The sequence below is a fragment of the Anarrhichthys ocellatus genome, unplaced genomic scaffold (assembly GCF_004355925.1).
Source record: "Anarrhichthys ocellatus isolate YVR2014 unplaced genomic scaffold, GSC_Weel_1.0 scaffold7, whole genome shotgun sequence".
Taxonomy (NCBI): Eukaryota; Metazoa; Chordata; class Actinopteri; order Perciformes; family Anarhichadidae; genus Anarrhichthys; species Anarrhichthys ocellatus.
The window spans coordinates 5,569,732-5,641,450 of NW_022280037.1; the positions used below are offsets into that span (position 1 = coordinate 5,569,732).

Sequence of the window (71,719 nt, forward strand, 5' to 3'; positions counted from 1 at the left end):
GGCCAACAAAGCTTATACAGTTGGCATACATTTCCCCCCTTTATAACTCCACTTTCCTTTGCACATTTACCAAAAACTAACTGGTGACTTCTTGACAGCGCTCATGTTGCTTGCCTTTCCAAATTACTGGATTACTGGAAGACAAGTTAAACTTTAGTCCATCTAGGGGGGGCAAACTAAAACATCACAACTACAGTACAGAAATGATATTTCCACAGTGGATATAGGGAATATAACATCAAATGTACTGTGTGTGTTTGTTTTTTTCCATTTCCATGCACTGTGTAGCCATATCTCCCATTTGCAGCCTTTTTTTTCACCACAGATTACCTGCCAGTTTTAGACAGAGCTGTCCAAATGGTTTACCACAAATGTAACGAGAGATTACACCAACAACAATGGCACCTTATTGGTTTATGCCAGACAACTCCTGGTCAATTAAATGCATAATTCATCCCAGCATTAATTATTCATTTCCTAAGGGACTGGTCCTGTGCTTTATTGGGAGAACTGCATCATGCATATTCAAATTCCTCTTCTTAGAGGGACTCAAGGGACTGAGGATATCATCTCAGCTGGGATGCCCATCCTAAAACACAATAGCAGCCAGGGCTGTAAGACAACTTCTATTAATCACACAACTAGACCGTAGAGGATTGTCAAACATGCGATATTAACCTGGGGTATATTTCTTGTTTTTGTCATTCAGCAAACAGGGTGCTGTCATATTGATACCTAGTGTCATTTGTTTATTATTATTTTAAAGTCTCTTGTGTTTAGAGAATACATTATGTTTTTAAATAATATACATGTCACAGCAAAACTGTCAGTGTTCATTTAACTCTGTATAATTTGCTTAAGATGGATTTCAAAATTTTTCCAGAGAAATATTAATATAGAAAAATCTCCAATAATTAATAAAAATAAATTAACAAATAACAATCAAGTTCAATTTTTTTGCGTATACAATGCGTAGACATCTTTGCACAAAATATATTTTACAGTAGGAAAAGCACGCGTGTAAATACTGATATTTGCTGCCTCAGTTTCAGGGTCCTGTTGTTGCGCAGGCTGGCTCACGCTGTCATGGCTTACTGGGACACTTGAACTCAGCCAGCGTTAATGTTAGATCCCAGTGTGACAAATTGTTACACTGCAGTATAATTTTTGTCCACTGGGTGGAGTCTTACGCAGCTGGATTTGGTCCAGCTGCTGCAGATAAATGTGGCATGTCAGGGTCAGAAATGATTTCTTTTTGAGTTTACAACAACCAACACATAACTTACAGTATGAATATAGAATGTATATTGTATTCCATCTTATGATTAACAGCACGCAACTGGAAACAAAATCTTTAATTTCATATTTTATGCACAAACTAGAGCCTTCTACATTTGCTAATTTGTCTTGTTTGTTGACGGCCCTGTTTGCAAATATTGCTCATTGGATAGTTTGCGTTACATAAAAAAAATCAATACATTGGCTGGCATGCTGTTTGAAACACTTATGAATCACAAGAGTATGAGATTAACGGTGCACTTAAAATGAGTAAATTCTCATAAAAAGAATGGATGTTGAGTGAGTTAAGAAAATAATAGCTTATAAGGAAAAGTAAAAAGGAAGTAGAAAATATAGTTTGCACAACTTGCATGTCATTTTGTCATTCTATTTACACTTTTCGGTCTAACTCTTGCTTCATCGTCTGCATGGAGACTGAACTCAGGCACTCTCCTTGTCAAATTCACAGACAAAATACATGGTAGGGTGGCATGCCACATCAGTCCACTCCCCAGAGGCCACCATCTCAGCACAGTCCTCATCGTCATAGGCGTTGTTGGGCTCTCCCTTTCTCCATTTGCTGAAAGTGGTCATGGCAGAGAGATCCACGTAGGTGAAAACGCCCTCGCGCTGCAGGTCATTAATGCCGATGTAGACTCTGTTCAGGCCTGCTTCGGTTATGTACCCTGCGATGGCCACGTTGGCGCCCTCATCTTTGGGCATGGCCAGGTGCCCTCCCCTCGTCTGACAGTAGAGCTCAGCGTCGGAGTAGCGCTTCTCCTCCTTCACCAACAGATAGACCTTACTGTCTGTCTCTTTTATGCCAGCAACAGCTGCAGGGGAGGGCAGTGCTGAAAAATGAGCACTTGTATTTCTATAAATTTCACATTGACATGCCCAGCATTTGCAGTTCTATGAGGATAACAAGTGAAGCGACAGCGAAGATACAAGAACTGATGTTTTTAACGCACACAAAAATAATCTTAAAATCATACCATTTTTGATGAATTTCAGTTCAGAGGAGAGCTGTGCTACAAGAATGTCCATTTCTCCAATCATCTTTCTCATTGATGTGCACTCATATGGAACACCTGATAAGGAGAAAATGTGGGGGATTACCACACAGGCGTCTTAATTAGCTCTCAAATCTCACCAAATGTGTCCCTCTAATCTATTAATAATCTGTTTGACAAACTGAATAACATGGAATAATATATCACCTGGTTCTCCATTAGGGCCCTTTGGACCCAGATCCCCCATGTCTCCCTTTAGCCCTGAGATATAAAATTTATATTTATTTGAAAGAAAGCTTAAAATATTATGTGAAGTACATTTCTGTATTTTCTGATTACCTTTCATTCCACTTGGGCCCATTTTTCCATAATGTCCCATTATGCCTTTCTGACCTGTAAGTCCGGTTTCACCTTAAAAGACAGAGATTGAACAGAAATATTTTGTTACAATGCAATCTGTTTAAAAAAAGCCACATGTCTCAAGTTTCTGCACCTTAAAAGACCAAAAATCGTCAATTAAAATATTAACTGAAATTCTTAAACTTCTGCTATGGGTACATTAACGAAAATGCAGTCTGTGTAATCTCTTTAAAAAGTTCCCAAACACCCTCTGCTCCTCATTAAGGTCTTCAGTAAACACTTGTCCACAGCAGTGAACTCCCAAATCATTTCTCCTCCAACCTCTCACCCAAATGTAAACACTTGGCCATCTCTGGATGGCCTGGCAGTGATGTAACAGTACATTATCAGCCCAAGCAATGTGATCTTTACCCCAGAACTTTTTTTTTGTTTCAGCTTAGTGGTAGCGCTGAAAAAAAACGAGGAGATGTATATAGTTTGGATGCTTGGTTAATGTTTTGCCCTGCATTTAAAAATAAAAGATATTCTTATACCAATCTCTCCAGGAGGGCCAACTCTTCCTGGTCTCCCTGGTGCTCCTTTTTCACCTTTTTCTCCTGGTTCTCCTTTTGCAGAAAACACAATAATAAAGAGAAGAAATTATGAAGACGGATTACATTTTTCTATGCATGGTAAGAAAGTATGTAGAATGACTTGCCTTTGAGGCCAGGGACAAGGATCTGAACAGTGCAGGACTCCTCTGTCGAGTGCTGTCCATATGACAAACTCAGCACAGACATTATTGTTATGTGCAATAACAGCTTCTCTCCTATCATCCTTTGCATGGGCTGGTTGGTGGGCTGTACTGAAGGAACAAGAGAGATTGAGAAAAGACAAAACCTTTTGCAAATCATTTGGTTAGCGGGCAACTGAATTCCTGAGAGAACACGCCCTGCTGAACATATCCCATTTCAATACTTTTAATAAATCACAAATAGATACTGAAAAAGAGCCCTGAAAAAAGCATGATTTCTTTATCCTGAGAAACATTTGGAAGTTGCAAAAGAAGCCATAGTTTAAGAAATAAATGAATTGTTGTAATCCAATCCATACATATCTTCTAGATTAATTAATGCTTGAAATCATCTCAACATACAGAATCACAGCTGCTTAAACCAAAACATTTCTTTGGTTACAAACTTGGCAATGTCTATATAAATCAACAAACACCTAGAACATTAGCAGGGGTTTAACAGTATGCTGTGTTTCAAAATGTGGCTTGCTTACCTGCAGAGGTGTTTTCAGACAAAAGTAGAGAAGTGCAGCCAGCTTGCAAAGACTTGCAGAAGCTTTGAACGCTGGTGGTCCTACAGAAACATTTCATGTTCCTCCGCAAGCACCACAGAAAATGTGTGATAGGAAATTTGTAAACAGTTCACAGATAAAGTCCAAAGCAGCTGGGGCGCCACAGATAATTGGCTGAGAAAGTATAGTCGAGTGATTGACAGCGGAGGGGCTGGATAAATACACTCTCTCAACTTCAAGCTCTATCAGATATTTAGAAAAGCATTTAATTGTGAAGTGCCTGCGATGTCTCCCATGTCATGTCATTAATTTCAAATTACCAATTAACAAATTCTTTTTAAAATAATATGCCGTAATCCCGTGTCCATGAGTCAATCCAAGTTAAGCATTTGGGATTTTACATGAATGCAATGCTTTGCTTGTATAACATTTCTGCCACTATTGTTTCCCCAGGGTGCTTAGAAGGTCCCCTCTCTTCTCCTTACTCGTCTTCTCTACCTTCCTGTAAACAAGTTGGTTCGGGATGTGGCTTCAGATACAGATCTGCTTGTCCTCTTTGTGACCACCTGAGGGAGCCATTGTCCATGCAAATGGACCTCCACTGGCCTGGATCTTAAATGTACAATTACTTATCTTTTTTGCAGTCAGTAAGAATTACAGTAATATATGTATATATATACACATATGTATTTGTTTCTAGATTTTAAATCCAAATGTGTTCCTGTAAAAATGAATAAATAAACAAAATGTTGGATGGTGAATAGTTGATGTTTGGAGATTATGTACCATAGTGTCCCAAAATAAATATTACAATTTGATTTGGTCAAGTAGTGTTTGTCTGTGTCGTGTATATTATTTAGGACGTCATGCAAATATTAACTTGGACTTTTAACTTAGCGTACATGTTAGTGTTTACATGCTGTCATCTAGTGTCAGTAATCAGATATTGTCCAATGCAGGAGTATCAAGTATCCTAATTAGATTTAAAAACCCAGTGGCGGCTTTCAATGGTGGATTGGATGTCTCCTTCAAAAATCCCCCCAAAAGCTTTAGATTACCAGCCTCTCAAATATTCATGACTCTGAAGGCAACGTTTGCTGTCTTTCACTGGCTGCTATGAGCCAGTGAATTGAAAGTTGGGTGTGTGCTCAATTCATCCTCAATATCCAGTTTTATGATTACATTTTTTTTTAAATTCTATTCTATGACAATGAGTGGTAATATTCCTCACATTGACATACTGAAAAATGCATGTAGGTTATTATGTTACAACAAAGTCACGTGCATAGTGGTTAAAGGGGTTTAAATGTTACAGCATTGTGTTTTATTTTTCTAAAATGTGTTGGTGATAATAAATGGTAATTTAGTTTCCCAATGCTCATTTCCTCCTCTGCTGCACGAAGGGATTCAGTGCTCCTGTTTGGCTTTCAGACTAGAACACAGTCAGTAATAACGACCCGACACAGGATCTTACGAGCAGCACGTCAACGCACCTTCAGCCGTGTACAGTCGGGATGACGTCACCTGGGCTCACCGGAGCACCGAGCGCAGCCTGCCCCGTGAAGGAAGACTGAGAAAGCTGGAGCACTATTACAACTACACATCCGTATGAGGGACTTAACACTCGGTCCTGTCGCCCTCATCGTCAATTTGACACCTTGAACGTAAGTGTTTGTCTAACTTTTATATTATTTTCGCGAAAAGTTCACTTTGTAATATCTTTACAAGTATGGGAATGGAGTTAGTAGCCTACCGTTAATGTCGTTTCCCGATTGTATTTTTGTTTAATTATTAACAAACCTATATAGTGTTTGTTTGCCCACAAACTCCTACAGTTGGCATAATTATCTATTTATAAGGGACAGTTAGTCTCTGTTTGAATCCATTTCATTGTCTTGAACTGTTTTCATTTGACTGTCTAATCTCCACTCTGTTTCATTCTGCTTTACATCTCTGTTCATGCTCTTGACCTGTCGTTGATAGCCAATGCATTTTCCATTTCCCTTTTCTTGCCTGGTAGGGAACAGGAAACAAGAGGCAGGAAAGAAGGGGAATGTTTGTGTGTCCTGCTTCTGTTTGAGCCAGTGTCCATTCATTTATGTGTACATTTCTGTGTCCTTCCCCCTGCACTGCATGGGTCTCTGTGTTTCATTGGACATGAGACACATTTCTGATTTGCATTTGTCTCGCAACTGATCGCCGACTCTTATTTGTCAGCGTTGAAGCGTCTCACCTCACTGTCTGGATTAGGGTCAAATACTAAGAGGATTTAGGGCTGCAGAGTCAAAGTTACTCATGAGGGACTTTAGTCTCTGTTTTGTTGAGAGCAGTCAGTAAAGTAGACATCTCCCTAAGTGATATACAAGACTGTTTTGAGGTTTGCTTTGAATGTAGCATGAGAATCCTAAAGCTCTCGGTACAGTGAGCACTGCTGCATATTACGAAGACAGAAGTGTTGCTGTGTATTGAACTGAGTCTGCAGTAGATCCCCATATACTGCTCTTGGTGTATGACAAATATAAGTATGAATTATATCTTCATTGTGCAGTATATGGTATATTTGTGTACTCATGAGGCCTTTGGTGGTCATGTGGTTTTGAACTGAGCGTATTTCCTGTGTGGACATACTGTAATTGGACTTGGGTTAGTAGGGAACTGTGGGAAAGCTTTGTTATCAGTCATGTAGCAAAGACAGTCTGGAAGATCCCACGTAGCCTTGATCTCACACTTGAAGGCTGAAGATAACAGATTGGGCAGAGTAATCTTTATCCTCCCTCCTTCTGCTGCATTTTTTTAAACTCTTGCTTATGTTTGAATGGTGTTTGATTATCAAAATAACCATCACGGCAATTTTGAATATGGCATCCATGCAGTCTAAGTTCCTGAAAGTTATACAGACGGGGCCTATTCACCTGTCGCAGCTCTTGCAAACGTTGTAGAATGAGATTTGTGAATTGACTTAAATGCTTTCTACAAACAAGGTTCAAGAAGCTTCTTCTAGTATCTTTTTGAATACAATTTTGGTATTATGGATCCAATAGATTGCTTTTATAAGTTTGCTTCTCAGAGAATTGTTTGAGTTTTTTGTTCTGTTTCTGGCCTTTATGGTGGGTCGGCCCTATTGATGAAATCTTCTTACTTGGCAAATGCATCTATTGTAAACAACATATATTACATTCACTTTTAGTGGAAGCATTGATTGAAGGATCATATTAGATGCAAGCCAGGTTTTCATTTGTTTATGCTTATATATACTTACATAAATAATTATTGAATATTTAATACAGTCTTATATTTGCTTCTTGTGCATTAGCACCACACAGGCGTTCTCCAAATCATCTTGTTTTGGTAAAATGGTACCCGTATCATTTTAATAGTTTTTACGTTTATCTGAGCCTTGTGTTACAAAGTCCTCAAAGTCAGTATTGAGAAAAGCCAGATGTACAGTAGGTGTATTGACCAGACATGACGTACTTGATTATAAAGCTGTAAAAGTCTGATTGTGGTTATTACCATCACTAACATGCAAGGATCCCTCTCTTGTTCAGTGATAAAGAAATGGTCGACTGTTCTTGCAAAGAAGTTATGATGCAACACAAAGGAATCAGATATTTGGAAATGCAAAATGTTGAATAGTGCAAGATCATTGTGGTCCAGTCTCATCTATGTCCAAAAGAAAGACAGAAAAGCCAGGAGTAGGTCACTACAGGTTACCAGCTCCAATCTCTTGCTTGGTTGGAGCCACCATTATGCGAATTGATGTACCTGTTGAACCTTGAGTCCTTGCTGAAGGCTACATCAGCACTTTCCAGCACCTATCCTTTCTGACATTTGACCTCAATCCCTGAAGCTAATGGGATACTCTGGCATAACATCAGCACTTTTGCATTGAAGAACTCTGTTTGTAGGATTAACTGTCAAGAATCGGTAACGACACACGAAAATACAGCTTTCACATTTGACTGAAGATGCTCTGATATTGTCGGCACCAGATTCGGACAGGAATTATTATCCTCGACATCTGCCAGGGTCCAACGGCTGCTGTCTATTACAGAATAAAGTTGTACAATTTTAATTCACGGTTGAATGTATAAAGCCGATTGTTTTGGCAACAATAAAACTGCTTGAAAGAGTCAGCCAGCAATATGTTCTTGTTTTAGCTGGACTTCCAAATTATACCCACTAACAGATGGCTAAAAATACCTACACACAACTTTAGGCTTCAAACTTGACTAATCAGATTTAAGTTGCATAATAGTCAGAATGTAGAAAGTGCTATACGTCATCCAACAGTTTGATAGCATGGTGTAAGATTACGTGCGTTAGCTTGGGCACTGCACAGTCCAAATATACACCTACAGAACTGAGATGCTTCTAACTGGCTTGTTGGGCCGGGCAGTTTTCTCTATGTGAGGTCACGTGAGGTAGTGTTGTCCTCACTGGAGATTGCAGGACTCCCTCTGGTCATGTCCCAGCAGAAAATCCTCTCATACAAGATCAGTAGGAGTAAAACATGTTCATGGAAAGCGAAGCAGAGCGCAGCAGAGGGTCAGGGCCCAAACACATCAATGCAAATGACTGAGGAAGGCCACTGTAATATCAGTTTGACAATGAACTCATTGTAATCTGTGTTTTTGTCTGATGTCACTTATACTACTTCGATATCAGTCTCCATGTCAAGTAAAATATTACGTTTACAGACATAACAAGATATGTTTGTGGTATTAAAAGGATTTTCATTACGTACTTAGTTAAGACTTTTGATTGTCAGCTGTGAAGAGAAGGTGAGATACATATAGTGTAGAAGTCTAGGGGAGCAGGAAATGGGACCAGTTTAGAGTTTGTTTGAAATACCTGAGTAAAAATGCAAAACGTACTCTTCTTTGCATATCTGTTTTAAGCCTTCCTGTAGTAACGTTTCCTCTCTTTGCCTTTCCGTCTCTTTCCCTCTCCCAGTTGTGTGGTCGTGCTGGACTGGAGGTAAGCCATGGAGGATGGGAAGCCAGTGTGGGCGCCCCACCCCGCCGACGGGTTCCAGCTGGGGATGATCGTTGACATAGGAGCCGACGCGCTCACCATAGAACCGTTGAACCAGAAGGGCAAGGTGGGTCACACACAGGCACACACGCCGTCGTTCCCTTTATTGGCAAAGTAAGTCTTACTGGGGAAAGTGTTGAGGGGCTGGTGCTTGTTTTCCTTTCATGTTGCTCTCTGGCTCAGTGGATATGAGAATTGCTAATTCGTTGAGTGGTTCACATAAACTGGGTGTTGTTTGCCTTAACCCCAGGAGGGGTATATACATCTTTAAGCCAATTTAAAAGGCTTTCATGGAGAATTGCAACGCAATGTGTAAGAAATGAAAACTTGTTTTGTTCCGCAGTGCGATTTTAGGTGGAAAGGCGTCGGCACAACAATGTGTAAAATGTGAGAAACACGAGAGACCACATGTACAGAGGCATGAATAAATGAAGAGAGCAGCAGCAGGTGCGCTGATAGTGTTGCCTAGAGGGAGAGCTGCTCATTAGAAGTAAAGGCCACCTGTTACACCTGAGTCCCCAGCAAGCAGGCCTCTGATGTCAACAACAGACAGTCGCCTCTGCGTTTGTTTTGTGTGAAGTGTTCCCACCTCAGCTAATATACAGACCTTTCTCACCGCGGACATTTTGCCATGTTAAAGTAAGCAATGCCAGGGCCCTGGTACTGGAGCAGCTACATGGAATGCAATCGTTATTAGCATTACGTGTGAAAATGTCTCTATTGCTAAGTTTGATAGCTTGACATTTCTCTTAATCTTTTATTCAGACAAGCCTTTGCTCATTTGGAGTAGCTGTGAACTTTGAATGATCAGTTTATTACAAGGTATAAAGTCTGTCCCATTCAGAGAGGGAATGAAAGGCCCATTGAGTGTCATTTTTTTACTGCAGCGTGGAGCTCATTAGTGTCTCAGCCTGGCTGCCTCTTCTTCTTTGTCAATTTTATTGGTTTTGACATCTCTCAGATGGTTGTTATTGTGGATGGGCATGTCCCGATTGAGCCAAGGCACACAAAGCAGATTTTGTTTATGGTTACTGCCTGTTTGTGATAATAAACCATGCATCACAGCACAGACTGGGGCCCATTCTCACACACACACACACACACACACACAAGCAGCATGATGAACATGTAAAATAAGTTTATTATTTAGGAAATAACCAGAAGGTCTGATTTCTTTGTTGTAGGCGCACGGTCAGCACATTCCCGTGCCTGTTTAAATGTTGAGTCTTGAGTTTGGGTTGTTTTTAATAAAAAGTGACTTGATTAGTTCCTACAAGATCAGCATAGAGTACCACCTTTGTCTCTTCTCAACCACACACACACTCACACACACACACACACACACACTCACTCAGGTGTTAAGATCCGGTTGCTCTACCAACAAATTATTCATTATCCTGCCATGTCTCCCCTTGTTTCTCTCACAGCCGGCTTGTTCCATTGAGTTTATTTCCATTAACTCAGACTGTTAAACAATAGAGTGAGAATATCAGTAACTAATTTAACCTGGGAACATGTCGCACCAAACATTATTACTGTGATCTTTAACCATGATGAATGATTCATGTTCACGCATTCTTGCATAGCGTTTTATTATGTCTAATATGTTCACAGTTTTTTGGATGCTAATAAACCAAGTTTTGTGTCATAAGCTTTTCAAAGAACAATGAATAATCTTGCACATAAAGTTGGCAGGGATAAATAGAGACAGTGCCACTTGTAGCGTGTCTACTTATCCTGGAGGTGGCATCATGTGAATGGTAAGATAAGGAAAACTGCTTGTGTTGCAGACCTTTCTTGCCTCGATGAGCCAAGTCTTCCCAGCAGAGGATGATGTCGACAAGTATGTGGATGACAACTGTAAGTCAACACACAGTACATTTTTATATCTATTTCCCAAGAAAAAAAATATTGTATTCATCTTGTTTCCTCTGCTTTCAGGTTCCCTTATGTACTTGAATGAAGCCACTCTCCTCAACAACGTCAAAGTGCGGTACAATAAAGACCACATCTATGTATGTTTTATTCTACTTCTTCACTAGTCTGCAATCAACACGTTTAAATCCTTTGTACATGTGCTCTTGCAATGGCTTAATAAAGTCACTTCTATCCAGTTGCATCATACGTAGATACAGTAAAAGCTTGGAGGGACAGCAGGAGAGAGGATCCCTGCCCTTGTTTCCCTGGAGGGAAAGTGACAGGTGGTAAAGAGGGAAGGGTCACAAAGTCAGACTGGCAAACCCAATTCTGATCCGAGACCTCACTTAGGAAATGAGGGACAGCTGGTAGATGGGGAAAGCAAGACAGGGCAACAAGTTAGCAGCCGTCACTGTTGTCTCATTATTCAATAATTCATTTTTGCTTTTTATTAAAATGCAGTGACTCTGTCTCTTTCAGACTTATGTGGCCAATATCCTGATCGCTGTGAATCCTTACTATGACATTCCCAAACTTTATGGCCTTGGCGCCATCAAGTCGTACAAGGGCAAGTCACTGGGAACTCTGCCACCTCACGTCTTTGCTATAGGTGAGAGCTCACACCTTCTAATCTCTGTTAAGTAACGGGGGAACAAGCTGAAGTGATATAACTTACGAGATACAGAGTTGCAATTGAAACACATTGCTTTTCATTGATATTTTTTTATTTGTTTCAGCCGACAAAGCCTACAGGGACATGAAGGTTCTCAAGATGAGCCAGTCTATCATAGTTTCCGGTGAATCTGGTGCTGGAAAGACGGAAAACACCAAGTTTGTTCTCAGGTTCGAGCCGACATGAATCATCCTTCATCTTTATCTTCCCTTGACACTAACCTTTGGTCCTCTGCCTTCTGGTTGTGTGTTCACTGGATATAAAGTGGTGTTGAAAATTAAAAAGCGCTCCACTCTTTCCAAGCCAAGATATTTCACCACTGTACCGCATTGAGAGTTACAGCTAATACCTTGCAAATATCCCACCAAAGACCACAAGAGGTGGTGAAACTGCATTAAAATGGATGCAATGCCAATTAAACTAGCAGACATGTGGCTTCTGTGCAAGGGAAAGCTATTTTTAACATGTGTCAACTGTAGGTTAGGTTTTAGTGTGAGCGTCTTTATGTTATTCTGTTTTCATCTCCTTGCGCTTTACTATACATAATCATCATTATTGTTGTCATCCTGATTTCATTCATACCCTTCAGATATCTCACCACGACATATGGAAGTGGTCAAGATATTGACGAGAGAATTGTAGAAGGTAAACAAACCAAAAAACGATCAACTATTAGTAACTATTAATACTGTATGTATCATATGGGGGCGGGTCCTGATTCTCTTTCACTCCATTTCAAATCTCAGCCAATCCCCTTCTCGAGGCCTTTGGAAATGCAAAGACAGTGCGGAATAACAACAGCAGTCGCTTTGGGAAGTTTGTGGAAATCCACTTCAATGAGAAGGTAATAGGTTATCACTGATCACGTTCTAGGTTGGTCTATAATTTGCTGCACGTGCACCATGAATTTTAAAATCCGGTTTTTAAGATCGATTCCTCTCTTGTGTTTCCAGAATGCAGTCGTGGGTGGATTTGTCTCCCATTACCTGCTAGAGAAGTCAAGGATTTGCATGCAAAGCAACGACGAGAGGAACTACCACATCTTCTACAGGCTGTGTGCCGGGGCATCCGAAGACATAAAGAAGAAACTGCACCTGGACTCTCCGGACAGCTTCAGGGTCAGTGGGCTCAGACAGACACCAGGTCTGCAGTGTAGTCTGCATAAGCATATTATACTCGTGCCATTCAAAGGTGAAATGAGGATGTTTTGAGAGAGACAGAAGAGATCACGTTCAAAGATGTTTTTGTATGTAATTAGATGGACTTTACTATTTTTTTATCTTAGTGTACACATTGGTTGGCAGTTCTATGGAAGCCCACTAGATGTCACAGAAGCTTATTTTTTTAGTGAAGTCAAGAGGTCCTCCCAAGTGAAATCAAAACGCCCTCAGCGACCAAATACTTCTCAGTTGAGTTCTCTCCCCTTTGGAATGCAATAATCAAGTCAGCAGGAGCAAAGTCAGAGAGCATGAAGGCGTTTATTTTCTTCTACATGCTCTACAAAACAAAGCTTAACGGAACAACAAGCAGCTAAAGCCGTTCCCTTAGATGTTTATCATGGTGTCGTTATATCAGGTCCCTGAGGTGACACCCACATCAACAGAGGCAATTACTTCATGCGATTCACTACTAGCCAGCTGTGGAGTAATATTGGGAGAGGACAAAGTAATTATTTCAGATGATGAAAATCAATACAAATATCCCCATCGGTTTGCCGCCACAAGTGAAACGCATTTAATTGAATTCATCAGAATACTGATTATGTTTGAATGTTGTTAAACTGATTTTTCTTCTCCGTTGCAGTACCTGAACCGAGGATGCACCAGATACTTTGCCAGTAAGGATTCTGACAAGCAAATCATGCAGAACCGCAAGAGTCCTGAGGTAATGTCACGTCCTGCCCTGTCTGGCTTAGTCCCTCAAACCCAACACAGGATTATTTTGGCCCCTTGTGTTACATTTGCCTGCTGAATGTCAAGGACCAAAGGCAAAGAATGTAATGTAATGCAACACTTTATGATTCTCTACTGTTGCAATGAATAATTTAGATTGTACATTATTCTTTTTCCAATATTGATGAGTAAGCACAGACTCAAAGCAAATCCCAGACGCATCAGCTGCAAATGTGAGATCATAATGCAGAAACTGGTCAATAAGAATATTTCATGCCAAGAAATGAGTTCAGGTCTGTGTATTTGATCAATTATGTATGACATGAAAAAGAACCAGTGCCTGCAAGATGTGTAATTAATATGATGAAAGAATTGGAAGAATATGTGTGACATGTTGCTCTCTCGGGGACTAATTATACATATTTCATTTCACTTCTTGTTTTCTAAGATAGAATAATATCTTCTTTACTGCCAATCAACGTTTTAGGAAAATCAGGTCAGATAGTAACAAAGGAAGTGCTTAATGGATTTGCTCACGGGTTTGCTTCACCTAGTATTAAGAGAAGAACGATGATCTCATTTTTCTTTTTTACCTTAGAGACTAATCATAACCTCCATTCTTAGATTTGTTTTAAATATTTAATCCACTCTTACTTGTGCAGTGAAATATTATAATTACACTGATTTCTTTTAGGCGCAGCTGTGATTTTGGTCTCATTGTCACCCATTGTAAAATCTGTTCTTATGTTCTATTTACCCTTTTTAGATTTGTAAGAGGAATAGAATAGAATTTCAATAAAAGAATGCTGTTTTATTATCAATTTCAGTTATGTATTAAATGTGTCAGGGTTTTCATTTAACATGCTTACTATTTGTTTGCAAAAAATAACAGTGACTAATAACTGTTAGCTGTGTGGTTGTAATTATTAATATGTTGCTAATCGAGTCATTATTCATGTGTCTATCCTTCCACATGTCTGTTATTTAGGAGAATAAGGTGATGTTTCCTTTCCTATCAGGGCTTTGTGCTCCCTGCTCTTTATCCTGTATTTCCCTTAAGCAAACACTGAGACTCTCAGGTTTTACATGCTGCGGTTTGTTGCGCAAACAGGAAATCAGGGTGCATGCTTCCTCTTTGTCTGCATGTGTCTGCCAGGTTTGGGTCGGGTTGGAGCTGGATGGGGGCTTAGATACAATACAAAGGATGTTTGCTTCATCAGCTTTTTTACAGGGATGCACAATTATTGTAGATTTTTCATAGTTCACAGATTGTTCAAAAATTGACATTTTTAAATAGTCAACACATAAATAAAACGTTGAAAGTTGCAATTTATGTATTTTGTTCCGCTCAATACAAAAACAATACAAATACAAAAACGGAACGGTCTCTTATCTTATCATCAGTAGTTTACATTTAGTAATAACTGTGCAGCCCTTGTTTATTATCACTGTAAGATGAAACTTTACTGCTAATCAATCCTGAAGTGGGACAGTGACATTTCACAATGCATGTATGTTCTTCTGCCTTCTTCGTCCCTGAGATATTGCTAGTTATTACTTTGGCTGTTTTCTTTAATTGTATAAATACACTTGGTCTTAGCCTTAGTTCATAGTGTTTGCTGTGTGCTGCTGGTGGAGGCTCTTTCAACACATTGATGTAAAATATTTTGATTCACTAAAAGTTTATGGTAACGCGTCTCTTTTATAGTTTAGGCTGTTGGGTCGCCCCAAGTTCAATTTCAAATCAGGTCTACTCAATACTTGTGGAAAATGTAATGAAATTGCTAAACGATAGACCGTAGATTGAAGACGTGAATCACTTCTTGTTGAGTAAATCATGATTTGAATTGAATTCTCACACTGCCTGTTTCTCTTCCTGCCTCTCCCTTTTTCTGACTCACTCATGTGCTTTGTAGCATCTGAAGGCCGGTGTTCTGAAGGACCCTCTTCTTGACGACATGGGGGACTTCAACAGGATGTGCGTGGCCATGAAGAAGATTGGTCTGGACGACACTGAGAAGCTGGACCTGTTCAGGGTGGTTGCTGGCGTTCTGCATCTGGGCAACATTGATTTTGAAGAAACAGGAAGCTCCTCAGGTTAGACTTGATGCTGTAATTACAAATATTTACACACATTTTAGAATAATCTGTGAGATTCTTAATGCTTTGGTCCTGGATTTACTAGACTCTTATATTTGTCTTTTCAAACACAGCTTTTCTTCGGACAGAAATAAAATTTTTAAAAAAAACGTATTTTATCTTAAGAAAGAAAGAAAAGTTGCTATCAACTCTTTTTTTTTTTCAATAAATGTGAGCACATAGAATTCCACAGATGTGTGACACATCTATTATATCAATGTAAAATATTGAAGAATAGTTGCTGTCCTTGGATGTCACCACTTACTCTCAAATGATGACAAATAGAACCTCTGTTACCCTGGTAACCATGGTCCTTCTCTCATCTTTCTAATTTTCCGGCTCCTATACCTCCTTTATGTGTCTCTACAATCAAAGTCTCTGTGGAACGAATAAATATACTGTGAAACTTTTTTTGAGGACAGTTTTCAGAGGTTTCTCTCTGACGTCTCCTTCTCAAAGACACTACCTTAAACCCACTGAACCTGAACACCAGCTCTGTATGAGGCTGTTGATGTCACCCATTCACATCTAAAACATGTCACCCTTCATCTCCCACCTGTGACTGTAAAGCCGCGTTCACACCAAAGGCGATGCGAATAATTTGCACCGGGTTTGGTGTGAACGCACCTTAAGACGTATATCTGCTTATTCTCGGTTGGTATCAATCATCTCTTTGTGGCTTTGTAGCTGTGTCCCCATTGTGGGGGGGGGGGGGGGGGTAGGAGTTATGGCTGGTTCAAAGGGAACTTTCAGAACCACTAGGATGCTTTCGTTAAGGCTTGTGTGTATTACTGTGTGTTTCAGGTGGTTGTGTCCTGAAAAATCAGTCAGGCCAGACTCTGGAGTACTGTGCCGATCTGCTGGGTCTCGACCAGGATGATTTGCGTGTCAGCCTCACAACCAGGATCATGCTCACAACAGCAGGGGGCGCCAAAGGAACAGTTATCAAGTAAGAACAACAGCACTCTTCAAAGTGCTTCAAAGATCTGTGACTCTTTGCAACTTCTTCTGTGTTTGTTGAGAAAACAATGATCCTCTTGGTACTTTCAGAAGTCACTGTCATAGTTAATGACAACTGAACTCTCTGTGTGTAGACACTATATCGATGATAGGTCTGTAAATAGCTAATAATCCGAGACAGAGATTAACCAACTGGAATTGAATTGACATGAACAGTGGCGTGGCAGTTGTTACTGTACTAATTGGTACTGTCCTGCAAAGTGATAAGATGATCTTTATTGTGCAAGGCATTGACCTTTAATCCTGACACTGTTTTAATTAAGTCTTTTATTTTATGGTTTTATTATACAGAGTGTATGAAAGGTCTTATTATTCCTTGCAGGCAATTATTCTGTATCGCCGACTTGATCGCTCACAGCAAACTGCAGTGGGGTAAAAAAAACCAATGTAGAGGGATTTTGGGAATAATTCACTTAAGTAAACTACTATATGACTGTGTGGTGATTTCATGCAGGTTAAGTGGAGAATGCGGTGCAGTATTACCGGCACTGCTCCTGTGTACTTCGGTGATAATGGGGTGTTTGAGTGATGGCACCAGGTTCGATGGATTAATATTTCAGGAGGGCCAGATGCTGGCCTGGCCTGAAAGTGTTTTCTCCACATAAATAATTCAGCCTGTATCTGAGGAGGCAGGCAAGCATGGCTGCAGTACAGTTAAAGGCCCGGTGTTTGGGGAGCAGGTGGAGAGAAGGGGTCCTGGCTTTGTCATTAATCCCCAGACAGATCCACCCTACCCCCCCGGGAGGTTGAGGGATACGGAGGGTTTGGTGGATGTGATGGTATCGGGGATGAGTTGAGTCTCTAACTAGTGTCTGTATATGAAACGTTGCAATGGATAAAAATGCCTGAGATAAAGGACATTGTGTGCTATTGAAGTTTTACTGAATAATGTCACAGTGAAATGGAGATGAATAGGCTACTTTAGCCTTAGCATAAACAGCTATTCCTGTTTGTAATGGATGAGAGTTTTTTTTCTTTTTTCTTATGAGGATTGGGCGGGTGGAATATCAAAAGAAAAAAAAGTAACAAAAGCCAGACATTCTCATTTTGAATTCACCTTCCTACCAGCTGGGACATGTGAGTTGAACTCTGGGTCACCGTGGAAATGCACTTTGACCACACAGCCCACCCCTCTAAATATTTAAAAGAAAATGTTTCAAAGCGCCCTTAGAGAGTGTAGTAGAGTTCAAGGTTCATGTTTTAGTTTGAATACCCTCATTTTAAAACGATCGCTTAGCTTGACGTTAAGATCAAAAGGGGAACTACGCGGCATAAAAGTGTCACATCGACACAGCTGAAATATTGCTGCCACATGAAAATTGGATTGATTGGGAGTAAAATAAAAGAGAGAGGTTTAATAATATAATGTCCCAGTTTCGGACTGTCTCTCACTGCCCCACTTTGTGTTTCCCTCCAGGGTGCCTCTAAAGGTGGAACAGGCAAACAATGCCCGCGATGCCCTGGCCAAGGCAGTGTACAGCCGCCTCTTTGATCACGTGGTCAAACGAGTAAACCAATGCTTCCCCTTCGAGACTTCCTCCAACTTCATCGGGGTGTTGGACATCGCTGGGTTTGGTAATAGAATGCACTTAATGATTAATGAGACGTGGCGGTTTAAATTAAACTTAATACAAGATGTAGATTCACCCCAACATAATTGATAACATAGGGTTTCTGCAACTTCATAGATTGACTGCATTTTGCACGTCATTGGTTTGTTTAGAATTCAGTCCACTAAAGAGACATGTCTGTGCATCACGTTTCTTAATATAAGTGGCCTAATGCATACACACGCTTCATTACCAGGGATCTTGCTTGAGAATTAATTTCCCCAGACTGCATAATCAACACAGGCCTTGCAAAAAATGTACTGAAACATATGATTTTTCTGCTTCTTCTGTTTTTTTTTTAAGAGTATTTCGAACACAACAGCTTTGAGCAGTTCTGTATCAATTACTGCAATGAGAAACTGCAGCAGTTCTTCAACGAGCGTATTCTGAAAGAGGTGGGTGAGCAGCGTGTGGATTAACGTGATTTGGTGTGTTTTACGTCTTTATCCTGGGAAACCTGCCGCGTCGTGTCACTCACAAGCCAAACCTGCTGACTGTTTCACAGGGCAGGAGGAAGTGGATGGCGCACTAAGCTTCTCTGTCTTCCTCATCTCGGTTTTCTGACTTGTATTTTCCCACTGTCTCTCCTGCGCTCTCTCATTAGAATGCTAATTTCTCGAGGGACATGATGAGGCGTGTTTCTCTCCTGTCATCTCTTAACGTTATTCTCTTCCAAGGCCTGTTTCTCATTATCTGAATTGTGTATTTTATTTTTGATGTTTTTTGTTTGGTTTTTGAGGTGGATGATGTTTTGAAGCCAAATGTACTCATTTTAAATCAGGACATTTTCAGAGTCAGTTTTTATGTTTAGATTTTTGATGCTTGGCCTTGTCTGTGCAGGAACAAGAGCTGTATCAGAGGGAAGGCCTGGGAGTGAATGAGGTGCATTATGTTGACAACCAGGACTGCATAGGTAAGTGCTACGTCAACTTCCCTCCTACAGTAGCACCCTGTTGATCCTCAAAATCTGCAGCTTTAACATTCCTCAAAATGTTTACTATTCGCCTGAAAAATCGAAAAGATATCTCAGTCGTGCATACCACAGAGTATAAGTAAAAACCATAATGCAGGATTTATAAGCTGGTAAGATGTTTGACCTGAGCTGTATAGGAGTATGTGTATTGATATCTACATGTATCACCTTGGGTGATCTTCGGGAGTGGAAACAGGACCATCGAGTGACACTCAGGGACAGCGTTAAGATGAAGTGTGGCCTTTGAGGGCTTCTGCTGCAAAAAATAAAATGTGTCTGTCGGCTGTCTGTTTAGCCCACACACCACATGTATTCTGAGGTTGGTTTAAGTGTAACATCAGCTCACCCACACTGCATTCATTTGGGGCGATGCGTTGTGCTCTGGGCTACACGACGGAGCAGCGAAAATACACCCGTCAGGAGGACAAAAATACCAACTTCTCATTATCCACGGCGATGGCATATCCCTGTGTCTGAAGGGAACAAGCGCGATGAGCATTTGTGGGTTTTATGGCCTCTTTTTTAGAAGCTGGCGAAATAACACCCCCTTGTTTTTGTTCGAGTGAATCCTCGGATTAATGGGACGAAGTAGTCAGTGTATCGATGTGAAGCTGTTTGATTTGTATTTCAAAGGCTGTGATTATTCAGGTGCGAGGTTAACCGACAGCCGTGGATAACATTTATGACTTGCAAATGGCTATTAATTCACTCATCAATCTTCAGGATTTATGCACAGGTGCTTGTTCATGCAAATTTTGTTCCGAAGGCCTTGGCTGTTGGATTATATTCCAAACAGCATGCCGCATGAATAATTCAGATATATGGCTAAATGAGCATCCTGATGAACATGTTTTGTGCCTTGAATATTCACATGCAGAAACGGTAAACAGTGGAAATTTCCGATAAATGTCATTTTTCACAAACTGAATGTTGATTGCTTTTCTAACTTTTGTATAATAAGGGTGCTATTTTTGTCTTTAAAAACATCTATGAGCATCAATATGGAAATATTGCCAGTTTGAACATGAACAAGTATTAAGGGCATTAAGATATTACTTATACTGGCGCTTCCCTGTACATTGTAAAGCTGGACTTGAATGAACAAGTTCATAATATTGTAGCTGATACACATATAATTGTTTCCAGACCTAGTGGAAGCAAAGCTGGTGGGAATCCTGGACATTTTGGATGAAGAGAACCGTCTCCCTCAGTACAGCGACCAACACTTTGCACTGGCTGTTCACAGCAAGCATAAAGACCACTTCAGACTGACGGTCAGACCTCTTAGCTGTGCTCTCCCTCCCTCCATCTCTCACTGATTTTTCTAATTCCCTCTCTCCTTCTGTCTTTGCTTTAGTGTGCTGTAACTGCCCACTGTTTTTGTCTTTGTGATCAATAGTTTTGTGAGTGACAAAACTATTCTTGTCCCACTCCCTCCCTCCGTCCGCTTCTGTCATTGCCGCTATTGTTTGTCGCTCTGCCTGTATCTCTGCCTGCATGAAATCCTTTTAGAAATGTAGCCCTGACACAAATTCAAGTTTAAGATGAGAGGGTGCCTGGCTGCAGCCAGACGCTACTGCAGGGAGAGTTATTGCTCAAACAAAGACTATTCTATACATTTAATAGGGTGAAAGATGTTAATCTTAATCTTAAGTGCTTGAATGTGCTGTGAGCTTCTGCTATACAGTTTTCACACTTTAAGGATGATTTATTATGGTTCCGCTCACTGATGAAGCTAATGTAGCTTAACATACTGGGTACTACATTTTTTTTTTATCCTGAAGTGCTTTCAGTAATGGATTTTTTGGGGTCCTTTATAATTCTTGAGCCACATAAGATGAACATGGCATTTTAAATGTATCTTGTCTGCATAGGATTAGGGTTATTTCCTTGCAATTAAACATATTTAACAACTACACATGTCCCTGTCCATAGTTTGTAAGATGTAGAGATATGTAATACATCATTTCTGACTTTTTTTTTGCTGGAGTTCGCTGCACTTTATGCATCCAAATGTTTCATTCTCCAAACCAGCCCACCTCATTCAGTAGTGGTGTGGATCAACAAGATTCTGGCTGTAGAGCTGGTGATGGATGAGATTAGAGAGAAATCAATTTATATGAGTTTTTGCTCTGTCACGAAATATGATTTGTTTTCCTCCTTTCCCACTTAGGTACCCAGGAAGTCGAAGCTGACCATTCACAGGAATCTTCGGGATGATGAAGGCTTTATCGTCAGGCACTTTGCTGGAGCAGTCTGCTATGAAACGGTAATTCTTAACAGAGGTCTTATTACACAGGGCTGCTGGGACTGGCTGGTATTCATAAAATCCAGTTTTAGAATATCTTACCCCAAACACCTCTAATTATAGTGTGTTCTTCTGTAATTACCAGTTACATAAGATAGTGTAGGAATTAGCAGTTAAAGCTAACTTAAACCCCCCTAAAAACTTGACTAACCGTAACACATTTGCTGCCGTGGTACAAACGTCACAATAGATCATTTACAGTTATACAAAGTTGCTTTGTTGACATTCTACATGTTGTTTTGCATTTTGTACATCTGTATAAAAAGCTGCATATAAAGGTGTGAATTTGCATGCTTGTCCACAGACTCGGTTTGTGGAGAAGAACAATGATGCCCTGCACATGTCCTTGGAGAGCTTAGTGTCTGAATCGAAAGACAGATTTGTTCGGGAGCTGTTTGAGAACTCAATCACCAGCAAGGACTCCAAACAGAAAGCGGGCAAACTCGGCTTCATCAGCGTCGGCAACAAATTCAAGGTCAGAGTTATTGTTAAAGTTCGATTGTTTGACAGAGTCCGTCAGCATTCATACAATTGAATAAAAGATGCTAATTTTTAGCTTATGATAATACTTTTCAATTACAAATAATGATTCAAATATAATATTAGTTTTCATACTAATGATTAATCCACTGAATTTATGCCGCAATATTTTGTGTTAGTATCGATTCTAAAGTCTTTAATTTTCAATTTATAGATGAAACATCCAGGATGAAGTCCTTTTGCAAAATTATGTAGATGCCATTATGTAGATGTATTTTTTGAAATTCACTTATTTGCTGCTTACTGGTATTGTTCACCAATTTAAAAGTGGAAATTTTTTTTAACTCAAAATACTCCTTTGTCTTTTTAGCATCTTTTCAGACTTTTCTACCTCTAATCTCCAGACCTTTTCTGTAACTTTTCCCCTTTCCACTCTTCTTTCTTCTTCCCATATCTCCTCCCTGTTCAGGTTTCTCCTCCCTTAGATTTCCTCCAGCCTCCCACTGTTTTCTTCTGAGAAAAGCCTTCCTTGGTGGATAAAACTGGATAAAGTCAGCTTGAGGTATAATAGAGAGGAGTTAGAAAACGGAAGGAGTGAAAAACTAAGAGGAAGAAAGAATTAAAAACTCAGGCCTTCTCACAAAAATGTGTGGAGAGAGCCAGAAGTACATTTACTCTCAGCTGTATGCCTTTTGTTTCAGCAGCAACCAAAATATCTACCTGAGCTTTCTTTATCTCTAATGTAGCTTCTTTGCTTTCATTGCTAATGCACCAGACATGGACTCAAGCACAACAATGATGTGTGTTTGAAAAGACCTCTAATGTGTTATATTCAGAGGAAATGTGGGACGAGTTCTCTTCTTTTTCTACAGTGTAGTACACAACATGGTAAAATGAATATCATCTGTCAAAATGAGCAGTCTGTGAGATGCAACGTTAAATCTAAGAATCATGTTGACGTCTTGAATGACGTCCACTTGAACACAGACACTGGTAAAGTTTCCATCGTAGTATTATTAGATAAATCTCATGAATCCCATTTAAAGGGCAGGGACTATTTTGTGTTGATCGGTAATCACATATCTGAACACACACAAATGAAATGTGGAGCCTCACAAGGCTTCATTCTCGGGTCTCTTCTGTTCAACAGCTTCATGCTCCCACAAGCGCAGGTCATGGGAAAACAACAACATATCTTGTCATAATTATGCAGACGACACATAGATTTATGAAACAATATCTCCAGGTGCCTATGGTCCCATTCAAACAGAATAAATGAATGAAACAAATCTATCCTGACTTTAATCTCCTTTTTTACTTTGTTTTATTCCTTTTAAATCCAATCCATATGTCTTTTTATATTATCCTTCATATTGCCCTGTGTATCTTTTATATCTTGTCTTGATGCCTTTTTACGTCATATGGAAAGCACTTTGTATTGTCTTGTTGTTGAAAGGTGCAGTACAAATAAGTGTGCCTTACCGTGCATTTGTCCTTGCATGACTGTTAACTCTGGTTGCATCCTTCACATACCTGTGACAAGGATGTGTATCACTGCTGCATTATTTGAAATGCCTGTCTAGGCAGCTATACCTTCATCACAGATAATAAAATCCAATCGCTAAACATTTCCTTTCTCCTGCTTGCACACACAGACCCAGCTGAACCTGCTGCTGGAAAAGCTTCGCAGTACTGTGAGTAATACGTCAGTTATATGTCAGGTCCATTGTACATTTTACAGAATCCATTTTTTCCTTACCTGCTCAAAATCAATAAGCAATTATTAATCTTCGTGTGCATAGGGCTCAAGTTTCATCCGCTGCGTAAAACCCAATCTGAAGATGGTCAACCACAAGTTTGAAGGAGCTCTGATTCTCTCACAGTTGCAGTGCTCAGGTGGGACCAAAAACAATGGACAACATGTTCTGTAGAAAGTTGCTATACTCACAATTTATAATTTTCTAGGATGAGTAAACACACTAATGATATCTTCACATTTGAGGCATTTGACTTATACTACTCTATATTTCTGCAGTCGGTCTTTGTTTGGCACACAAACATCCTTTGAGTGTGATTACATTAAAGTAACATTGTTCTTTCATGAAGTGCCGCTCTCCTGTAGATATGGAACTATTGTCACTTGCACTCGCAAACACATACACATTAGACGTTGATAAGGTACTTGTCAGGGATGAAACCAGATAGTGTATGCTGTATCCAAACAAACAGATTTCAGCCTGCTTACATGCTCATCATGTCCCTCTGATATATTGTCAGTAGTGCACATTTTAAACCTTTTGTTTTCTTTGGTTGTGTGTTTTTCTTGTATATAGGAATGGTGTCGGTGTTGGACCTGATGCAGGGGGGGTTCCCCTCCAGAGCCCCCTTCCATGAGCTCTACAACATGTATAAACAATACATGCCTGACAAGCTCACACGCCTGAATCCACGACTCTTCTGCAAGGTGGGATTACATAAATTGAATCGTTTTCTCCTTTACTGGAGAAACACAAAGTGTTCTGTTGGTTTAGGATACTTATTATTACTTACTATCTCTTTAAAATAAAGCCTAATTAGTTGTGTGAAAAGAGAGCGTATAGCCACACTGACCCATTTGGGAAATGATTAACTAACATAAACAGTTTAGTGTGCGACATTCATACTACAATATTGCTGAGTCACTGAATGTGCATTTGTTCCTCTGTAGGCTTTGTTCAAAGCTCTGGGACTAAATGACAATGACTTCAAGTTTGGACTGACCAGAGTGTTCTTCCGCCCTGGAAAGGTGCAGAGGAGTCAGCAGAATTGATTATGCATTAATGTTACATGTCATTATGCAGAACTCTACCGATATGCTTTAAACTACAAAGATCACAGCTTAATTTGTGTTGTTTGTGTCTGTGTGCGTGCATCAGTTTGCCGAGTTTGACCAGATCATGAAGTCTGATCCAGATCACCTCGCAGAGCTGCTGAAGAAGGTCAACCAGTGGCTGCTTTGCAGCCGCTGGAAGAAGGTCCAGTGGTGCAGCCTGTCTGTCATCAAACGTGGGTTGAATCCAGTGAACAACAGAGCTTGTGATGCATCTCTGTATAGCTCTGATAGCTATATTAAATCATATTTCCATGCTTTTCCATTCATTCTGAAATATTGAAAGCAGCAACCTCTAGCAACATTGAATAGTACTCTAAAAGCGGTTCCTTGAACCATTACACTCTCTGTCAATTTATTGATTTCCACCATTTAACAAAGTGCAGGCTGGCTTCTGCTTATTTGTGTAAAAGCATCAAATGAAATTACATTAGAGTTATAACAGAACATTGCCTCTGCATGACCACACATTTCTTGCATAAATGACCTGAGGAAAGTTATGTCCCTTGTCCTGGTCATTAATTTCTTTCAACACCTCATCTTATTATCGCAGTATAATTTGTGTGTGTGTGTGTGTGTGTGTGTGTGTGTGTGTGTGTGTGCATAGTGTGCATGATATTCAGTACCACATATTTTTGTGTATGATCAATATTACCCAATATAGCAGTTTATACATAGCTGTAACATTGGCTGTAGCATAATTTACATTTATATATTCTCATGCCTTTCGAATATATATAATATATAATCTTATACGTCTTTATATGATATTTGAATCCACGGAGGCATTGTTTAACTATTTCCATGAGATAGCTTTGGTTTTGTAGATGAGCATCTTCATGCACTAAAGAATAAATAAGTACAGTATGTAGATAATGTAAGAGTTGCAATCTAGAAGCAGATGCATATGTGTTTCTGTTTTGGGCTATTTATTAGTCTTATTAGAGAGGTATAGAAGACAGATGACAGGTCATCACTATAAGTCTTTTTATACATCTTTGTTTGAATCCTCTTCATGTTTTTCCTCCCCATCTTCAACAGTTAGGAACAAGATGCGTTACAGAGCTCTGGCCTGCATTAAGATTCAGAAAACTGTCCGCATGTGGCTGTGCAAGCGAAAGCATAAGCCACGGTGAGTCTCTTCCTGTGGCTTCTTCATCTTTCCGTTTGTCTGTGCCATTTGCTCTCTTCCGTTTTATTTCACCCTGTACTCTCTGGTGCCTTTTTATTGGAACTGATTCACGCTTGGTGGGTTTTGATGGCTTTCACATATTGTGTATTTAGGAGTTCAAATCAATCTAGAAAGTCATCTATGGAGAAATGATGTTTCACTGCACCGCTTTGGGACAAACTGCATGTCTCACCGTATTGGGTCGCATGTATTTTGAAAAATGGCTCTTGTGGAAGCAACCATCCAGATGATGGGTTTTCAGAAAGCTTTTTAAAATCAGATTTTGATTGTGATTGGTAAAATGTGAGTATGGGTGCATGAGGACATGTTTATTCCACTGTACACACATGTAATTCAATGTTAAGGGTGCTATTCCTAAAAGTAATATTTCTATATTTCAACTGTGATCTAAACACACACCTTTCTGACTTAAGATGTTGCTCTGCTAGCTTCTATGACCCACAAGCTAACAGTCAAATGTAATTTTATATTTTGTGATTTTTTGGGTTAGCTTGTCGTCCCAAATCCTATTTGACTGTAATCATTTATATGTATGCCCTTGTGTTCAAGATAAGCGCTCACAAAATGTTTTACAGGAAGAAACAAGAAACATTGTTGACATATATTTGCCTTAAAATACAAGACATAACATAAGTTTGCATTTCTCTTACATAGCATTGATGGCATGGTGAAGGTTGGAAACCTGAAGAAACACATGGAGCGGTTCAACAAGGTGGTGAACGGGCTGAAGGAGGGCAAGCAGGAGATGGCCAAACAGGTCCAGGAGCTGGCGGCCTCCATAGACGCTCTGTTAGCAAAGATAAAGGTGAGTCCTGTGTTCACCTCTGTCATACAACCCGAGGATTAATGCTCTGGTGATTTTATAGCTGCTCATGACAACGGTTTTTCAGATGCTTTGAGCTTGATACAGTGTGAGCAATGAAACATGTTTCTGTATTTCTCTGTGTGTTTATTAGGGGAAGATTTTTCAGAGCATATACCTTGCTTTAAGCATGACTTCCTCAGATTTATATGGCTCTCAACATCCACACATGTTGCTCCCCTGCACAACCAGTCTTCTCCTGTTCTACACTATGCCCTTTCCTAAGTGTGCTGTGCCCTTTTCTCATTCTTTCTCTCAGAATCAATAATTTCAATCACCTCAGGATAAAAAGCTAGGCGAAGAAGAAACCCTATCCCCTCCAATAACTTAGAGAGGCTGCTTTCTAAATGATCAAACTTGGTTAGTGATCTCCCAGCTCTCCCTGTGCAATAAGCACCGATCTTATTGGACCCTGTAGGTACAGCAAATCATCACAAACACATCAACATGCTAGCCAGACATCTGGGCACTGACTTCTCAATAGTGTTGAATTTCTTGAAATTGTGTACTCAGTAGGTATCTGTATGCAATCATCCAATATGATTAGAATGCTCCCAGGCTGAAGCACCTTTCTCTGCCCTCTACCCCAACCAGTCTCTCCCACTCCTCTATCTTCCTCTGTTAGCATATTAGCAGCCCCACTGTTGACAATCATTGCGTTCTGAGTGCTTAGAAATTGCTTCTGGCGTGGCGTCTGTGAATGAATAATGCATGAGAAGCCAATGGCTGTCATTCAGACCTCCATACGTTGGGGACGAGACCTTGTCCTCTTCCGTCCCTGTGCCACTGTTAGACAGTCACTAATGAATCTTCACAATACGGTGACCTCTTCTCCCTCCCGCTGATTTTCTCACAAGTATAGTGGGGAATTGAGCTTTGTGGCTGCAGTGTGCAAGTGACAGCGACAGTGTCAGTCAGTGTCTTCCCTAGCTGCCACATGAGAGTGTTGTGCCATGGTAACGGTGGAGTGTGTGCTGAGTCAGGCTCGAAGTGCTCCCAGTGTCACTTCTGGGATTGAAAGTAAAGAAATGCAGATTAGCATGTAAGCCATCCTTAATGAATCTCATCAGTTTTTATTGTCGATAAACACCTATTAGTAATGGTGTAAATAAAAAAGTATTTCTTCATTTTGTAACCTGCCATTCTGATCTTTCTTTTGACCCCTAGGCCACAGTGATGACCTGGAAAGAGATTGACACAGAGTACCAGGGGCTGGTGAAACGCTCAGAGCAGCTGCTCTCCTCAATGCAAAAGAAGAAGCAGGAGGAGGAAGAGGGCGAGAGGCTGAAACACATCGAGGAGGAGATGGACAAAGAGAGAAAGAGCAGAGAGAAAGAAGAGCAACGACACAAACAGGAGGAGGAGGATAGGAGACTGTAAATGATGGCGGGGGGGGGGGGGTTATTAGTAGAAATATGGTTAAGATTTGAAACTATAAGGTTTCAGTCTTAGTAAAAGATCTCTTTTCTCCAAACATTTTAGGAAATCAGAGATGGAGCTGAAGAGAAGGCAGGATGAGGAGGATCGGAAAAAGAGAGAGGAGGAAGAGAAAGTAATGCAGGTTTGGACCACCCTGAAATGTTAGATGTTTATTTTATGGTCTATTGTTTTATTGTCCTGCTCAAACTTTGTGAAGCCCAGGGCAGAAATTTAAAAAGAGGACCTTTTTGGTGCACATAAGTATGAACTCAATGCTCACTTGTCTCTTCTAAACTTAATATTTACTTCCAATGAGGTAACTGACCCTCATGCCTACAGCGCCATTATAATCACATTTAAGCAAGATGGTTTCCTAGACCTAATCCGAATCCTAGACTAAGCTGTGCTTTCATATGGATCGGTTTCTACAGTATAATGTGCAGTAGAGCCAAATCAATAGTGAATTAATGGCTTAGTAAATCAACATAAATAATATTTTGATAATCGATTAAAAATGCCAAATATTCACTGGTTCCAGCCTCTGGAAGATTTGCTGGTTTTCTCTGAATCTCAGTACTGCATTTCCTACATTTTTGATCTCAACTACACACCTGTGAAGTTTTGTGACTGCATCATCTTGTGACGCTATTGACAAAATCTGCCCACAGACATAAATATAACAGTCTGGCAAAGTACTCAAACTTCTTAGGTAGTTTGTATCACATTTTGCCACGATGACACAGACTCACAAGGTGAAAACAAAACCCCACCTGGTAATGATTACCAGTTGCACCGAAATGGGCAACAAACAAAGCAATTGGAGCGGGGCGTTAAACGAAGCTCCACCATATGAGACTTCACATGGAAAGTTTTTGTACACACCAAGAATGTTTTCAACAGTCCTTGCTTGTAACAGCATACCGTTAACTTAACTTCAAAGCAAATTTTATTTGCTCTCATGGGGTTCATTTTCGACTGGGAATACAAATAACTCCCATGACTGACGAGAATGTTGTCTGCAGTTATTGAGAAATCACACAGAACCACCGTTATGGTTCTAATGGTTCCTCTCAGCGGCAGACTCTGGGTACTTCTCAAGTCTCTTAATTGCATCCCCGTTTCCCTCACTTGGGTCCTTTCCTTGCGTCTTAGTCCCTCCCAGGGATGCATGGAGGAAACCACGCGAGGAGCGAGGAAACGACAATTAAGAGACTTGAGAAGTCTCTGCCTGCTCCGTCTCCCGTGACAGCTGGGTCACGACATTGGTCAGATTCCCAGGGAGTTGCCCACAGGGTCTTGATTGATGATTCAACTTCCTGCCGAGTTTCTCCTAACTAAGCTACCTTTGTCACCTCTTTCCATCTCTGTCTGTTTCACTCACACTCCGCTTTTTTTTTGCTATTTAGCTCCTTTCCTTTTTCATCTCTGGTCTTATCATTACCCCCCCCACACACACACACACACACACACACACACACACACACACACACCTGTTTCTCCTCAGTTTTGCCCTCATGTCCCACGTTTCGTAACCATCAATTCATCCATCTGTTACACGTACATCACACCTTCTGTTTATCTAATGCCCTTTTTATTCACCCAGGGCCAGTTGGACATTTGCATGCAGCCATTTGTTTTTTTTCTAGTGGAGAGACAGTTGACACCAAGCTGTCATAAGCCACATGTCTTGAGAGACTCTCTGCAAAGTTTGTTTATCCACTGCTCTGAGGCTCAAAGCTGCAGCAGTAAATGCTCTTAGGGTGTCTGCTGTGACTTAGATGTCATTTTACTCTTTGTTCTTTGCTATTTTCTGCTGTGTCAAAGGTTAGTCTTCCCTTCAAACTTCATATCATGATGTCTTTCAACCTAACCTTAGTTATTGCACACCATCCAGTCTTCGACTTTCTTTTTTAAAGGGGAACTTCACTCAGTGGAAGACTTCCAATGCATAATCCCTATTATTTAAAGTAGTGTAATAAGTATTTGTGAAGAACCTGTGGAGCTTTTCTCAGGATCCTCTTTAGCAATGTGAGTGAAGTAGTTAATGCATCTCATATGCCTTATTCTGCAAATAAGAATTTGATTTGACTTTTGTGGAAAAGATAGTCAAATTTACTGGGAGAGTGCCAATGGAGATGTTGGAGTTTAACATAAAATCTGTGTAATAAATCATTTTTGAGCAGAATGCAAAGTGTCTACAAAACCTGCTTGCACTAGCTATAAAGCAGCTCAACTTTCATCCTGAGGACATCACAATTTAAAGTTTTTGTTCTCATGCTTCACCCAGACCATGTGTCCCAGTTGCTGATTGGACCATACAGTATGAATAATATATTATTAAATGGAGAGGCATTCATATTTAAAGCTCCTCAGAGAAAAGTATCCATTGTGGACTTCATTAGTAGCTTTCTATAAGGAGGTGAATATATATCAGATACACATACATATTTATTGATTTGAATAAGTATGCCCTCTAGGTGCCTATTGGCTGTATAGTAAAGTGTGTTCAATTATATCTATACGTTTCTATTCTAAATTACAACCTGAAGTTTGAATCTGGGTCAAGCTTGTGAAAAATGTTCCAACTGATTGTTGTTGAATGTTTGTCTGTTGTATGCCCTGTTGTGTCTAGACGGCTTCATGAGCAGCTCTACAACCTGGATAAACATGTCTAATCAGGCTTGGGCTCACAGCGGAGCTCTAATTGTTATGAAAGGGTCTGGCCCACTGGGCAGCATCAGTATTCAGACAGATCTAGGTTTATGTAGATTTTGCATAGTCACATTAAAGTGTTTGTATGTGTGTTTTTACAGGCGGATGTGGAGGTTCAGTTGGCTCTGGAGCGTGAGGAGCAGGCCCAGCGCACCACCATAGTGGAGCAGGAGAGAAGAGACAGAGAGTTAGCCATGAGAATCGCTCAGAGTGAAGCGGAGCTCATCACTGAGGAGGGCCAGATAGACGCAAGCCTGCGCAGGTATTGTAAATGTGAACGCAAATGGACAGCACACCTTTGATGTACACTCCGCTTTTGTGCACAGTAAACAAACAGCGTGACCAATAACCTCCAGGTTAAACAAAATGTACTTTTGACCGCAGCATGCGCGTGTAACTGCATTTTTCCTGTTGCTGTTTTCTCCCAGTGACGAGCCTTTTTCAGATCTTCCTATCTCTTCATCGTCAGCCAGAGCCATGTAAGATATCGACACAGGTTTTCTGTCACTGCCCATGTCCGACTTTACCTAACGCAAACCGTAATCACTCACTCCCTCTGTCTGTCTGATCCTCCGTCGTAGTTATACATCTCAGTTCCTCCAATTAAATGCAGAATTATACCAACAATGTAAAGCCAAATTGAGATCCTTTGATTTTAAGAAATCAACAGTCAAATTTAGATGTTTAGATTGTATGTGTTATTTCATGCAGATGATTATGAGTGATAATTGCTTACTCAAAGATGAAGATGGCACGCCAAATCATAAATGAGAGCTGGATCAGAATGTGCAGCAGTATGTCATCTTTTTGTTTCACTGATCTTAATTGGCCGTGCATGAGTCTGCAGTAAATACAGATTGTCTGTCCTTTGCTGTGTGTTAGGTGTTTATGTCTTCACGGATACATGTCTAGTTTATATGTAGTCTGAGAATTACAGAAGACGTTTTGTTGGAGGTCTTAACCAACTCTGTGGTGGTACTGATTCCCCAGATTTCATCTGACCTGAAAGAATCTTGAGAACCAGTTCCCAACCAAAATGCCTCTTTGATAATAACAAAAGGATCATAAAGGGGTCAAACTAAAGCCTGTGAGCATGCACTCTCGCATGTATAGCACTGAGGTCTGCCCTGACGCAGGTAACCAAGTGGAAAGATGTTCTTTAATATTCATTCCAGCTAGCTTTCAGAAAGCTCGAAATCACCCTCAACCAGAGAAGTTCAGAGAAGCAAAGTCTTAAAATGGCCTAAAGATCAACTGCTGTAATGAGATTTGTATTAAGTCAAAAAACGATCAGAATGCCAACCCTCAAGCAGAAAATTTAAGACAGCAAAGAAGTTTCAAAGGAGCTAAAATACCAGAGCCTCTGGCTGAAGAAGCTAAATTAAGGATCAGAACGGCCTGAGTATGTAATTTCCCAACTCTCTTAAGCCCTACAGAAAGGGCGTCGTCACACCCTGATTGGTCAAGAGGGTAAAGACACCACGCTGCACTCAATTCTCAATTAGGAACCATTCCCCACACTCTGCGCAACAAGTGATCTGAATAACCCTCCAATCAACTCAGGGCAATCGTGACATTCAGCTGAAATGAATTGGGGGGAAAAGGGAAATGCCAGAAAGTACCAAAGAATGAGGGACTGCGACTACAAGTCAACTAAACTTCTAACTTAAATCTCATTAATGATAGCAGTGGCTTAAGACAACTGACAATGTTCCAATCTTTCTTGGATTGAATATAGAAAAATGGTTCTATATTCATTCCCTAGTGTTGAGTTTTAAGTGTAAATGAAAACAACTTAATGATTTATTTATACGCTCTTGTCACAGCGTAGGAAAGAACATCGCTGTCACCAGATAATCAGTCACTAACACTGATTCATCAGATTCTGTAATGGTCTGATAGCTTAATTTCGTTCCATTTTCAAGCATGAAATGCAAATTTTTATAAATTTGGAGACAAAAAAATGAAATCAAAGTACATTTATGTGATTTAGTTTATGGCTTAAAAAACATATTTAAATGGGCACTTACTCGTTCATGTACCTTTTACACTAGCTGTGTTCAAAATCCCTTGGTCCCCCATCCACTATTCCCTGTGTAATAAGACACACACAGTAGGTTAGTTAAAGTGCACTTTGTCCTGAGTGAGGAGTGTGATTGAATTTCCATAAAGCCGGGAGAGGTTCCCTTAAAGCCTGCACGGGCCTGATCTGCAGGTCCGGTGAGCACAAAATTACATCTGATCCAATAGGCTGTAATCTTGTCAGTGTTAGCTCATACATCCAGGGGCCATGTTGCGTGTCTGCTACTAACCCTGTGAGTCACCTGACCCCTGGAAACCTAATGGAGATCTGTTGCAGGAAAGAAGCTCCAAAGGTCACGTTACCTGTTACATGTGCACACCACAGAGCTTAAATGCATTAAAGATTGCATGCAGTAGAACTATATACACTGGCTGGCATTGCTGGACCACCTCCCTCTTTCTACAGCCATTAATGTCCTGTTCAATTACTGCCAAAAGGAAAGCCTGGTCACCGCCTCACCTCCACTTCAGCCTTCAGCCCCGGTTCATCACTATCACACACTGGCACATGTTTCAGCCGGACTGACGATGATCCTGAATCATGTTTCTAGGCGGTATGAATTATAAATGGTAATTGTAATCTGGCTGATGATTCGCAGATAAGTAATCCTCTCTTCTGAGACATTAGCAGCTATGCCGACTGTAAATAGAGGAGGTTAATCCTTTGCATGATTGAATTAGCAGCCTCAACTCAGCAGGGAAGCTGGAGACACAGCTGACATGAGCTCAGACTTCATGCAGCAGTCATTTAAGTAGCTGAAACTCTGCGGCACCAGTTTGATTGATATTGTGCAGCACTGAATCATTTCACCTTAATTTGTCTGTCATCTCTCATTCCTGTTAAAATAAGCCTGGAAAAAAACACACACTCATAATGCCAGCAGATGTAACATTAGAAGAACTTTGCATCATTTTAAGTGGAGTTGAAACATAGGATGCTGCAATGATATGGACAAACTCTACTCTTCGGCTCCCCTGCTGACCGGCCCTTAATGTAAATTGAATCGGCCAGGACAATGAGGAGTTCTTGAAAGAAGTGAGGCATCCGTTTTCATTTCTCACTAAAAGGTGATGAACTTAATCACCCATGGTTCCTTTTTAATATTCATCTATTTTGTGTGCCATTGAAAATTCACATCACACTACACTTGAAAATGATTAGATCCAGTTTAATTACACATCAAAAGTTGCTCTTAGTGCTGTGTTGCTCCCGGTCTTTTAGAAATTGACACCACCCTGATTGTAAAACTTGAAATTGTATTCAGCGTTGAAAAACCTCCAAACCTTTAATCTCTGTTACTCCCACCTTGTCACACCTGTCTTCACACTCACCTTCTTTTTTCTTTCTCTCACACACACCCACGTTCATCTGTTCCTTGCTTACAGGGGTCCTCAAGTGAAGGCGACTAAAGCTGCTGCTGGTGTGAAAAAGTACGACCTCAGCAAGTGGAAGTATGCTGAGCTGCGAGATGTCATCAATACTTCCTGTGGTGAGAAATCCCAAACGAGTTCGGCATGATGTCGCCTTTATCAACTAGACAGAGTGTGTGTGCACTGAGCCAGCCTTTACAAACAGATTAAGGTGGTAGAGCTCTTGATGAAATGCATAATATAACTATTTTCCCTCCTTCATCCCAAATGTATTTACAGTTCTCAGCCCCCCCCACATTAAATAATTCAGCAGCAGCTCATGTTTTGGCACTTTCGGTATATCGAAATCATTTTCATCTGCACTCTGTTTGAAAGTTATTTGAAAGTGTTAAAAAGCTGATGCTGCAGCTGTACAGACTAGAGTGTGGACACAAGACATCTTGCTTGAAATATCAAAAGACCAATCTGAGGATGTTCCCACAGCTGCTACGACTCATCAGCATGCGTTTTAGAGAGGAAATTATCACCATTACTCCCCTTCCTAGTCATTCCCAGCCAACCCTCTCCTCAGTCAGCATGAAAAGCAGATGCCTTTCTGCCTTTACACTTGTCGATGCCTTTATAATTGCCACTGTATACAGTACTCTGATCTGTGTTAGGGACTCTGATGTGGGATTCCAAGGACATCTGGCTAATTTGTGGAACCCATTTGCTTTGGTGGTACTGGTGGTGATATCAAAAAGCTGTGTTTGAAGTCTAACTAATTTTAGCCTTATGTCCACTAAAATAACTGTATGCTGCAAATGGTTTATTTCCATTGCCTTATAGGGAAGATAACACAGTGCGAGCCCCTAAACTTCTCATTATACTGTGTTATATTTTGAGCTTAAAGGGACAGCTCACCCTAACATCAAAAATACACATTTGTTTTCTCTTACCTGTGCTATTTATCAATCTGGATTGTTTTGGTGTGAGTTGCCGAGTGTTGGACATGTCTTCATTCTCTCCGATATAAAGGGACTATATGACACCATATATAATGGTGCTCAAAGCGCCAAAAAAATACATTAAAAAAACTCAACATGTCTCTTTCCAGAAATCAATATAAAGCTACAGCCAGCAGGTGGTTAGCTTAGCTTAGCATAAAGACTGGAATTAACTGTAGTGTTGTGAGACTCCATCTGATCTTAGACATTAGTGCACTTTTTGTTGAAAGGGTAAAATTATAAACTATGTTAGATAAAGATCAGTTTACTTGTCACAAGCAGTACTACTCATAATTCTAGAAAGCCTGCATCACAAACTGGATGTGTGGGGTTTCAAAGAATATAGATTATTTAAGGGACAAATTAAAAGTGCAATCCAGCATTATAAGAAATATAGGATCCAGGGTCTGGAGCATTCTTTTTTTCATCTTCAAGTTCAATGCTAAATCAAGTGCTCCTTCAACATGTCACGTAAAAATAATATAATGCACATGCATTGTTAATTTCAAACTCCTTAATATCAAATTATACTTAATCTTGAAAAACAAGTGACAGAGACCAGTGTTCGAGACCAGTCAACATAGCATGGAGGTGAATACTTGGGATGGAAGTCATACCTGTATGTTCTATCAGTCTTTGCTCGTTGCAATTATTTAAATACTCACTGTTGTCATGGTGTGTGGACAGACATTGATCTGCTGGCGGCCTGCAGAGAGGAGTTCCACCGCCGTCTGAAGGTCTATCACGCATGGAAGTCCAAGAACAAGAAACGTACCGATGACGGGAGTGATCAGAGGGCTCCTAAATCTGTCACTGACTACGGTGAGTGGAGAGATTATTCCCGCCATCATTCTTTTGATCTAAATTACTTTAATTTAATGCATCACATGTGGATATGAACACAAATCGGTGTATTCATTCACCAACACAGCGCATACACATACCATGCACACCCCACCTCCGAAACATTAAGTCACAGGTGACAAGTGTTTCTCCACTTGTGCCTCTCGCTGTCATTAGCAGGAAATAATGACCTGCACACGAATAACCTGCCTGTGTTTCCTAACATTCAATTAGCCGACGAGACGCCAAGGCCTGAAAGTGCAGCTGCCTTCTGTCTGGCTCCGTCAGAAATATTTGTTCTAATTAGCAAGTAACTGCCAGCCATGCCTCGTCGGGTTCAGTAGCTGCTGGTATGACAGCTCACTGCTTTGCTCATTTCATTCTCGACTCAACCAAAGCATGGCCTGTGCCACAAACACACACAAATGTTATTCAGCTGCTTCAAAGATTACCGCTGCTCTGCATTTCGCTTCATCTCAAAAACAAATATTAAGTTTGATGGGGGAATGGAGACATTAGATCCACTGTTGCTTTGACTTTCACTATATTTATTCGCCTTTCTCTTTTGATATGATAGCTCCTGAAAGCTGTGCTTTGTTTGCCTTAAACTTGGGTCCTCCTTGGCCTCTGCGGATGCAGCAGGGGTCTTATCAAGTCCATTTCATAACAGGCTCAAAGCTGCTTTACCTGGCCTTTCCATGTGATCTTTACTGTATTTGGACATTTCTTGGGTCTTTTTTGATTTTGTATGTTTTGAAAGCTTTGTTTCCTGTCCCGCTCAGCCTGTGCTGTGTGGGTGTTATATGGTTATTTAAGACCCAATGACACTCTGGAGATAAACAAAAATCTAATACAATATCTCAATGTTCACAAACCCACTGCAGCTGAACAAAACCCAGCTCCTCCGATGACGGCCCAGCATCAGGAAGTGGCCATGAACCGCCAGCAGCGATATTTCCGCATTCCTTTCATCCGGCCGGCAGACCAGTACAAAGACCCGCAGAATAAAAAGAAGGGCTGGTGGTACGCCCACTTCGATGGGCCCTGGATAGCCAGACAGATGGAGCTTCACCCAGACAAACGACCTATTGTGCTGGTTGCAGGTGAGTCGGCAGCTTTTTGCTTTTTGTCAAATCATAACGGAGAGAGCATCTCTAGAAAATCCTGCTTGTGCATTGCAACTTATTATTTTTTATTGTTGATTTAAAATGTATTTTATTCCTTAAATTATGTAGTTCATCTTTTAGTCCAGTAGTTCTTGACCTTTTTGGCTTGAGATCAATTAAAAGCTGTCTTTATTTGTGACCTCACCTCAGATCACGGAGCTCAGTTTAGTTTGGAACAGAGTTAAGAGCTTTTCAAACAAATATAGATTTTTTTTTCCAAATACTGTTTTACCTCACAAACATTCCAATAACCAAAGATATCCATTCATTTACGAATATACATAAATCAAAGCAGCAAAATCTACTTGATATGCTGTATATACAGGAGTTAGGTGAGTAAATGTACAGTAAAGTGGATGACTCACTAAAGATACTTGTGCACAAGTACGCGTCATTTTTTGTAAACCTCTGTCCTTATTGTTCACCACTCAGGGAAAGACGACATGGAGATGTGTGAACTGAGCCTGGAGGAGACTGGTCTGACCAGGAAGAGGGGGGCGGAGATCCTGCCCAGGCAGTTTGAAGAAATCTGGGAACGCTGCGATGGAATCCAGTACCTCAAGAAAGCCATCGAGAACAAGCAGGCCCGCCCCACATACGCCACCGCCATGCTTCAGAGTCTCCTCAAGTGAACCACAGCAGCAAGATAAGCGTCCGGAAACATGACACTGATACACAGACTCACAAACATAAGCATGCACATCCAAGGGCAGCGCGGTGTAGCTGCGGTTTGTGAGATGAAAAGAAGTGACCACAGAGAAAGATGCTCCCTGTACAATCTTACTGTAGGAACTCAGGGTTTCACCTTCTTTTGAAATACCTGTATGTTCCATGTTTTCACTTTTTATATCTTTTATTTTGCAGTGTAACACCTTATTGGTGTAATGTTAGTATTTCTGTCTTCTTCTCAATCTGAGCTTGAATGGAAAATCCCACTGTGAGGCCTTAAATTGTAATATTGCAGCACTACACCCAGGAAGTCTTAATTAGCTTATCTAGCTATTAACCGGAAACCTTAATGATCTGAATTGGGACAATAAATTAGATTAGATTAGATTTTTGAGAAAGTATGTGGATTTAATCGCGTCATCCTTTATTGTATTCTGGATATTGACGCTCTAATTACTGTTATACTGTATTTCAAGTATACAAGTTATTATATTTCAGTTCTCCATCTACTGCAAGTTTGACTCATAACAGGAAAAAAGACAATCATGTCAATGATACATTTGCATGACTTTTTCATGAAAGCACACAAAATATTCCATATATTCATAAAATATATTTTTTAAGAAAGACAAATTCATTTAGAGAAGTTCTGGGTTTATTACCATCTTAGAAGTTTCGTCTTTTTATCCATCTATTATATGGATATATATGTATAAAACTCTGAAAATGTAATCTTTTTTTGTATTGTTCATTTGTTACGCAAGAGGGGAAATGTAGAAGTTAGTTTGCATGTTTGCAGTTCTGTTGGTTTGGGGTTGTTTTACAGACAATAATGGAATTTGTGTGTGTGTGTGTTTATTCATATATTATTTTATTAAGCTGATTACTTGACTCTTGTGTTGGTTCGATGATGAACAGTTCAGTCATCTCGTTGACCAATCATGCTATACCTGTATTTACAGTTGGTTCACTTATTCACTGAAAGATTCAGTAGCCGGCTGTAACTAATGATTCACTTTCAAAATTAGATCTGCTTGGTTGTCACTGGAATACTGTAGAAAATAAATGTATGACGTCATGTTCCCGATTGCTTTTTCTTACCGAGTTGCCATCGATAACCGACAAGTGAGAACGAGTACATTCGGTAATCGGTGCTCTGTAAACGGATCTGACATCCTGTTTGTAACGGCAGCTAACAACATTAGTTTGTAAATTAATTCAACAAAGGCCAATGTGCAGTTGATGGCGTCACTGAGTCGAGGCTCACTCGCATTAAGGTGGATTAAAACAGGGGTTCTCTTTTGTAGGTGTTTTAGGTTGTTCTGCTTTTGTGGTAAATGAACAACAAACAGTGGTCGATGATTATAAAAACACTGATGAACCATAAGAAAACCTTGATTTGACTGCAGTCGTTCATCAATAAATTCCTTGTAATTTGTCACCACAAACATCTTTGAGGCAGACAACAAAAAACAACAAAACATTTTTTTATGCAAAAAAAATTTTATTTTGCTTTTAAATGCAAAATGTGTAAAAACAAAAAAAAAACAAAAAAAAAACACAAATGATTAGTTGAAAGAATTGTTTTGAATAGGACAGACTGATAAATACAGCTCAGCAGCCAATATTTCTATGAACAATGTCTCATGACCCAAGTCAACAGCCTATACATTCATTCTCTTTTTTGGACATAACAATGGTAACATACAGTTTTTACAGTCTAAATTCAAGATACCACCATGTGTATCAGTTTGTAAATAATAAATACCTCATTGTGAGGAAAGAACATCCTTTGCCAAGGCTATCCAGGAAATGTTCCTACCATTCAATATATAGAATAAATATTAGTTTCCACTTTAATATCCATAGCTCTCTGTCTAACAAGACACTTTGATCACTATGAACAATTAATCTCAACACTTTTAACACCTTTTGACTCGTCTACCGTACCATAGTGTCCCATGTATAGTTAAACAGCAACTTCAGTCTTTGCTACCTCGTGTTTTGCACTGTGGTACTGTGTCAGCTGCTCCTCAGACGAACAAGGTCCCATCAAAGAACGGAGACTTCAAAACATTCGTTATCCGGTGCCCTTAAAAGACAGCATGTTCTGTATTCATTTTGCGGTCGCCATGTCTAGAAGAGACAAGAGAGAGACTGAAAAATAGCTTTTTGGTTGGAATTATACAATAAATGACAGAATATCCTCGTAACTATATCTTCAAGATATTTGCTTCGCATGAATCAAATATTTACTTAAACTGAAGAGAAGGATTATCTTTCATTGCAGAAGCACTGATCAACACTGAACATGGAAATCACTCATGGTTAATATTTGATCATTTTCCAATAATCTTGTTAAAGCTATTATTTAAATGCTCAAAAGTCAACATTGATTTGGTTTGTAAGTGAAATATCAGCAAGGTCATCATGCATAGGTGTTTTACCTTTGCACGCATCATAGAGCTGTAAAGTATTTGAAGTAAAGGTTATTGTTATTGAATATCAGCAACACTTAAAATGCATGTTGAATGTCTAAAGTACGAGGTATCTGAAGTTACTTTATCGTCCTATTTTCAGAATATGTTTCATTAAAGCGTCCAAAAGTCCTCACATGTTCTCCCTTAAACTTTTCTTGTTGGATGTTTTGGGATTTGGAGGCGAGCGTATCTTTAAATCTACAAAACTATCAGATGTTACTTTTCAGTCCTCACCTCATTGTGTGGTATACAGTGATGGAAGTCCACCATTTCTGAGACTAACTTTTCTGATCTTGTTGTGTAGAGTTGTCTGGGGATCTGTGGAGACAGAGAGTAGACAGTGTTTACAGCGTGCTTCATTAATATATTATAGAACCAGAGGCAATGTGAACAAAAGCAGTAGAAGTGTCTGCCAGAAAGAGAGATCTACCGCAGGAGATTAAAGCTACAGCTGCTACTGCAGAGTTCAGTGTTAAAGCTGTACACCTTCGTTGGATTTGGAAACAAAGCGTCGTCAAGGACGAGGATAGTGTGCAACTTTAAAGTTATTAAGACAATGTGTATGATTCTGTGTATCAAGGCCTTTATGGAACTAGCAGATTTAAGCAGATTTAATTACCATTAAAGCCATATTGAGCAGTGTTTAACACTAAAAGATGCATCAGATAGTTTTTGATGGTGAGTGTAAAGTTCTAGATGCAATACGAAGATGAAACGTATGGAAGACGAGAGGAAGGAAAACAAGCCAATCGAGCTTTTGAGAGTGTCTTAGAGCGTATTAATTTATATTACTGAAGTTTAAAGGTTTGAGGTTAGTAGTTTAGTCATTTGTGCACATACAGCACAGTGTACCTCAATACTCAGATGTATATTTTCAATTGAGGCAAAATATTCTTGTTCAGACTGTTGGGATTGGGAAGAAGTAGAACTTGAAGAGTATGGCAATGTGGACACTTGAGTTAAGACACCATCATCATTCTCAAACACGGGGTTCACCCTCAAAGTATTCTCAAAGGCATAGGGAGCAAGGGTATGCCTACAATGTAAAGGAGATGAGGTGGTGAATATAAAAATGCGTTCAATACAAAAATATCACAAAATCACTGCAAAAGCAACGGCCTGAAACTAAAACGGTTCAAAATATGAAGAATAAAAGGGCTTGTACTTACACCAAAGTCACAGCCTTTCTGGTCTTTATACATTTCTTGTTAATGAATATCAAAATGCCAATGATGGCACAAATGAAGCAGAGGCATCCCACCAGGCAGGTCATAATTAGCGGAGGGTCTACTGGCATCAACACCAGCTCGTTGCAGCGTTCTCCGTGGTAGTGCCAGTATTTACCTACAGGACATCTGACAGAGATGCGAAAACATATGCAGGTCAGAGAGAAGCACCCTGTAAAGAGTACTTTTTCACTTTGATTGCAAGGAAAAAAGTGAAACTTTAATAAATACATCACGATGTGGTCATAAATATACATAAAACTGCCAAACAATTCAATGATCACAGATGTTTTTCTTCATAATTCCAAGCTTCCCAATTCAAATTAAATTACTTTTCTAACTAAATAACTGAATACTTTCTCTGGATGCTTTTTCGTAAAAAACATTGTTGTTCTCACGGTTTAATTCTTATTAGTGTATTCACGAAAAGTCAGATATCCAATATTTATGAACTGCTGAACAGCAATAATTATTGTGAGAAATGAATCCTGTCTATTTGCTCAACGTGTACCTTCTATATGTGAGAATACAATGATTTTCATGAATCAACTCTCAAATCTTGAATATCCTTGAACGAAGCATCAAAGAAGGGTTTTCAATGCAGTCAGTGTTTGTGCTTTCAGATAGTTGCAAGCTACAATAGTGAAATGAATGCAAAGTAATATCTATCGAACAGAAAATGAATTTGTAAAGATTCAGCTAGGCTTTTGAAATGGTTAGCAAATAGGTGCAGCCTAGTACATTCTGCAGTTAAAATGTGGAACTTTTAAACAAGCCGAGATCGTGCTGTCATGTTCGTCATGTTGTGTGTACCTGCAGGTGGTTCCGTGCCCTGGGATTATTTCACACAGGCCTCCATTCAGGCAGTAGTCCGGCTGCAAAGCGCAGGTGCTCTGACACGGCAGGCCGTCCGAGCTGCTGTAGCCTGGATCACACAAACACTCTGCCTCTTCGGTCCAACTGTTTACAACGCAGCGTGAAAACTCGTTGCAGGCCAGGAACTTACAGGGGTCCGCTTGGTCAGCTGAAACCGACAGAGAGGAGAGAGAGACCGGAGAGAGGTGATTATATTAGTGCAGCGTCCGCCTATCCCTCACTGACTCAGATCAGAAAGTAGAGGGCATTTTGATTGATGTGAATGACGGTGTTTGCTTTCAATACGATGGGTTTAATGACTTCACATGCTGTCGCGAACTCTTCCAAGCAAAAAGGTGCTTTGCATTTATGCTGCGCATCACCTACAGACTGCAAAAGACAGCAGTGGGAGGATGCGCGTCTCTGACCTTGTTGCTTGATTGAACATGTCACTGTGAGAACAGATGTTACTGTATTGTTCTTCTGATGTCTGCATCCTTCAATCACATAGTACCAAACAGTGATTCTGATGTGAGGACATTTCACCTTGTTCCACTTCCAACGAGCGACTGTCGATCTCAATGTCGAGACGTTTAGAAGCTGCGTTGCAGAAGTCTTCGAGCACACAGTGAACAGCTTCTGTGACATTATAAGGTACCGGCTTGTCCAGTTTCATCTTGCTGTTTACCACAACGCTGCCGTTCCTGAAGTTGAGAACTTCCAGCTGCTTAAATCCAGTCAAATTGGATTGTAGATATGGCAGAAGCTGTGGGGAAAATAGAGGAAAGCAAATTAATGTTTTTATTTAATCTCTTTGTTCAACTATACTCTTTACATTTTTCAGAGGATGTACTGAAATTCCTCATTTTAAAAGATTAGCGTTCTGTGCAGTTAATGATCAGTGAGTAAAGATAGCGTACCTGGAAAGCAAAATTGATTTTATCTTACAGGGCGAAAAGGGAATCATTTTCAATCCTAAGAGGACAAATATTCCCACTTGGATATTTAGGTTAATGAAATATCAGATTCATGTCAGTGTCAATTGTCAGTAAAGATCGGTGTCCTCCTGAGAAGAAGACCAGGACAGCAGAGACCACATTTACCTGTAGTTTTACTTCCACATTGACAGTATTGAGGTTGCCGTAGCACAGCTGATTTTTGAATTATTCAGGTCACATTTTACAGTGTGAACGCTATGAATAGGTCATAATTAAATTTTGATGCGAGCATGAAATCCTGCCATTACTGCACTGACTGTGTAATTGGATCAAGAACAAAATTAGGGTTAGGTTCATAAGCATTGGTGGAAGAACACAGAACATGCTATTTCTAGTCGGTGAAGAGCACGAGAACAAATGAACAGACTAGACACCAAAAAAAAGACTCGCATGACATTAAAGCTATCGCATATCCAAATAAATATATAATGTTCAGTTTTTATTTTAAGCACCGAACAGTAAAGTAAGTAATATAAACCAGTCTTGCCAAAAGTTAGTTAGCCTAGCTTAGCAGAGTAGCAATAACTGCAATAACTCTTCAGCCTCTGACTCCAGTAACATGAATTAATACGGTTGAGCTATCACTACCTCTAATCACATATTATATGTATTGGCAAAAAGATATTGAATTAAGGTTTACATCTTACATATCTGTTAAGCTAAGTTTCTGTAGTTGCCTTCTGCCTTTGTAAGGCAGTAAGAGTACACAGCATCACCAACTCCTGGTTTAAAAAAACATCTGTGCAGTAAAATCAAATCTATGCAGCCACATTTTAACTCATATATTACATTTTCCACATTGTTGCATTAAAAAATATTCCCACTGACTCAGATAACCGGGAAACCCATCTTTTAAGACTATGGACTCGGACTGATGGCGGTGGTGACATTTAGACAGGAGGAAGTCAACCAGCTGAAGTAATGGACCCGCATCAATGTTCATCGATCTGGACCGCTCTCCTTCCAGCCACTTCACGTTCACTACATACGAGGCAAACATCAAACAGCCGAGAGTGTGAGAGGGAGAGATTACGGCGCTCTAGCTGGCCTGGCTGTCAAGCGGGAGATAAGAGGCCTGAAAGAGTTCTGCTCTGATCGGGTTACTTCACTTATCACTGGCAGACAGTTTACCGGGGGCTAGTTCCCTATAGTTAATAGTCTCTGAGCAAGTACGAGGTTCCAAAATACCAAACAAATGGGCAGTACAACTAGGCACACAGCTTGCTATTTGCTCATCCATTTGTCTCAATGCAAAATGTCAAGTACTTGTACCCTGTAGATTAGATACCAATCTGTACGGTTGGCCCTGTTGCCTTCCACTCAAGATCAAAGCCGAGTTCCTTCACAACAAACCTCAGTGCAGTCTGTATTGTGGACTAAGGAACAGTAGACATAATGTAGTCAGCATGACAGAAAACACAACCATAATTTCAGTTTTCTACACAGCCACATATGCTTCTCTGAGGTTACGCATGTATCTACTGGTTCTTGTTTTGGAAAACCTGATCAAACATCCCTTCTCTGATGTTGAAAAAAACAAAAGTCACAAAGAATATAATGGCGCCATGGAAATGTTTTTAAAATGATTTACCGTAACAAATAAAGTAATTCCAACCTCCATGTCCAATTTTATTGGTTGCTTTACAAACCAGTAGGTACAGGAGTAATGGAGGCAAACAGGAGGAATTGCAAGCCGCTGTAGGCTAATGGTTTGTATATATGTATTCATATATATGAGACTGAGAGAAAGTGAATGTACAGTATCACATATGGGGTCCGATATCCAGCAAAACATTACATTATGTCCATTTAAATGGGCTGCGGAATATATATATTATTTGACATTTCTTCATTATTCTTCCTGCTATCTTTCATTGATTTATGAGCCAACTCAGACCAGTTTAAAATATTTGTTTCAAAGTGTCCCTTCTCTGCCTAATTAGCCCATTTAAAGGAAGATATGTTCACTATTCCTAATGGGATGATGAGAATATTAGACGGTAAATACTTACCACTTCAAACGTCTGACCACATTAGTTTTGCCAGGAAGCTAAATACATCGATTATTGAGGAAAGCTGCAGTAACCATGGTTTGGGCAACCATTAAAGGATTGGAGATGGAGTGTTTTTTTCATTATTGTTTTGGATTTTTGTATGCAATTTCTGTCTGCGTGTCCCTACTACTTCATATTGGACTCTCTGATATGTGCAGACATTTATTTTTACGATAATAGGGAAAATGATGCATTCTGCACGAAATCAAAACAGATCAAATTCATAACATGAATAACGAACTTTGCAAGTCTTGTAAAACATATATCCAAATAAGAGAAACTTATTGAGAATTTATCAAAATATAACACATTATTAACTATTTATCTTAACCCTATATCAAAGAAACTCAAGAAACTAATTCCACATGTAGGAGCTCACGTTCCCTCTGCTCCTTGGCATTGCAGCAAACACACAATCCAATTTGTATCGATGCACCTTCTCAGTTTGAGGCTGAGGCCTTTACATAACACAGATCGAGGGCACAGGCCTAAAAATATGTCCCCTCCTTTAACCTCGGGGTAAGCCTTGAAACTAAATAGGGATGCCAAATGATGATCCTTGCTTTGAAGTACGCCAATAAGGCACAGTCTTCAACCACCACCACTTATTTAGAGAAAAAGGAGTAATATAACAAATGGTATAAAAGGGAACATCCCAGCAATGATTAAACATTATGTGCATTTACACACAAATGCTCGAAAACTAAATGACCTCCACCAGTGTGTAATCTATTTTATTTCATTGTACATACAAATAGTCTGTGTTTTTAACACCAAATAACCATCACAGTAATTCTACTGCAACATGCATACAGATGTAACCTGACTGATGTCACACTAAGCAGATTGGAGCCATTAATAGCACAATGTGTCTGGTGCTGGAACTAACCAATTACTTAAAGCTTCTTACCACAAGTCACAAACCTCTGAGTCCTACAATGACTAAGGCAGACCCGGGTCTCATGACTCAGATTACCCTATGCTAGTTTGCACTCTACCATGTACAAAGCAGTACAGTTTTACCAACACAAAATGCATAAAGCTGCATGACTTTCCTGTTAGGTTTACTAAGCCTATATTATCATATCATTCTGCTCCACATTAATTCATCTAGTCATTCACTGACTCTGCAAATGTATCGTTAAGGCTTCAAAACATGCACAAACACAGATGGTCAATGTCATAACATACATATGAGAAACAAATGTACGAAATGAAACTCTGGATATTGTTAGTGAGAAACTAACTAGTCTTACACTGTACACATAAACATACACTCATAGTCCCACAACTGATAGATATTGAGTGTATGCTACCTTATGATGCAAAGCAACGTCAACAAGCAGTCTATATAGTATATCTCACCAGAGAGCTTGCCTGTTCAAAGATGTTTTGCTTACTATTTGACATTTTGGGAAATGTATCTGGTTTCTGCCAAGAGTTAGATGAGAAGATTGATATAATTTTCATGTGTGTCCACTTAAATATAAGGCTATAGCCAGCAGCCAGTTAGCTTAGCTTAGCATAAAGACTGGAACAGGGGGAAACAGCTAGCTTAGCTTTGTCCAAAGGTAACACAATCCACCGCCAAAAGTCAAAGTTTTGTGATTTTACATTTGACAGCGACACTATCAGAGAGCACAAAGAGCTTTAGAGTTGTTGGAAAGTCGACTTTGTTCGCTTTGGACAGAGCCATGCTAGCTGTTTTCTCCTGTTTCATATCTTTATGATCAGTTTAGCTAACCGGCTGCTGGCTCCAGCTACATATTGAATAGATATATATGAGAGCTGTTTCAATATTCTCATCGGTTTTACTTTTACTTCCATTTTGCATTTTTACCTCTTTAAATTTCCACTTAATGGCAGAAGCTTCTTTTTATTTTATAGTCCAGAACTTTGGACAAATCCCTAGCAGACACAAATTGTACAAAATGACATGCTGAAATATGAGTCAAACTGAATCTAAAAGAGTCCCTGAAAAAGCCAAAGGTTTAGCACAATTCAAAAGGTTAAGGCAAAACACACAAAAACAAGCTTGCAAACATTAGAACCAGACTCACAGATAAAAACCAATAGACATGAGTAGCTGCAACAGGAAGGTCTAATGTCTAATGTAAGGACAAAAGCAAAAGCTTAAAACTAAAGCTGAGTACTTCAGAAATGTTAGGTGCTTTCAGATTGTTAGAAACCGCATCTCAAAAAGGTTAGTTAAGAAATAGAAAGGTCATGCTCTCTCTGAGGCATTGGAGATGTAGTTCCAATATGGAAAAAAATACCGGTATGGAGGCTAAAGTCTTCTGTCTCCCAGGCCCAGATTTACTGGAAGCTCCAGGGTTTGGCGAGTTTCTGGACCCAGAGTGCTGTGTCTAAGTGAAACAGAATAATGTCTTTATAATGCGGATACAATGGCTCCTCTGAAATTAAATCATAAGCATACTGCAGATTTGATGAAGAATTTGGCGATTGGTTTATAGCCATATCACACTTTTAAGACTTTCATAAAAAATAAAATCTGTTCAAGAAAAAAAAAAATGAGTTCATGATAATTTGCTGTTCATTTTAAGATTTAAAACATGTGAGGATAAGGCTTGTTGCAAAGTGCATCCTCACTTGCGCAGGAAAACAAGATTTAGATTGAGCACCAACTTAGGGCTACTGTAAAATATTCATACTCTACTAGTACTACTAAAATAGCATATAAAATGAAAGTTTTACAGTATTACACAAATGTACTTTCATCACACATTTCAGGTTGGGTTAAAAAAGCAAATATGACAACGAAGCATGCAAAATCATGATATCCAACACAAAAGCTTGTGTACCTACCAGCTCAAGAAAGGTATTCTCCAGTGATTTATACTCTGGGGAGCTCTTGTTGAACAGGCCATCAGAAAACATCATGTTAGTGACCCTCAAGCTAAAGAAAATCACTAACTCTTTGCCCTGATCCACTGCGGTCATCAGAGGGCTGCTGACTTGTCTCATAGCTGGTGCAGCCGTGGATTCGTACGGGCGTTCGTCAGACTCTGAGGGGAATCCGCTACCACTCTCTTCTTCCACAGGCTCGGTCGCTTCCGCCTCCACTCCGTTCTGAGTTGACCCTATGTCATCTTGAATGTTTGGGTTCTCAGGAGGCAAGTCTGTTGAGACCGGGGCCGCTCCACTGTGCCCTCCACTGGACTCATCTCTGTCCTCGGGGGCTTCGCCGCTCTCCACAGAGGATGGCGAAGGCTCACTCACATCTGATTCTGGTTCAAGGCCTTGGAACACATCCTCGTGAGATGACGTTGTAGAGACTGGGACTTTTGCTTCTATGACAGATACCTCAGTAACTGTGGGATCTGCAGACCCTGGCAGGTCCAGGTTAACCTCAACAGGTGTATCAGTAATTACTACTTCTGGTTGGGAGTCGGGGGTCGCTAAGGGAAGGTCCTCATTCTGTTCGCCATCAGCTGGTTCAGGTTCTTGTAAAATAAAACAATCAGAAAATAAGTTTTAGGACCAGGAGTCGCTTTATGTATGAAAGAAATATACAGTTACACTAATTATTATATGCAGGTATTATTGCATTTAGGCGGGACACTCATGCATCATGTTACTAGAGCTGTACCATAGTTTAAAGCGTCAGTCATAACAATGGCATTCAAATTCTAAATCATCATTTGAATGAGGTGCAGCTTCTTTTTTTTTTGCATGTCTAGTTTAAACCTTGTATTTCTGTATAGTTGCAGATCTACATTAGGCTACACTAATCTTTGTTTCGACTTTTACCCCAAACTCAGCTTGACAAACCGGGTACATTTCGTATCGCTGGAAACACCACTAGAGTTCCAGTTGAAGTTCTGCAGGTTTGAACAAAGTTTGACTGCACAGAATGAGTTTGTAATGACTCGACCACCAGCAGGCCGCTGCTTGTTAATGGGTTTTAATATGATGTATTGCCTCAGCAGGGAGCATCTCCATGCGCAAAACCAAACCATCAAGTCTAATTGTACTGCAATTTCCATTTCCCATGAGAGGCGAGTGTTCTGTGCTTATATGTGTTAGTAAAAGTAAAAAATAGGTCACTCTGTATTTGGACAGTCCAGGGCTGATATTCACTATCAAGTGACTTTACTGTGTCACTAGAAGGTCTGTGGAGTTTCACGCTTGCGATAGTGTAAAATTAAGATTAACATTCACCATCCAGTTAAAGTTACTCTCAGGTTGGGGTTAATGTTAGAAATGGGGCTGTGTTACGTAATGTATAGACATACAGAAAAGAGATACTTCTTCACCACCCAGTGTGGATCAACACTAGACTAACCAATTAAAGTGCTGTTAAATGGTAATAAAATAAAAAGCAGCATAGTTTAAGTTCAATCAGAAAGATACATATAATTCGTAATTGTTTTTCATCTAATATTTCTTTCTCCATTCCCAATAAGTAACTTGGATTGTTTGTATTTTAGAGATTTCTATTCAGACAATTAGTCATTTCTTTGGCATCAACAATTAAGATTAAAATGTACTTCTCCCTCTTACCCTTCCAGCCTGGGGATGTTTTTTTGTATTACCCCAATCAGCTGTTCCTTATGCTGTATCTCTAGACAATAACAGCATCCTCCCACCACTTTCTTCAGATTCTCAGAAGAACCAAGACTTAGAAACCAGAGTATGACAGCAAAGTGTGGGCTAAGTTGTGGTTGAATCATGAGGTTCTTCCTGTTTTCTGTCAATGGCTCTAAATGGAGTCCAAACCTCAGTCTAATGATTTGCTACTCAATAAAGCTTTGAATTCGTAAATGTGTCTCTCCTGATTCAACTTCAGCATTCTGTTTTTAAAACAACATTGAACCTGAAGTAGCCTTACCGTCTGTCAGCGGTCCTTCAGGTTCAGCCTCACGTCCGTCATCATACTCAGTTGGTGGTATCTCCCCCACCTCTGGCCCTGCTTCCTCTTCCTGCTCTGTGATGGTTTCCAGTTTTGTGTCTGGTTTCATAATGTCACCGGGCTGCTCAGCAGCATCTTCTGTGGATTCCTCCTCTGCTGATGACATCAAAGGAGTCTCATCAGTCACGGCAGGGGTGCTTTCTGGGACGACGTTTGGGATGAAAGGCACGAAGGTGTGTGTTTCTGGTTTGGTTGTATAAGCTTCCAAAGAGTTTTCTAACACTGCCACAGTGGGGAGAAAACTTTGGGTGGGAGAATTGCCCGCTGTCGGTGCCTGTGTGGTGTCTTCCTCCGACACGGCACTCTCGACAGGATTCATGCCGAGCTCAGCAACTGGATACACCGTGGTTACTGCAAAGGAAGCGTTAAAACATTTATACAGCTTTAAAATCTTATTCTGAGCATTAACCTATCATTTTATTCAGTAATGTGATATTGTACTTACCAGCCTCAAAGCTGAGTGTCTGTATGTCCAGTGGCAGTAACAGTTCCTGTTTTAAGGCCTTTACGATAATTTGCTTCAGTTTAGGGGCATTTACATCCTCGTCATGCTCAGATTCCTCAAGACCGTCAGGTTCATCATTCAGCTCTGTTTCTCCATTAAAGACCACAGCGTAACGCACAGACACATCCTCTGAGCTGATAAACACAACAAATCAGGTCATAAACCCTCATAACAGACAGACCTGACTGCTAATGGATGGAGTCATATCCCAATAGAGGACATTTTTGGGGATGTTATAGTTTCTCCTGAGACTTAATGATAAAACGTTTCAATTAAAGTCACTTCAGGGGAAAAGTAAAAGAAATGTATTTTTGGTGTCTAATCTTTTTTTTACTGTGCTTTAATGTCAGAATCAATCATTATTACAAAGGGAAATTACAGTGCCAAACCTTTAAAAAAAACTTTAAGAAAACTAAACCCACCGAAATCCAAGAATACGAATCTCTTTAAATCCTGGAACGTTTTCAAACACACGAAACATCTAAAGAAAAGAAAAACAAGAGATGCAAAAGACACAGGAGCATTTTTTGTCAATGCTGCCATAAATGGTTGACTATCAATTAGTAATCGACAGAAAATGAATGCTAATTATTTAAAGAAAATTGGCAAACATTCCCTGATGCCAGTGTCTCAAATGTGAGAGTTGTTATGCTATTCTTCCACTTTCCCAAAAATGCAGTCATATGGTCACAACAAGCAGAAAGTGAAGACTAGTGGCCTCTATAGTATGCGCCAGGGAGCTAATTAGGGGATTGGGAACAGAGGTGCATCTGGGTGCGAAGGTGTCAGGTGATAGCTAAAGGTTGAAACACTGAAGGCTACTGCAGGGCGGGGGGGTGTAGTGGCTGGCAAACTGACAACAGGTACACAGAGTAAGAAATATTAAGAATTGGTAAAAGCCATGACAGTTCAATGCAGATACTCATGTTATAAAGCAATGAAGTTCAACCTGAACCTGATTAGTATTAGTGCACACCGTTTACATTTCTCTGTGATCATATTGAAAAAAAAACATCAATGCATGGTGGAATGTTTTGCCTTTTTGTGGTGGATGCACTGTTTAGTTCGTACAACCAACATTTAGTTCCTCAAAAAAAAAAAGAGACATGATATACTAATGGTTTTACAGCAGTAGAAGTGATTCTTAACAGCTGTGTTTAGAGTCTCAGTCGATGCCTTCTTAGTCAAAGATAATCTACATGATTAGATCTTACTATTTCAGGCTTGTGGTCATTTAGAAGTCTTAACTAAAGTCCCTTACACATGCTACAATCAATCAGGGTGAGATTTACACTTATTACAATGCCGTAAAAGCTGTAAGTCAAATTGATCTCATTGTAAGACATCTTGCATAATGATACAAAACTGCTGTGAAAGGACAGAATAGGGGAAAGAGAAATTTAGGCCGGGACAGAGAAGGAGGGTTTTTCTCCAACAGGTCGCAGGGGACAAACTATACAATGCACTGTGTGCTTGTAGAGGAAGAAAAAAGGCAGACTGCTAACATTTAGGGTCTGTAGACTCACACTCTGCTCTCACCTTGTCTGTGAGCTCTCGTGTGATGTCACTGTGGTGAGCTGTTGGGTTCCTGAGCAGCTTGCTGTATGTCGGATCCACGATGGTGACTCTGAACTCGACAATGTACTCCTCATAGTTCTCTTTTATCATGTTGTGGTCTTCATCGATCTGGAAAAAGAACCGCCAAATGGTATTGTTAGACTAATGCTGCCTGATTTTGCATGTGCTTGGATTGTTAAATATTTAAAACCTTAAATTATGATTCTGAAACTTTGTGGGTTAACTTACCACTTCAACTTCCGTCGGTAGCAGAATCAGCGGGGGTGTCCAGGTGCCTGAGACAAAACAGGGATCCATTAGTAAATGTATAACGTTGTTATGATAATGTATTGATAGATATTAAGTTCATTAAGTAATTGAATTGCTTTCACTAAACAATATTGGTGCGTTAGTGTTCAACTCACAATCCCTTCCTGCCTCGGTGGTTTCAGCGATTCTGGAAATAAAGTGTTTTTGTGACAAATTCAGTTAGATAGTTATCAATATTTGCTGAACTACATTTGTGAGTTAGTCAGGAATCCTTACACTTTTAACCAATATTTATTTTTGCCAAATATCTCAAATATTCAGTTTTCTGGCTGGGGTGGCCAAGGATTAGTTGGTTCGAACATCCTTTGAACATTTTTAGCAGAGGCGCTAACAGCTCCTCTGATGCCTAATTGCCTCCGGACATGAAAACACTGATAATCATTTGCCACTTTGCATTGTTAAAACCATACAAAACATTTTTACATATGAACATATTTTTGGTTCAGAGGAAACTCACATTTAACACAAAATTTGAAAAGGATGTTTGTACATACCCTTCCATTTCAGCTTGCTCGGCTACTTTCTAGAAATAAGAAACAAAAAATCACTGATTTACACTTAAGAGTGACGAGAAAACTACATCGCAGTCTGAACATATGGCCATAAAAGTCGACTTGTCAATGAAGGTAGCCGTGTTCGGGTGCTTGACTCACTTTGGCCACCATGTCCAGATGCTCCTGAGAGCTGCTGAAGTTCTGGGCCAGGTCGTCCATGCAGAGGTTCTCATGCTGGCAGGTGTAAAGCCAGGCACTGTATTCCTCTGAGTTTGGGACTCTGTCCAAGAAGATCCGAAACGCTTCCCATATCGCTTCCTGACAAACTGAAGAGATGTCACATCATTTTTTTGGATGTTTTGTTTTGACTTTTCTCAGAAAATATGAGAAATAAGTATAAATGAGACACCACCTAATCTTATGTTTAAAAAAACATAAAGGATGACTAGACAGGGCATTACATATATTTGCAACAAGGATGGAAATTACAGCATGGTGAAATCAAATGACTGAGGATAAAGAGGATCGCTGGTATTGATCTTGGCGTCTCTGCATGTGGGGAGTTTGCTTTGATTGAGCGATTTAAGATTATTGTTCCCCTGAGGGAAACATTTCAGTGCAGCTTTACATATGAATACACAGCACAAAACATTATAATTTATAATCGGGACAGCACAAAAAGGTTGGAATGCCTGTTTCAGTAAATGTCAAACGGTACATTTTAATCTTTGCATGTCCGTGACAATTTTGTGAATATTAGAATCGTGAGCACAAAGAGCCCCTGCAGCTTTAATATGTTTTATCTGCCTCTGTGGGAGAAACACGCTGCACATTGTCAAATAGAATGATGCCTGTGGGAAATTTATTCTCTGACAAACTCATTTCCGGATTGAAGCGATTACCTCGAATACACCAAATTAATCTGCCTCATTTTAAAATCATACGCCACAGCAGCTGTTGTGGAACAATTTGTATTACTTTGCCATTGTAACAGCCAAGGTGGCAATCTTCTCCCCTTAAATCATCCACAATTCATCTCTCTTGGACAAAGGGAGTTATTTGCATAACTTCATCAAATCAAGTGCTTCCCTAAAACTGCAACGTTCAGCGGCATCTTGTAAATGTCACCAGGCTCTAAACAAGACAAATAACAAACATCTATATTAAGCTTCATGTATGCTTATGCACATACATTGAAAATGTTTATGTCAAATGTTTTGGGGAACCATAAGATGTTATTATATTGCATAAAGTTACACATCAAACAGGTTACCTCTGAGCTTGTAATATGCCCGATGGCTGCCGATGACTGCTTTCATCGTCTCCTGGGGACACACTTTGACCCCCGTGTTGAGGAGCGCCGACCTCTTTGTCCGGTGTCCGTTCTGCTCTGCTCTGACATTTGTGGTGTGTCTGATCGGTCTGGAGGCTTCTAGAAAGTGTCGGTACTTCACATCCCTGAGTCCAGAAAAACCGTGGTCATGTAGGTCTGCAAGAGCAGTCAGTGAAGTTGTAAGTTCAGGGAAGAAATATAATATTTTTTACAGTATTCAGCACATGAAGTTTAAGTAAACAAAACATGGATTTCACCCGAGACCCGAACAGTATCATATGTGTGTATGCGTCTCTTGTAATTTTTCCTGGGCATGTCGCAGTTTGCAATACTGCAAAGGCAAGGGCTTTCATCAATCCCCATTGTGTTACCTCGTTCTGCTAGATAGTGACTTAACATTTTGCAGATGCTCCACTCATCTTTAAGGTTCTACATGGTAACAAGGGCAAATACCAGAAGCGACTGTGTTGTATTATACAGATGTAGCAAGTTTGGGCAAACAGTCTTCTCAGTCAGAGCCCCCCACTACTGAAACAGTCTCCCTATTGAATTAAGAGAGAGCATTAATTACCTAACCTTTAAACAAAAACTAAAAAGATGACTTTAAACCAAACCTGCAATCACAAGTAATTATACTACTTCATCTCTGGCACTGCCATTAAATACTCTCATTGTTTTTACAAATCTGCTATTTTTGTAATGTTTTTATGTATTGTATTTTGTTGTATTGTACTGTACAGTGCTGTACGCCAGTGTTTGCTGTAGCATTGTTCTGCTATTAGGCCTCTAAATTGTAATAACCGGCTCAGGGACTACAGAAGAAAATTAGGTATCCAACTACCTCTGGCACATTTAAATTAAGGTGAACCGTGAAATGTTAATTAATGTGCACTGTCCCTGGTAAATAAAGGAATCAATAAAAATAAACATATACATTTCAAAACATTTCAATCTTTGAGATTATTACTTTAAATCAAGGTGACTGGTTTGTATTAGGAGATACAAGTTAGTTTTTTAGGAAACTGCAATATTAACAGCTTAACAATTCAATTACTTGTTGGATAAATAATGCAAACTTAAAAAGTAGCCACTCATTTGAGACATTTGCCCTTATGGATGAAAGCTAAACCACAATTGCAAATATTATTTGCTGTCAACAAAATACGCTGTATTAGTTTGCGCTGTAACCAGCAGAGCAAAGGGTCGTTTTAAAAAGGGGCACTTCACCAATTTCACACACACACATCAGTTTAACTGTTACAGGGAGTTGTACTCATTCTGTGAAAAAGGCAACAACCCCGAAGATGTCAAAGTGATGTCATCTCATATTGAGCTTGAGACTTTTAAAATATTGACATAAAACTTGTCTTATGGACTTGGTTGTGGAGACGTGGGCATTAGTAAGTATAGTGAAACATGAAATCGAGCTGCCCTCCTTTGCTGTAAAATCCATTTGGCCTCTGCTGCAAACATTTTTAAATCTGTCTCTTGCACGTCCTCTTTATTTATATAAGCGTAATACTAAATGGCTGGAGTTCCCTTTAAATATCTACCAGTGCTAGTCTTGTGGTGTGTATCCAGGAATCAGGCCGTTAACACCAACTACCACAGAGGAGCATTCAATTTGACGATTTACCCATTGGCATCTTTCCAGCCGTCTTACAGTCAGTTAACTACTGCGTGCTCTGCTGCTGCCTATAAGTAGCATTCCGTTTTGCAGTAAAAAGTATATTATACACAGAGGGTCCCTGAGAGTCTATTTTGGGATATTTGAGCAGAAACAAATCCTTTGTATGTGATGTTAATCCCCTTAAAGGTGCAATTTGTTACTTGAGCTTTTGAATTCACTGTAGTGTAAAAATGTCTGGGGCCTGAAGCTTTGAGGAGCTGGTTTGTGACTGGAAGGTTGTCATATTGAAGGCTATGAAAGTGCACAGATGTGTAGAGAAAGCAAACGAGTAACTCTCTCTTCACCCTAAGGAGCAATTGCCGAGATTCCCTTGGGCGACTTGCCCCATGTTGCATCACTGAAGCTCAGTGGCCAACGGATGAAGTTTTGCTGGGCAGCATCCAGGTGTGGATGTGCAGAAATGCACGCATGAGGATTACAATTTAAATGTGCTTGTGCAGCAAACCTTGAGATTAAAACGAATTACGGACGGATACCCATGGTGATTTTAGTGGTTAACAATCACATCAATTATGTCATTTTGACGCTGCAGACATTATGAGGAAAAATGCCCTAATTTTCTGATCACCTTAGTGACGAAAACAAGCTCAGCCACCCTGGCATTACAGGAAGTAATTCCACACCACAAGCCAGCGTGCCAGTCAACTTTTTCTTTCACAGTCACCCCATTGAATAAAGCTATTTTAGAAGAAAGGGACTCATTGTGATGCCAAATGGCAAACCTCAGAGGACTTTCTAAGACAATAAGCCAGGATTTATGAGCCCAAAACAGAGACTCAGGGTCATCGGACCAAACAATGGACTGTGCCTCCTCTGGATTAGGGAAGAGAATAAAGGTAAAAGAAAAATATAAAAAAGCAAGTGAGTGTAATTAATGTATTCACTATTACATTGGCATCAGACACAGAGCTTTTAGCTGGAGATAAACAAAACAAGAGGGAAATCTTTATGCATTATTAATGCATCTTCTCAACAGCCATTAATTAAGTCGTGCTTATTGGAGGTAGTCATGGCCAGCAGGCTGAACACTGGACCAAAAGCAGAGGAAGAACAATACAGAAAGACACAATATCATGAACACTTGTACGAGCTAATACAGCACGTTAGCCCAGCTGCAACATTAACTAACATACACTGTACAGTAGTATTGCAAGATATTGATAGTGTATTTGGATGTAAAACATGTTTCAACTGTTGGTCCAAAACAAAAAGAAAAAGATCACCTTGAGCGATGGTATGGGCTTATTAGACTATATTCTAATCAAACACAAAATAATCAAGTGATTTACCAGTAATGAAAGTGATCATTACTTACAGCCATTATAACCATGACATTAAAATAATAATTTTGATGATTACTACAGTTTAATAACAGATTTAACGTGTCTTTATTTGTGTTGTTGGACTATGTTATATTATACAACAACTCGATGCTGAAACAAGGAAACATTGTCTTTCCATAATGTCATTGTGACATGAATATGTGTTGTGATGGAGTAGCTGTGGAGGCTGACAAACAAACAACCTTTATGAAGCTTAAAGTGTGTCTCTGACAGAGATGTGTGTTCAACCCTACAGCAAATTATATACATACAGTAGGTCACAGGTCACAGGTCGTGTTGGTTGTTGCATTGCATTACACATATCGGTGTGTTTTGTTGCGTCCATATGTTGTGTAGCATAACTGAAGTACTGTGCATGCCTGCTGTATTACTCGTCATTGTTCAGGAATTAGAATTAAACTTGGAATTTAGATAAATACACAGGCATTCATTGATATTTTGCGTGACATAAATGGTAGAGCAAGAAAAGAAAAGAAAAAAGGTGTTAATCACTGTATTACTAATAACCTCTACAATGACCAATAATGTTTTTCTCAAATCCAAATTTGGCTCAGCGCCAAGAACATTGAAAGATTGCGTGCATTGACATTGTCGCCTGTAGCTTTGTGGGCCAGTTTAGTGTTTGACAGGCAGACCCATTCACCTGACAAACCTCCCCATTCCAAACATTTCAGCAGGTCAGAAGGTGGTCGGAAATTTAGCCCAATAAATCATGCGTGTTTCCATTATTAGTCACACCAGCAAGACAACATATAAATGGGTTTTTTGGAATTCGGTAAGCTTGAAGCCTGACTTGCACATGCAGAGACACGAGGGCCTGAGTGAGAGGAGGGAGTGTTTGAGCGGACTTTAATGCCCAGTGCAGCCGCAAAAAGGCCTCACAGCAGAATTACAAGCCAGAAAAGATTAGCGTCCTGCGACACTGGGAACAGAATGGCTTTTGTTTCCTTCAGGATAATGAGCTCAGCCGGGCACATCACACAAAACAAGACAACCAGTGCGAACGCATTTGCTATGACTGGTGAAATTATGCTATCTTTCTCTATTATAGGACTATGCCCATTTAATTCATAGTGAATATTCATGACCTTAAAAGTGGCTTAACAGTGCTTGACATTTTTCAAAAAAAAAAAAATCAAAGATCTGTCTGACGATGAGGTAAACCTTTATTGTTTGCAGAGAGAGAAAAATAAATAAATCCTATAAATAAGATATATAGCAGAGTTAAACACTATTTTAACTGTTGCCCTTGAAGTGAATAACCACCTCTTCAAGTCCCGTCTCATCCAAGACCTCATTGATAGAAAACCTGCAGGAAGGTCTCCACATCAAGGAATAATTTGCCATTAACGACACATAAAGTAATGTTAACGGTTTAATGTTAATGTTTTTTTATTTTCCAGGTTTCCAAGTTCCGTCCTTCCTGAGGCAGGTGTGTTGTAGAAATATATTATTGCCTGACTACTTCATTGACAGAATTACATCTGTATTTGCTAAAAATGTAATTTTAAAAAAAGTTACAACTTGCAAACATGCTACTACTATCTCTTTCTCCAATCATAACACAAAGTTAAATTACTGAAAGAAGAATCTCATCCGCGTTAACAGGAATACCAGCCTCCCAAGTGGATTCTTACCTTTGATTCGACTTGCTTGGAGGGTAAACAGACACAAAGTGAAGAATAGTCCTGACTTCAAAAGCATGATGGGCTAATTTATGTGGTTTTCAAACCCAAAGTTGTCATTTGTAAAGAGACTGTTGCAAACAACAATATAATCCACAATCTCTTTATCTTGAGTCCATTAACAGAGTGTGCAAGAGCCTCCTCATCTGTGCTGACAAGGTCTTCAACTTGTTGGCACGTTCCAAAGGAGGGTGTCCAGTCCACTCCTATCTGTGCTGCAGCTCAGTCCTTCAGCAGCAGTTCTGTTTTTGGATGCTGCTGGACCCCTGTTGACAGCTGAGGTGGCTGCATGGGTGGATGAGCGGAGGGAGCGAGGAGAGGTAGAGGAAGGACAGACGGATGAACGGATGGAGTTTTGGCTCAAGAGTTTCCTTGTACACTGTCAGTGTGACAACAGTGACGAGGTTAAAAAAGCAGGCTCCGTTTTGAGTCTAATCCCTTTACCTTCTTCTTGCTGCTTGTAATCCCTGCGGGGCCACGTGGCCGCCTGGCCTCATCCTGTTAACCACCTTCTGGACCCTCATCTGTCAGCTGAACAAACTTGGGGATCTGCCAGCAGCATAGACCAGATAACTACTTCCCTGAGATGCCCCCAATTTAATCACCTAAACACTTTTAGTGTGTTCTTATCGACCTCTACATCCCAGTGACTGCCTAGCTCTTCCCCTTCTCTCTCTCTCTCAGTGCAGATTCTGCCTCTCAGGCCAACAATTTTGGGTGCCAAGTGAGGTCAGGGTTGCAGTTTTGTTCGGTATTGTTCACCCAGCTGCCAGTCAAACAATATGCCTCATTCCTACTCTAGCTGCGCAGCCAAGTTCAGGCCTCTCTTCTTACTGTAAAGCCTGCCCCTTCCTTTCCTCCTGCTTGCTGTCTGTTGGAGATGCACCCGTTTGATCCTTCTCCTGAGGTGTCTTTTTGATGCCCACTTGTCCCATACAAAGACATCTTTAATGTTGCTTCACAGAAAGAAAGAAAAAGAAAGCAGGATCAGGATAGTCTCTGTTCCGTTACATGTCCTCTCTTTCTCTCTGCAGGTTTGGGTGCTGAAGGGGATGGCTGTGCTAACAGAAGCGAGTGGAGACGGTGGAAGCATGTGTGGCCTCTCCTGTTATGGTGTATCAGGGTCGGAAGGCTCCATGTTGTTTGTCTCCACCCCCGCCTCATTCTGTGTAGAGGATTAGCTGCCCTTGTTTGGTTGTTAACAATTTGCTGAAGTAAATAAGCCTCTTCAAGAGCAACATAATCCCCCCAGGCTGTTTTCTGACACAGTAATCTGAACCTTTAACTAATGATTGTAGTGACACAATAAGTAGCATTATTCCGTTTTTGCAGAAGTTGTCGTGTCTAATATGAAAAAAACTTGTTTGTAATAATAATAAATGAACACTCAAATAAAATAAATCTCAATGCCCTACAGTTTAGCTTTAAAACCAGAAACCAACACAAACACACTGAATTCCATATTATGTAGTTATATTTCACATATTCATATTCAATATCTAATTTGTGTGTAATACTGTGTTGATTACTGAAGGATACATTTTGCTCACCTCTCTCTCCAATGCCTGGTCAGATTTCAGGGTATTTACTGTCTTCTGAAGTTGATTGAATACGAACAGCTCCACTCATGGTCAGAAACTCCATACAGCACCTCTAACTTTGCATTCATGAAGCAAAATGGCTGTCAGTAAAAACAAAAAACAAAAACACATTTCATTTTGGACATTCATTTCAGTTGCAATTAAAAAGGGGTGATCAAAATATTATCTCTAAAGCTTTTGTTCCATGCAAGACCTTGACATTTTCAAATAATCAAACCCGACCCTTCCAGTAGGTGACCCTGAACCAAATCCTTCAGCATTAGGGTCAGTGTCACAGATCAGGTCGTGGTCAAGCTTAAGTCAAAGATTTTTGGCTCAGGGTGAGGATTAAGAATAACTTTGACATTCACCCCGAAGCATTATTATGAAGTTTAAGTCTAAAATAAGATGACACTAATGCAACAGCCTTGTTGAATTTTAGCATCATATATGCATAAAAGCAGCCTAATCGTGTAGCTGACTCTTGTAGATTAATAATATATTCTCTGATTCACTGTATATTCATGAGTCCCTTTGATATTTCTCCCATGATAAACAAATCCTTGTCAATCTTAACCAGGAATTTTGCTCAGACAAGCTTGACCTTCTCCCGCCGGCTGATGACTTGAATCATTGTCCAATTAGAGGGGTCAGTTTAAATTATGCAACAGAGGGAAAGTGGTACTTGCAATCTGTCAGAAGGGGTTATCTCATTAGGGACAGAGGCTAGGTGTGCCTGGCTGGCAGAGTCGGGCACAGCAAAAGACACCTCTGCTGTTACAGCTGCAATATAGCCATTACAGCATCTATGTGTGCAGTAACATTTAACTACTTTAGACAGATGTCAAACCTGAAGATGACACAATATTACTATTTGATATCATGCACTATTTCCCTTTTCCACAAACAGTTTAACACAGGTTAAAATCCCACTTGGCACACACCTGTTCTCTTCAATTTGCTATTATAACATTTTTTTTACATTGCTCAATTTCTATGTTTGTATGCCATGTCCGTTTGGGTAATGTTAGCTATGTTAGCTTTGCAACAAGCCCAAATTTACTGCAGATTCATGCTTGGTAATCCACTCTGAACCTTGAGATCCTGAAAGTTTATTCTTGACCATGTACCATCCACCATCCCCTCTGTACACACTGCAGAAGAAGCATCTTCTCTTACAAGCTAGCAGTAGAATTAGCAGTTTTTTTCATGGAAAACCATTCCTACCAGCGGTTTGGTTCATAACAACGTCCCTGGTGGGCACAGAGGTGTTTAATCTATGAATCTAATAATATATAAAATGCCAAGGGTCAACATAAATTAAATTGGAAGCACAGTTTCACTGTTTTAATAGCTTTTTTTGTTTTTAGCACAGACACACCAGATAGGACAGCATCAAATGGCAAACGTTGGCAAACTGTTTAGGAGTTACAGATATCTGATATTGTTGAAGAAATTGCTTATAAATAAATAAAATACCATAACGTTTGAATAATTGATTCACCCAAACAGTGGGATTTTTGAACCATTCCTTGAAAAATATGGATCTTTCTTTGTAAAGTATATCTATTGTTCCATATCGAATGGCAGTGCTTGAATATCATAGACCATGCAAGCTGCGCCTGTTTGTGGAAGTTAGAAACACAACTGGGAATATTTTCAATATTATAATTGCACACCAATAGAAATTTTAATCCACTATTTTCTGAGAAAAAATTCATAAAAAATGGGACCAAATGTTCCCCAAACGCTCTATTAAATTGTGATGTAATCCACCCCACCCCAGGAGATTAATTAAGGATATTGATGGAATCAATCTCTTGTAGAGTCAATGGTGAATCACAGGACTCTTGGTCTTTGTGATCTGTTAAAGGAGTGGTCATAATTTGTGTTGTTGTATTCTCTTAGATATTAGTTAATTACATTGCATTAATAATAAAAATTGGTAGAAGAGCTCTGTTCAAAGAGCCATCAGGGATCTGCCAACCTTTCGGAAATACTGTAACTTCTGTAAACTTCGAGCAAATGACGACAACAGGACTTAGCAAATAACCAATGAAATTGCAGCAGGGCAACAGGTAATCAGCCGGACATGGCATTCATTTTTATGCCAACCGCACTTTGCCAAAGGCTTTGAGCATTGTTGTTTTCCCACAACGGAGGCCCTTGACATTGTGAGTATGGCACTTGAGTCAAGCGATTTAAAAAATATATTATCCAGACATTGACTGAATTATATAACAATAATTAACAGCAGCAACCCAGGATGTTTTCTGTCATGCATTACACCAGAATTATATAATTTTCTAAATTACTCAGTACCACTAAAGTCTCACTTCATTCTGCTGCCAGCAGCTGGTGACTCTACTGCTTATGTAATCACAGGTGTAAATAAGAAATAAAAAGCATGAATCTCTGAATGTCAGAAATGTAATTTGTAATTGTATTCTACAAAAATAAGAATCTGAGCTGCCCTTACAAAGCCAACATGAAGGTGCAATAACTGCCATCCCAGCTTTTGATTCAATTGAGATTCAAGCAATTTGGTGTGGTAAAGCTACCTTTAAATCACATATATAGATGTATTTGACTATAGTATTGTATAAATTATATAGGCCTACCTCAAAAAAATTCTAACTAATTTAAACCCTCTATTTATTTAAAGTGAGGTTCCAGCTTTAAACCTTCTCTTGGAGAACTGAGAAAGACGAGTGCCTCAGGGCTACAGTCTAACATTAGAGTCATGCTTGTCGTAGCAAATCCACTCTGGGCTGATTATCGGTGTGATCCACTCTACTAGACCTGCAGCAGTGAAAGTGCCAGGGCCAATGTGAAGTCTAAGAGCCTGTGCCAACATCAACCCTGTGACCTGGTGCTGCAGTGAATACGAGAGGATGTTCTTAGTCATCCATCATCTGTGACTTGTGATGCCGTTGACCCTGTTAACACGCATACTGAGGCTGTGTGGACATGGGAAAGGTCAGTTCTGGCAAAATGTATTCATGGATAACCATCAGGTTGTACAGTATACAGTGTCAGTGACATGTGGAGGCTGAGATACTCTTTTTTTCTTCATTCAAGGGAATTTAAAATAATGTGTTTGTTTTGGGAAGGCAATTCAACTATCTTGCCCTATCCTCCAGGAAGGTTAAGGTTATGCCGCGCAAGTGGATTGGACCATTAATCATGGCCCGTGGCCACAATAACCTGTGGCCACCAAATATCCCCTTTAGGTGGCCCCCTGTGTGACCACCAAGTGTAATCAGGTATCTATTGAGAATCAGACTGTGTGTCTCAATGTCAATACGGCGTCTGTGTCCTAACTGGATGTGACGCGAGCGGGTGTCACCTTCAAAATCCGTTTGATTGCATTATTTTCTATTGGAGTGAGGCAGCGCTGCACAGTGCGTTTGAACTTTTGTTGGATGCCCAGATTGTATTTATTCCTGTTGCACACTTTGAAAGCGCTGCAATGGAAGAGGAATGGCTCTTTCCTGAAGTTGGAATGAGGAGTTACCTTTGGTATGCAATCGGCAATAATGCTTTCTACTCGCTAATCCCTTAACATTAGCTGTCAGACACCGGTGGGTGGCACAATCCTGCGTGGCTACATGACAGAGCTAACAGCTAACTTTAACAGAGGTCGCATTGAGTTACATTATGCTTAACAGAGCCTTCCTTGTTCTGCTTTTACATAAGATTATATCTGAGCCACCAAAAATGTACTTTGAAAACAACATTTAGACCTTCATATTTACAGGGAATAAACTTAATTATTTTGATATTTCATATTACATGTATTCACTTAACTGTAGATTTAGGGGTAGAGGAAGAACTGGGGTGATTCATGAACTCAAGTGTCTCTGAAATCCTGCCGACAGCACTGCCCTGACAAGTCCGTTTTATTCTATCCGGTATTAGAGTGCATCACAGAAGGTTTAATAGCTCCCCATTCAAGTTGAACTGTCCTGGCAGGAGGCAATGCCATAACTGTTTGAAGTCAGTGAGGAGGAAAAGCATATTCAGGCTCTGTAGATGCACAAATAACTAATTCAGAAATAAACCTCTTATTTCCCAAGCTACTTTTGACTAAAAAGCATGACCTACTTCCTTTCCTTAACACTTGATAAAGGACATATTTTAGGAAAATGTAGAAATCAATTACTTCTGTTGAATGAATGGATTTTCAGTGGATGGATTATGTGAAGTGAAAATTTGAAAGTACATGCTGAAAAAGGATGACGTTGTCAGGAACCTGTAGCAGTGCATTTCAGTATTTCGTTCTCACTATACAGTAGATTGCTGATGGTAATTAGGTGTTATAACAGGTGTTATAAAAACTATGATCACGTATTTAAAACTCAAAATGTCTTCTGTATATTTCACTGAGGTGTTAAAAACCCTCTGTTCACATATTTTGTCAGTGTTACATTCTTTTTGGGAGCTAATGCAGTGTGGACAAGTCAAACTGCAATGAGTGTATGGCACAATTATGAAAACAATTCTGGCATGACGGTGATTGTGATGGAGTACAAAGTGTGCAACTTTGAAGTCTAATAAGCTGATTTTCATATCACACATAAATTAAATGGAAACAGAATGTTCTCTGGAATGTGTAATACACGCCACGATTCGATTTGGAAAATTGTCAACACTATGAAAAGAGTGTTTAATGTGGAGTAAACACTGTTAACCCTGCATTTTAAATGACTGCCTGACTCTGTAAACAGTCAACTCCCTCCTACAATGCACTCTTCACTTTAATGGAAAGTAGCTGAAAATGACTCTTCGCGCAGGTAGTCTCAGTGTAAATAATGAATGCAATATATTCTGTTTTGTGGAGAGCTAACAACTTCGAACTGACAACTATGAGGGTCCTGCCATTCACGACACTTCCTCACAATCACTTGTTCTGCACATTTTAGAAGAGGAACATAATTTAAGAAAAGAGCGTCGCTGTGAACTAGTGGTCTAAGATGCATAGCATGTACGAACATACAGGGACGAGGAACGAAACAGAAAGCAGTTCAACTAAATAATTCATTTGATTGGCTGAATGCCATGTCAGTTTTGATTTGTCTCACGAAACATTACTTTCATCTAAATGTATCCATGTGCATGTTACATGACCCTAAACTCACTTATAGGTCTCACAATCACATCAAACCTTCATCAAGAGACATACAATATAAGCCTGTTCAAAACAACAGGGAACACCAAATGCTCACAGGATAATGTTGCACAAGGACAAACCATATAGGGGGAGGCGTCAACCTGGCAGGTAGAGAACAACAATCACTGATTAGGTTAAATATTGAAAGGCTGCAGTTCTGAAAAGACACTGATGACTGAAGTCTCTCTTCTGAGGAGATATCTGCATACCATACATGTGAGGAAATATGAGATTGAGGCAGATTTAAGATCAGTTTCAAAAGGACCCATTAAAGATGTCACATGCAATCAGAGCATAAAAAGGCCCATGGTGAGAAATTCTATCCAAAGCTCTCAGTTGATAGGTGGAAGTAAAGATGAATCGCTCTTGTCTTTGTTCTGCGTAAGATGGGGAGTTGTGGATGCCCAGGAGGGTTTCCTCCTGCTGAAGTAAAGTTAAAAGGCTGCGTTCCCATGCTGGTAGAAAGAAGATGGAGCCGTAACTCCTGGTCTCCATTGAAATGGAGCCTGTTTATCATGTTCCCCATGGGCAGGGTTCATTCTATCCGGTAGGAATGGAGTAAAGCAGCATGAGAGACAGTGATGGAGGGCAAGAGTGGGAGGGAGGCTGAGAAAGACAAGAGTAAGGCATGATGATGGAGGAGAGGCAGAGCGAGAGGCAGACATGGAGGGAGGAGAAGATGGAAAAAATTGTTTGATGAACCCGGAGAAACAGCACTCCATGGCAGGGGAACAAAGAAGGTGAGAAGCAGAGAAGGAGGTCAGGTCAATTGACAGCCCATCAGGGATGCATTTGCATCCCGGACATATTAATCTACACCTGCTTACAGCCCACGGCAGCACAGAAACCACCGAATATAATCCTGTCAAAAATACCTCAACCGCAGGCCGACACATGTATTACTGACATCTTGCTGTGGTTCTTGACTGATGTTATACACGTATTTTTTTACATTAGTCAAAGCAGACGATGTAGCATATACAAGATATAACGCCATGAAGGTTTTCTGCACTTTTGTTCACGTGTGCGTTTGCCTGTTTGTGTGCTTACTTTGAGAGTAAGTGGAGCAGACATTTTTAATCATGTCAGGGCGGCTTCACTGAGCGTACAGAGCTCTCGCTTTGTCTGAAGATGCTCAGCGTTCTCCCTGCATTTAAATTCTGAAAGATGAAACGGCAAACGTGGAATTCCTCATTTATGGACAACTGCAGATAAGCGGAGAAACACTCGAACCTGTCAGAATGCAAAAATAACGGTGCCCTACGTTGTAACCTCTCTCTGAACATTCAAACCACGTTTCATTGAAGCATGCTGATTATCCGCAGAGAGCCTCAAGCTTTGTGATGAAAAGAGACCTTTTTAAATTTAGCTTTGGACTAAATTGACCAATCTTGCTCATCTGCATTTTTGGTTTCTCAAAGCTGTTGGTTTTACGGGTCGATCTGGCAGTCGTGAGGTTTAGATAATGACCGGAACCTTTCAATCAGGCGTCACAGAAGGAGTCACATGTTAACCTCAAACTGTTTCAAGATATGCAGCACTACTTCAACTCAAGCCCTCAGGGAGAGTGCTGGGCTTTGAAGAAGTGGAATTACAATGCCATTGGGCCCAAACTAAAGACTTTTACCAATAGACTTACATTGGGGAAGAGACGTCTGTAAATCAGCGGAAATTCAACTTCTCGGTATAAATAGTTTAATAGCCCTTATTTAAATTAATAAATCCTACAATTAGTAAAATACACGAATAGCCAAATCCACATGTGTATCACTCGGCACTGAAACCACTTTGGCTCCATGTGCCACTGAGCAACCTTCATAGGAATGAACGGGAGCCCGCTTCCAGTGCTGTATCCAGTGCTCTTAATACACCCATGCTCCTACTCCATTTTAGGTCATTTCTTCTCGGCCAACCTGTTCATCCTGCCTATTTCAGTAATGACAAATTGATTACCTAGTCGCCAGTCATAGTCAGAAAATGTGTTAAGGAGGAGCGCCAAGGTCAGCCAGTTACGATTGCAGTGAGGCTGGTAACACCTCCGACCCCCCAGGACACCACCCCTGCTGGTAATTTGGGCTGAAATGAGTTTTCTCTGCAAGGTGAGCTCGCCTCATTCTAATATGGGGTGACCTGCACCTCCAAAGTGAGACATTTAGGATGCTGCGCCACCTGGTAGGAAGGACTTTGGGAATGAGAGGTAGTTGACCTGTATATGCAACTGCAGATGGATAGTAAATAAACCCGACTTATTTTATGCACACCCGCCGAAGACACTGAGATGATGATTTTTGTTATATCACGATGAAGAAAATTGGAGGTGGTGGTATGGTGGGTTGTGAAATCTCTGGTTCAGTCACAGTCACCACAGTGTGAACTCCAGATTTATTGCGGCTGTGAGTCCATGCAGCTGCACTTGCCTCAACAGATGCACAATTTCCATATGATCTCACACTGAGAGCTATAAGTCATGCTTCATTTAATGATTCTCCTACTAGCCCATTCAACCGGCACCACATGGCATAGCTGCAGGAAAACAGACTCAATTCTTATGATTTGATCCAGGCCGAAAGAAATGGACTACATCGCTCAGTAAAGGGTCAATATTACAACTTCCTTTTACAGCTGCAGCTCCAGTAATGTCACACAGTTATGTTTGCCTTGACGGAGACATACATAACATACGTTTCATTGTGTTGTATTATATTAAATGTCAATATCAATGGAATTTTAAATAAATCCCATTGCACACTTACAGAAGGGGAATCAAATGCAAAAAAAACTTCATCAGCTGAGATGACATGCCCGATGCTTAGCTAGGTTAATTGTCATTTTTATTTGAATAAATTAGTCTGGCTGTAAAAAAAAACAACCTAAATTACCATGATGGTTACCCAGAAGGGATATATTTCAACTTCAGGAACCAGTTTGAGGGAAGAAATGAGTAAATTCAGCTTTATTCAACGCTAGCTAACTGGATGTGACGCCGTTGCTTTAAGTGTGATTAGTTTGGTTTTAGCTGTTTTGTTGCATCTACATAACTGACATGAAGTTTTCTTTAAATTCATAAATTTCCATGACATGAAAGAAAAATTAATAGACCGACTGGCTTTGTAGGGCAGTATCATTGATTTCTGCCTGAGCTGAGAACTGGATTTGCTTGAAGGGGAAGATATGCTTGGCATTGGACACCTTGAAGCATTGTTTTGAAAAGTGTGGACACGTTGCTCTTGTACTGAGGAGAAAAATAAATGTCGCTCTTCCCCTTTCATCCCTGGAATTGTTTGACAGCTTTAGAGCCTCTCTGTCGCACCCTGTCCGATCACCAAAGCGGATCAAGAAACTAAAAGTTTGGTGGTGAATGTTTAAGGTTAACATTAGCATACTCAAGGTAAATTATTCCTGATCCTGAACTTAAACACTCAACCTGTGTTAAAATGAGTGACATGAGCAGGAAGCTCGTTTTAAAGCGAGGTCGAGGTAAGAGGGGGGTACGTGAGGAGAAAGTTGCTTCTTAGAGAAGCTCGGGGCTTTGTAGCCGAGGAAAAAAAGGCTGAATTAGGTGGTGTCAGGCAAATTTCATGCTAATAGCTTCAGTGACATTTTGTGTTGTTATTGCTTGTGAAAATGGGAAATTACAAACATGCTAGCCGTGTTTCTGTCTCAATGCACCGTCTCACGCTTAATATCAAAAGGTTAATAGACAATATGTAAATTGTCCCCGCGGTGAGGTAAAAACCTCATTTATATTCTTCACGGCTCTTAATGAAACAGAAATCCATCTATGTGTGATGTTTTTATTATGTGTTGCTTTATTATTGCAGACTCAAACAAATGACTTGCATGTGACGTGTATGTGCAACGATCACTTAGACAACTCCTTTCATACCAAACTAATGCATCACTAAATGCAAATATATTTGAGATATACAGAGAAGTAAAAATGACCTTGTGTTGAAATGCTATCTTCTCTGTTGTAGAGGTCTCTGCACTTTAACGAGGACTGAATAAAGTTGAGTGCGCTTGACCTCTGAGCGGGGGGGCATCTCCAGTGCAGCCAAGAACATGACAACTAACTCCTTAACTCCCGCCAGCTCCGTATTGGACAACAGCTTCGTTTTCTCTCTTAGTTTTGACTTTGTGTGCCACATTAAACCGAATTTGTGTATGTCTTGTTGCTTTATGGAATTTGGGTGTTTTGGAATAATATCTCAGTCATAAAGACTGAGAACAGGGGAAAATACTTCAAAAAGTAACAAATCCACATACCAGCACCTCTAAAGCGCAAGTCAACCACAGACATGCGAGTGGTATCAACCTTTTATATTTAACGCTCTGAACGAGAGTGTAGAGGCATATTTCCCAAATTGTCAAACTGTTCCTTTAAATATGTTTATTGAAAGCACATTTTGATTTCAAACATTTGTGGCACCCAACCCTAATGCTCAAGTTGCTGTAAACCAATTTTAGAATAACAATTGAACAATAAAGAGACGTTTGGTTGTTATTAAACACTAAGCATAATTTACCTACCTCATTGATTTATTTGTCACACTTAAATCCTGAATTGAATGGTTAAACAGTAGAGGTCAAAGGGCCACGATGATGTTGGTCAAATGCTTAGTCCAAATAAATGACTTCAGTTTTATTGACATTGAGATTCAGAAAGTTTGACTCCAGAATATTTTTAATTTTTGTCATTTTTTTCACTTGTCACACGTGGTAACTTGAGCAAACTGCTGCAGACTGTTTCTATCCACTTGTGTAGCAGCCTTGGCTGAGCATTTAGCATCTTTACTCCCGCTAGCTTTGCGGCTAACTGCTACGCGATTTCAGGCTTGTGTGAACATACAAACAAACACAAATGTTCAGGCTAATTAACAGACATTGATTTAACAAACATCCATGTTGGTGCCTGCTACTATTTTTCCATCTTTTACTCAACCTAGCTCTCTTTCTCCTTCCTTCTGCATGTTTCCTCTTTGTTTTGTGTTGTTTTTTCTACCGGCCTCATCCTGACCTCCGACCAACTACGGCAGGTGACACTGACGGATGACTGATACCTACAGCAACCAGTATTGCTGAAACTAAAGTCACAACCTGTGCACTTATTATCAGTTTACTCACTGTTAGCCCTTAATATTGTTTATTTTAACTATTTATACAACTGACTTACCTTACCAAATTATTTTCATTCAACTTTATTTGGAAATTCCTTTTAACGTTTTAATCCCTTACTTTTAAACCAGGGCGTCATAGGTATTTCCCACTGGAGGGGCATATAGAGTAACAACATTACAGTGTGTGTGTAGTTTGCCAGCTCTAAAGTAT

The 71,719-nt window shown here is 40.0% G+C and overlaps 3 protein-coding genes across 4 annotated transcripts; 1 reads left to right on the plus strand and 2 right to left on the minus strand.

Moving 5' to 3' along the window:
• Positions 1-1,359: 1,359 nt before the first annotated feature.
• colec11 (collectin sub-family member 11) lies at positions 1,360-3,988 on the minus strand. The gene is made up of 7 exons (XM_031847887.1): positions 3,918-3,988; positions 3,349-3,495; positions 3,185-3,256; positions 2,631-2,702; positions 2,499-2,552; positions 2,274-2,369; positions 1,360-2,111 (listed from the first exon to the last, which is right to left on the minus strand). Exons 2-7 carry the CDS (start codon positions 3,473-3,475, stop codon positions 1,720-1,722), a joined length of 813 nt encoding a protein of 270 aa, XP_031703747.1. The 5' UTR covers positions 3,476-3,495; positions 3,918-3,988; the 3' UTR covers positions 1,360-1,719.
• Positions 3,989-5,459: 1,471 nt separating this feature from the next.
• On the plus strand, positions 5,460-39,237 carry myo6b (myosin VIb). Of its 2 annotated transcripts, XM_031847622.1 has the most exons (33): positions 5,460-5,599; positions 8,892-9,039; positions 10,763-10,832; positions 10,914-10,987; positions 11,370-11,499; positions 11,627-11,732; positions 12,152-12,207; positions 12,309-12,406; positions 12,516-12,680; positions 13,366-13,446; positions 15,371-15,551; positions 16,398-16,542; positions 18,031-18,188; positions 18,527-18,618; positions 19,064-19,136; positions 20,343-20,470; positions 21,370-21,465; positions 21,809-21,979; positions 23,640-23,678; positions 23,787-23,880; positions 24,318-24,448; positions 24,692-24,769; positions 24,900-25,029; positions 25,895-25,985; positions 26,700-26,850; positions 28,075-28,283; positions 28,390-28,468; positions 31,140-31,300; positions 31,467-31,517; positions 34,507-34,610; positions 36,165-36,299; positions 37,205-37,423; positions 37,919-39,237. In XM_031847622.1, exons 2-33 carry the CDS (start codon positions 8,923-8,925, stop codon positions 38,116-38,118), a joined length of 3,813 nt encoding a protein of 1,270 aa, XP_031703482.1. In that variant the 5' UTR covers positions 5,460-5,599; positions 8,892-8,922; the 3' UTR covers positions 38,119-39,237. The 2 variants fall into 2 exon arrangements, with proteins under 2 accessions (XP_031703482.1, XP_031703481.1); XM_031847621.1 differs by lacking the exons at positions 18,527-18,618; positions 21,370-21,465; positions 21,809-21,979; ... (13 more) ...; positions 37,205-37,423; positions 37,919-39,237 and adding an exon at positions 14,443-14,451 and having other exon boundaries at positions 20,343-20,429.
• Positions 39,238-40,089: 852 nt separating this feature from the next.
• impg1b (interphotoreceptor matrix proteoglycan 1b) lies at positions 40,090-60,091 on the minus strand. Its single transcript, XM_031847894.1, has 18 exons — positions 59,591-60,091; positions 54,861-55,076; positions 53,747-53,913; positions 53,588-53,616; positions 53,189-53,220; positions 53,013-53,059; positions 52,746-52,892; positions 51,629-51,687; positions 51,147-51,340; positions 50,621-51,052; positions 48,595-49,232; positions 48,045-48,134; positions 43,263-43,482; positions 42,675-42,885; positions 41,805-41,990; positions 41,488-41,671; positions 40,856-40,953; positions 40,090-40,265 (listed from the first exon to the last, which is right to left on the minus strand). Exons 1-18 carry the CDS (start codon positions 59,655-59,657, stop codon positions 40,208-40,210), a joined length of 3,075 nt encoding a protein of 1,024 aa, XP_031703754.1. The 5' UTR covers positions 59,658-60,091; the 3' UTR covers positions 40,090-40,207.
• Positions 60,092-71,719: the final 11,628 nt, after the last annotated feature.

Bases quoted from the DNA above. Each gene is read 5' to 3' on its own strand.
- colec11 (XM_031847887.1), bottom strand. From the start codon at position 3,475: ATGCAAAGGATGATAGGAGAGAAGCTGTTATTGCACATAACAATAATG. The intron at 3,257-3,348 runs GCAAGTCATTCT...TTTCTGCAAAAG, and splicing joins CCTTGTCCCTGGCCTCAAAG to GAGAACCAGGAGAAAAAGGT. The intron at 2,112-2,273 runs GTATGATTTTAA...CCTCCCCTGCAG, and splicing joins ACTGAAATTCATCAAAAATG to CTGTTGCTGGCATAAAAGAG.
- myo6b (XM_031847622.1), top strand. From the start codon at position 8,923: ATGGAGGATGGGAAGCCAGTGTGGGCGCCCCACCCCGCCGACGGGTTC. The intron at 31,301-31,466 runs GTATTGTAAATG...GTTTTCTCCCAG, and splicing joins ATAGACGCAAGCCTGCGCAG to TGACGAGCCTTTTTCAGATC. The intron at 36,300-37,204 runs GTGAGTGGAGAG...AACCCACTGCAG, and splicing joins TAAATCTGTCACTGACTACG to CTGAACAAAACCCAGCTCCT.
- impg1b (XM_031847894.1), bottom strand. From the start codon at position 59,657: ATGCTTTTGAAGTCAGGACTATTCTTCACTTTGTGTCTGTTTACCCTC. The intron at 53,914-54,860 runs GTAACCTGTTTG...ACATCTCTTCAG, and splicing joins GGCATATTACAAGCTCAGAG to TTTGTCAGGAAGCGATATGG. The intron at 40,954-41,487 runs GTACACTGTGCT...CTGTCTCCACAG, and splicing joins ATATACATCTGAGTATTGAG to ATCCCCAGACAACTCTACAC.